Raw genomic sequence first — 66401 nt, forward strand, 5'->3', positions numbered from 1 at the left:
AGTTTTAGACACACCGTATTTTAATTGTGTGATAAGCGCCTATGGCCGGAATGGCAACATTGAGAAGATGAAAGAGTTATACTCGGAAATGAAGGAAAACAAGTGTGAGCCAAATAATATAACCTTTGCAACCATGATACAAGCATACAATGCCAAAGGGATGACCGAAGATGCTGAAGATGTGGAGACTAAGATGCTTGCCGTGCATAGCACCTCAGGTTAGGCCTTCCTCTTCTTCGTCTTATCTCCGTCATTAGCACCTCAGGTTAGCACCTCAGGTTAGACCATAGAGGTCTTAATCTAGTGGTTAAGACAGAGCTCTTGTGATCGATATACCCCAAAGTTCAAATATCCGTTTACTTGTGTATTGTACTAGTCTTGTGCGTCCTTTGACACAAATGAAAAAAGAAAAAAACTAGTGACAAATATCCGTCTTAAGGTTAAAAAGGCCAAATAATACTTGTTATTCCCTAGACATTTCACTTTTGTCTTATTTAAAGTATTTGACCCGTCTTAAGCTTAAGACGAATAATTCCTCCGTCTTACATGAGAATTTTTGAGTTTTTAAAATGCTGCAGTGACATTGTTACTCAATCCAAATTGTTCATACATTCTGGGCTTCATCTCAACGCACCCTCCAACCATTTTCCTCAATTTCATGTAGAATCTGATTAGTCCTTTTGATAGAACACCAATCTAATCCATTAATACTTGATATTAGCCGTTTAGTTTATGAGTAATCAAGTTGGTTTCTTTGTGAGACGGTCTTATACCAGAATTATGTTCATAGATAGATAACTTGTTATATATGGTGATCAATTCCAACACCAATGGACAATCAAGTCCCTTGTACAACAATCTATAGAGAAACTTAACTTACACACAAGTCGACGACACTTAAGAATAAGATGGAGGAGGGAGAACTCGAGTTTTTCCTCCCCTTCATCCGAATAAGCCCTAAGAGATAAAAGACATAAATTCATGGTCCATTTCAAGGGAGGCCATGTGCTCTTCTTCGAGTGATATTTCTAAATCTACACTTCCATTTCCTTCACGTCCTTGGTGAAGAGTTATCCTCCCATCGGTCTTATTTCCAGGTCCCATACGAACAGCTACTGCCTTGCCGAGTCCAAATTCAAGGCCATAAATATCGAACCTAGCTGATCCACCTATCACCACTCCATTTGGGCCTTTAATGTCGCCTGCACTCGAAAAGCCGGTAGTAGAAAGTAGCTGTGCAATCCAGTTCAAAGCGGTACGGATGGATTTATCATCTCGGGTTTTTAAACCGTCATTTATACGCATTGCAGCCCAATTATAGTCATGACCCAACAACTCATCCACCTTGCTAATCACCTTCACTTGTGATATGTAATTCCCAAAGTAATTATCGGATAATTTTGGGTCAAGTCGAGGCCGAGTATTTATGACCATGCAACAAGCTGTTTCTTGGTCTGTTGACAGGTTTCGAGCCCTAGTAATTGACCTCCATATAAGCGAAGATAGACCTTGGAACGACGACACATTAGAGATGGGACTGTCTTTGTTGGCCTTGGCCTTGATCATGGTCATTGATGCCGCTGAAAAATGGAAGACCCGGTCCCTTAACGGGTTGATAATCGTCCCACGTCTAGTCCGTATGATTTCCTCAAGCCTACGATGTGGCAACTTAAAACATGGATTTTTCTCATACACGGGCACTCGTGAAATCTTAAATAATTTTTCTTTTGCATTGTTCGAACAAAAAATTTCAGATAACATGCTTAAAAAATGCATACTAGACGTACCGTCGACAATACTATGATTCATCGTAAACCCGATGAAAACCCCATCTACGAGTTCCGTAACTTGGATGGATAATAAAGGCCTAGTGTCACACTCGTAATTCCAAAAAATTTCCCCAAACTCGAAGAATTTCTTAATAGTATCTGGCACATGGTCCGGTGAAAGGATATCAATTTTCCTAAGACCCGGGGCAGCTACATGGGTTAGCCTTGCCCCAGGACCCTTATTACAGTCGATAAACACGCTACAAACATGTTCATCATCTGTACAAGTTTCGGTCACAAAGCGACCAGCTAACGGGTAGAAATGGACAAGGGCGATTGAAAGAGATTCTTTTAGACTATCAATAATATTAAGGATTAGGGAAGAAGTTGATTGATCAAGGGTGTAATTGTAAAGAAGACCTCTTTGTATGGGATGAATTCCTAACATACATATTTCAAGTGGGTTTAAGTAAATAGGCTCTTTTGCTGCTAATACTTCATGCTTTGGTTTTACAAAATATTCTGAGATTAGCTCCATTTTTTGTTTTGTTGGTTTATTTGATTGCAAATATTATGCTTTTTTTTTTTTAGGGGGAGAGATATAAAGGCACACCAATCATTGAAGCAACAGAAATTGGGATTTGGATCCTCTTCATTTCTTTTCTCTCTATTTCCTCTCACAATCTATTTTAATAATAATTATCCTTTCACTCCCATTTTTCCTTTACTTTTATGCGTAAATTAAGAATCGTTAGATATTGCCAAGATGCAATCCGGACCATTAAGAGGAACTTGCCTCTCCATTTTTTCTTAGAAAATGGAGAGAAATTGGGCTCCAAAAATTGAACCCAACACAAGTTACTGAGTTAGTCTTCAAGAAGACGGTCGGGCGGTGTGGCAGAATGTCACTCACAAAACGAATAGGAGAGCAAGGTGGTAAAAAGCGCACGTATCGGGGCGGACCTGGGGAAAGGGGGGAGTGCAGACCCCAAGACATTTCGGAAATAAATATTTTTAAGTATCTAAGCAAGACAAAGAGTTGTTATGGCATAGTTGGTAGTACTGTGGACTATTATCCAGGGGATATGTGGTTCGATTCCTGCTAACAACACACAAGTTTGTGTTTTATTTTGGGCCGTAGCCCATGTAATTTATCTGCTATTTCAAATACATGTGAAAAAATTGCTTGATGTAGGATTCGAACCATGGACCGTTGGATGACTTACAAAGTCTTAAACCACTGAACCACTTACATTTGTTGTTAAATTTAGTATTAAAGTCTATTATATTCTATAAATAAGCTAATTTAGGAAAAAAAAAATTCAAAATATAAAAAATTTGTCTTAAACACGCGTAAATAACACGTTAAAAAAATTTTAGTGCCCCCCCGACACTAAATTCCTAGGTCCGCCACTGCCCCATGTGCTTCCCTCTCTCCTCTATTTGGATCATTTGTGAGAGGAAATGGTATCCGTCACTCCCAAGTGACGAATACGTGCCGTCTTCAACGAGATTTTGTGCACAAGTACACAAGTTTATCACGGGAGTTTGGCCGCCACATGGTTATTGCACCAGGACAATAATTGATGCCTAAATGGCAAATACACACCACATATTTGTTTTTGTCACCCAGTGAATTAGTCCCGGTTCTGTTCGGTTAAAATGAGCTGAATTAATTAGGGTTTTTCTAAAATGTGTTCTAAGGGCATATATTAATAATTCTTAAAAGAAAAGTTTAACAATAAATATCATGGAAAATTAAAATAATAAACCAAATTTTCATATTTGAATGTCATATTTGTTGTTAAACTTTCCTTTTAAGAATTATTAACATGTGCCCTTAGGGCACATTTTAGAAAAACCGAATAAATTAAATGGAGTTGAGTTAACTCAATTGAACTGAATAAACTGAAGTAAAAGTTAATTTATGAAAAAACAGGTAACTAAATCGAACTAAATAAAGCTGAGTTAAACTAAAATAGACGAAAATTAAGCCATAAAGGATAGGACCTTAGTCTTTGAGTGACTACTAATCTTTTTGCGTATTGTGTTTGATCTTTACTACTTCTATTATGAAAATTGAGATTGAGTTCTTCAGTTGTGTACACGTAGGACTGTTCATCGGTGCTAACCACCACCGAAATTGGAATGACCCAAAATCGTGAATGGGACTGGACCGGATTGAAAAATTTGGATCCAAGATCGGATGGAACCGGAATTGTACTTACTTGCCTACGTTAAATTTATAAAGGATTTATTATCTTTATAATACTCCGTAACAAATTAAGATATTTGAACATTTATAAATAATCTTATACCCGTATAAACTAACCTTAAGAAAAAAACAAGTTTATACGGGTACATTTATATTTGAACATTTATTAAATTCCGGCCTTTCGGATCCAATCTGGCTGGACCGAAATTGATTTGAAACCGTAATCCTTGAAAAAGTTGGACCGAAGACTTGGTCAAAATTTTAATTCCGTGTCCGATTTAGTCCAATTTTCGGGTCTGGATCGGATAAAGAACATTGACCACCCCTAGGCCCTTTATACCGAACTCGATATGACTATATTTGTTCAGGCCTCACTTCCTCACATATGTGAAGAACACCAATTCTCTGACGGATACTATTCCGTCACAAACACTATTTACATTTACGACGGGCCAAATGTGACCAGTTTATGAGATAATGTGACCATTTTTTTAAAAGTAACATTTTATGAACAGTACTTGAGTGGTTACATTTTATCCAAAAGTGATCGCAAATTGTGACCGTCACAAGGGGGAATTGCTGTGTGAAGAATAAAGATAACTAATTAACAGAACATTCCACATCCCACAAAAAATCAAAGAATTACTCTCATAAATAAATGGAAGCGCTTTTACAAATACAAAAAGCTCATATATTCTAGGCTTCTAGCCCATAACCTTCACGGCCCAACATCTAAAATTTCAATTCATATCTTCATATCAACGCAAACTCTAACCATTTTAGTCAAGTTTATGTGTAATCTGATTAATTAAGAGTTAAGACGGACGCTAATCAATATTCAATATCGTATTATAAAACTAAACGTACGATCTAATAATTTTAGACCCGAATGGTAATCAACTTCTTATAATAAAACTTATGTAGAATCAATCGAATAAAATGTACGCTAATTGAGTCGGATCATCAGCTTATAAATACGTCCAAGTGAATGAATGGACATGAATTCTACTTTTTTTTGTTGGACACTACCTTCCCACAAATTCATAGCAATTTGTTGCGGTACTATCTATTTTGTTTTTGTGCTCGACCTTTTTATTCATAACAAATAGAGAAGATCGATAACTCTTCTTGTGATACAATCGACGAATGTTCACCCCAACCGGCCACGCTATATTTTCTCCAACCAAACCCGACAATGACAATTGACAACAAACAATTTTAGGCCCTACCCGGAAAATAATAATAATAATAATAATAATAATAATAATAATAATAATAATTATTATTATTATTATTATTATTATTATTATTATTATTATTATCTTAGTTAATTGCTTCTGGAATGTCATAATGCATGTACATCTAACATACGAGTAATATAGTCAAACTCAAACTCAAAGGAATGTTTACATTGATACCCCGTTCACATGAGTTCAATTGACATTCACTATGTCAATATTTAATCCAATTTTATGTGTGTGATATTATATGACGCATGTAATCATCGTTTCATTGAAAAAGAAGTGTAATAAATACTTTTTATTTTGTGCTTGGATCAGCTCCTATTTAGCTAAGCTTGACTCGAGGTAAGACTAGGTCTTGGTTAAAACGAGCTCGAGCCGAGCTTTAACCAAACATATTTCGAGTCCTTATTAAGCAGACTCGGCTCATTTACAACCCCTTGAGAAGAAATTGATAATTCAAAGACTTGAGTGTGTGGCCTCGTAGAATAAAGGGCATCTTGTGTTATATACAGTATAAAGTATAATATGTCAAGTGATGATGATGTTTTGTAAAATGTGACTATAATATGATATCAACCGAAGACTTAGAAAAAGTCTGATGAATTACTCTACCAATCGTCAAATTCCATGATTTTAAAGCTATAATGTGAATTGTGATATTGCACTTTAACCAAACCCGTATTACCTACGTAATGCTCTAATTGTGTAACCATATTATGACTTTTTGCATTAATATTTAAAGTTATCAAGAAATTTTTAATTAATTGCCATTAGTCGACTAATTCACTTTGTAGTAATTTTGTCGTCTATTACCCTAAACTGCTTCCGTCACGAGTTCCCGACCATTTATTTACTTATTTATTTGGAGTGTCTTAGTCAATTGTTTACCTTTCTGTTTTGGGAATGTCTTTGAAAAACAGTTTTATCCACCATACTCAATTTGGTCTACTTATCATTCAATAATTGACTTCCTCTTATTTTTTTGGTCTTTGTGCCAAAAGTAAAGGTAAACAAATGAACGAGACGGAAGAATTAGATTTTTCATTTTTGGTCACCAAATGGAAATTTTTAACCCGTAAACTAATATTGGTAAAATAAGTTATTTGATTAAATAAGCTACTTATATAAAACACTTGTAGAAAAATAAGATAATTGAAATTTTCGTCAAATAAGCTACCCAAGATTTCTCGCTAAACAAAGTCTTTATGTGTTACATTATTAATTACAAGGTTCTTAGCCTGCAATCCGTGTGAACCATGGTTAACTTCACATTTCAAACTAATATCGCAACTTAAAAAGTGGCATCACAATCAACTTTTTTGTAAAAGAGCATATTTTTAACATGATTCATGAATCATGATCATTGATTACTCAACAAATTAAATGAAATAAAGAATATTGATGCATGATTATTGTTAAAGCTTAAATTGGTCGGTTAGATAATTCTAGATAGGTTAATAACTTGACCATTATGATTTATGATTAGGATCAAATTAACTTATTACTTACTCAACTTATTCATCTTGTGTTCGCGACTCGGGAGTCATTATCAATTTATCATAAATGGAGTACTTACTATCTTAAAGGTAAAAAACAAAACGAAAAAACTAATGAATTAGTAAAAAATAACTTTGTAACATCAAATGTAAAGATGAATGATACAGAGTACAGATATAACATTTGGTCTTATTTATTGTATCTCTGATTATAATCTCTTTCACAAAGAATGGAAGAGGTAAATAAATAAACAAGATAAAAAATGTATTTATTTTTCGAAACTTATCCTCCTAATTTATTTGTAATTAAGGCAAAATAATACTATACTTATACTCTGTAATCTTTATAACTCATGATTAACTTGTGTAGACTAATACGAGTAGAATTTAGGTTGACAACGTAGGTTGTAAACTAGTTGGTCATATTATCCACACGTGGTGTTGAAGAAACTTGGCTGTCATTTGGTACGTTATTGGTTGCACAAGTGTTTACAGCAACCGATAGGCATGGTTCTAATTTAATTAGAGGGATTGAGTTTAAGCTCTAAATATATAAAAGAGTTAAAATTTACGAGGGATAAATTTAGTATCTCAATAATTTTATCGGATTCGAATTGAGGTTATTTTTAGGATTTTTTTGTCAAAAACTACCTTATATTTAGGGGTATTTGTAAAAATACTACCTTATATTATTATTTTTGTTTTAGACTATCTTTGTTTTCTCATTTATTGGTCAAAAACTACCTATGCCGAAAGTATGGTGCGATTTGGTTGGTTTAGTGATATTAACCTATCTTACATGACTTTGTTAACATCAAATAACAATGATCAACTCTGTCCAAACAACAATTTAACTTCAGATAAGCAAAATTTATGGATTTCACATTTCAATAATAACTACAAACATCTATTAAAGTTAAACGTAAGTACATAATGACTTCCCAAAATCGGGCCTAAGTAAGATTACAACATAAAAGAGTCATGTGAGATAGATTAAAGCCGGAAAACAGACCAAATATGTCTAGACTCTTACCGTAGGTAGTTATTGACCAAAAATAAAGAAAACAAAAGTAGTTGAAAACAAAAAAAAAATATAAGGTAGTATTTTTACAAATGCCCCTAAATATAAGGTAGTTTTTGACAAAAAACCCTTGTTTTTATAAAGAAAAAAAGTCATTTTTGACTTTAAAGGTACGAATATTTTCAATTTTTTTCGCTTATACGTAAAAAACAATATCTCCCGTTGTTTATTTCTGCTTTTGGTGGGTATGTGACGGAAATTACTTGTATAAAACGGTTTTACAAAAGAATTAGTGTAAAATCGGTAGTTAATAGATTTAAACATTCCTAAAGTAACTACTTATGCTACTTTTTATTTATTGATTCTATATGTAAAATGGTTTAACATAAGATTTTCTCGTATGTGACACGGCCCATGGCTATGCCAGTTAATATATTATACAACTGGTTGTATATATAACTTATTTAATGTAGTTGAGCTTTATTATAAAGTTGTCGAGTTCTATTAACAAAATTATAGAAATTTGTAGTGCGAAGTTATTGAAACTTATGAGAATAATTATTAAGCTCAATAACTTAGTAAAATAGCTCACTAACTTGTAAAATAGCTCAACAACTTTGTGTAAGAGCTCAGCAATTTTGAGGCGGTTGTACAATGCTACTATACAACTGATTGTAGGATAGTATTTGTGACGGCTATGCTCATAGAATTAATTAATCAATTGTCTTGTAGATATAGGGATCAACTAACAATCTCGACGTCAGTACATTTAAAATACTCTTGGTTTGAGTTGTTATAACTAAGAACCACCTACTTGGTTACCTATCTTAAGCTGGTGCTTCGATTATTTGAAGCCTTAAAAAACATAAATAAGATACTTATACAATAAATAATACAGTAACAATCATACGGCACAATGCATAATACCGAGTACATAATATTACATGTACGGAGTATTTCGTTATTATCCCGTCCCAATTATTTATTTACCTATTCTATTTTAGGGTGTATAGATTAATTATTTACCTTTCTAATTTGAGAATGCTTTTAATGAAATAATTTTATCTTTCACACTCAATTATTTAATACTCCGTATTTTATCTTTCTAGTTTGAGAATGTATAATACGGCACAATGCACAATACGGAGTACATAATAATAATAATACAAGTAGGAGAAGTTTGATGCAACAACTAAGCAAGATTCATGTGGACATGTGGGGGTGTCAATAATGAATGATACAAGAATTTATGTGTTTGGTAAGCCAGCGGTCATGTTTAATTATCGAACCAAACGTGTACTCTCCATGAACTGGACCATACATACAGTATATAATATACGGAGTACGATTATACGACGGAGTATCACACCACACGCTTGCTGCATTTATAATCCTCACGTGCGCTTCCACGCATCTTCGATCTTGTGTTTTTAAGATCCCATTAACGGAGTACTTTGTTTGTCTCTTTCTTCCGTTGACTAATAACTAGGAGAGTAGGAGTGTAGGACTATCATATTTCAAATATCAACAATTCCACAAAATCTTATTGAAGACGGCGATATCCGTCACAAACTTGTGACGGATACCGTTTTCTCTCACAAAATATCCATGAGAGGTGAGTGGGAAAGTACATGGGGTGCTTCATCTTGTCCCCTCTCCCTTTTTGTGAGAGGTCTTCAGCTTGTTGAATTCTATGATACGACCTTTTTTTCGTGTATTTTTGTAAAATGTGACTATTTTTGAGTAAATAGTGATTATTTTATGATAAAAAATGATCACTATTTATCTGAAATTGGTTAATATTTTCAAAAAAGTGGTCACATTTTTTTCGTCGTATATACACGAAGGTCTTACAATATAATGTGCGTTCAAATATAACTAATCTATTTTAATGTTTTTGAATGAAGAGGTAAGTATAATTGGGCATCTTCTCTTCCGTGGTCTTCGTGCAAAATCAAAAGTAATCAAATGATCGGGATGGAGGGAGTAGTTTCTAAAACCGAATCAAAAGAATTGGACGTGGGTATCTAAAATCTATAATATTAATAATTATATTGGTTCTAAGTTAGTAATGTTTCCTCGTTTATATATTTTATTATCTGCATAAAATTAAGTGAGATGAGTCCTCGTCCCAGCCTTAAGATCAAGGAAATGAGGGGTTAAAATTAAACAAAATAATGTAATGAGAAATTAAGGAGGACGACAAGGCATTTTGGCGTGTTTTCTTATTGAGTGATAAATGAGTACGAAATTCAAACATATATTCTACAAATCATCCCTCTATTCAATTACGTTAAAATTGTAATTAAACAAAAAAATATCTTAATTTGTTGGTTAAGACAGAGACATTGAAAATAACAAATCATTAAATCATAAGCGACGGTCTCTATATTATTGTGACTTTGTTATTATTTCTCTTTAATTAAAAACAATAAAATTTTATAAATGTCATCTAAATCATCAATTATTCCAAAGAACGATCTCTTAATAATATTTATCCAAAATATTTTATATGTAGGGTAATTTTTGATTATTTCCAATTAGATTCTAAAGGTTTTTGTAATGTCTCACATGAATTAAGTGCATGACCGTCTATTAGGATCCCTCCTCGAAATCACAAATTCTCATTTAAAATGGTTATTATCCGTCTTAAACATAAGACGGGTCAAATAACTACCACTTTTATAGACAAACACAAAACGCAAATGAGAATAGGACTCGGAAGTCGGAACCGAAAACCTCAATGCGACCAAACTATATAAACCGACTCCCTCCATTTTATTCCTTCCTATTTTCCTCCCACACCCACACACAAATTCACATAAAATCACATCTCTCTGTTTCTCTCTCTCTATGGATTCCTCAAAACGCAGTTCCGTCATCATCGTCGGCGCCGGCGTCTCCGGTAACCTCATCTAACCGACTAACCCTACATTCCGTCTTTTTACCGTCTCTCAGAAGACTTACTCTAACTTACGAGTTCATTATTTTACAGGAATATCGGCGGCGAAACATTTGGCGGATAATGGTATTGAGGATATCGTTATTTTAGAAGCGTCAGACCGGATTGGCGGTCGAATACGTAAGGAATGTTTTGGTAGCGTATCGGTCGAGCTTGGTGCCGGTTGGATTGCTGGTGTTGGCGGTGATTTACCGAACCCGGTCTGGGAATTGGCTAATCAGACCGGTTTACGTACTTGTTTCTCTGATTATAGCAATGCGCGCTTTAATATCTATGACCGAGGGTACCGTTGACCTTTAATTTAATTTATTGATTTTCAAGACGGTTTTACAAAACCAAACTTTTACAATGCAGCTATAAGAATCCGTTTTATACATTGACAAAAATTCAAATAAAACCGACTTATAGGAGACTAATTACTGACGATAAATTTAAAATGAATTGCAGAGGTAAAATATATCCAAGTGGAATAGCGTCCGATTCGTACAAGAAAGCCGTTGACTCTGCCATTCAGAGGCTCAACAGTGATGCTGATAATATTGCTGAACTTCCAGAGTAATTATTCCATTCGTTTTGGTTATTTGTTTAGCTTTTTTAAAATTTAAGTAGAAATATAAATTATAGAATAAAACCGTCTCATACTGTTTCAATAAATGAGTAATTTTATATGGACGATCTTATGCAATATAACTAAGACGGAATGGGTCGACGATTATGCTTGTCGTAGCTTCAATTTAAAAACTTTATTTTTTGTTCCGTCAATCAGATGATGATAATCAAAGTGGCTTGAGTGTAGTGGAGTGCGGGAGTGCCTCAAAGCGTTGCAATGACAACGAATTGAGAGGTCCCGGGTTCGACTCCCTACACGGGAGTGTTGCGGCATGGTACACGTGGTTTGCAGGGTATTGCATGTGCCCGGGGATTCAACCCCTCGTCACCAAAAAAAAATCAGCAGATGATGATGATGATAGAATTAATAGGAGTAGAAATACAAATTATAGAATAAAACCGTCTCATACTATTTCAATAAAAGAGTATTTTTATATAGAGTATATAAAATGAACGTGTTATACTGCAAGACAATCTTATGAAAATATAATTAAGACGGAATGACTAGAAGATGATGATCGGACTATAACAGGCTTAACAGTGTAATTTGTTGTATTGAAACAGATTGCCGAAAACACCAATTGAGTTGGCAATTGATTTCATCCTCCATGATTTTGAAATGGCAGGTCAGTTTTCACCTTTATTATGAAATTCTATTTAATTAGATGATTAACTAATGTTGCTAATAATTGCGTAAAATTGATCTCGTAGCCTTTCGCTTTTAAGGACGCCACTTTTTGCTTGATTGATAAGACCTTCAAAGGATAATCTAATTTACTCATTTTCGTAATGACGACTTTTGTTCGATTCAGTTCATTACACACAGAACTCGTTTAAGTGTATTCCTTGGTATATATGATGAGAATTTAGGATAGTTAGCGGAATCGCCTAGACGAAGAAAATACTTACTGCGAAAATGACCTGTTTTTTTGTTTTAAGTAGATGAGGCATAATTAAAAATAATACGGAAAGAACTTTATAGGCTCGTACCTGTTGTAGGTCAACTGTTGAGATCTACTCCCTCTGTCCCGGCCTCTGTTTCGGTCATTTGTTGTCCTTTTCCATATTGGGGTGTCTCAGTCAATTGTTGTCCTTTCTATTTTAAGAATGAATTTGATGAGCAATTTGATCATTTAGACTCAATTTGTTACACTTGTCATTTAGTAATTGACCTATTCCTCTTTCCTTGGTTTTTGTGCCAAAACGAAAGGACAACAATTGATCGGGACGGAGGGAGTACTTGATAACTATTTTAATAATCTGTGGTAGAAGTATCTTTTGTTGTTGTTGTTGTTGTTGTCGCTGCTGTAATGCATGGTTATTTAAGAGTAAGGAGTTGCGGTATTGTCGTTTTTGAATGAGTAACGTAATGAAGAGGGAAATTGCAGAGGTGGAACCAATTTCAACTTATGTTGATTTTGGAGAAAGGGAATTTCTGGTGGCTGATGAAAGGGGGTACGAATATTTGCTTCACAAGATGGCTGAAACGTTTCTTTTGACTTGTGATGGCGAAATTTTGGACAACCGTCTCAAACTCAACACGGTATTTCCATTTTTAATTACTCCGTAACTTACTTACTATATGTATATCTGCTTGTCAATTTTGTAAAACATGCCAAAACTAGAAGTTGTTTGATTGTCATGGCCCCATTTCATACATACTTTTTAATTCTGGCGTTGTTATCTTCGTGTGGTAGCGTTTGTTTTAATTGATTGGTTTGTAGTTCTGTTTTATTTTTGGACGTATCAGAACTGTAATATGTTAGTCGTAAAAAATGTTACATTCGTGGCTAATAATTTTGAAGTATTTGTTCATAATATGAGTGGTAACTTCATTAGTATGGTGTGTGCATTATTCTGTATTTTGTTTTGGGAAATGACTCGTGTTGTTATCAATAAATGAGATGTATTAGGAACATAATTTGATGCGAAACGAAAAAGGAAATTGGAGAGACTTGTACAGTTGTATTGTAAAAGCAATACTATAATTGTGTCGTTGATTACTGATGATCACAATTATGTTTTACTCCATGGTAAGAGTTGAAATGACCATTTGGTTTTGTCTCACGTCGTCGATTAAGATACATTGCTGATCATGTACACACAGCTAAGATATTTGCAGTTATCTCTTTACTGACTAGTTTTACTGATGCATGGTTAGAAGTTTTGATTTGATATATGTGAAAATAATTAAGAGTACTTACTTTTGCAGTAATTATTTACTTGGTGATGTCTTGGCCATCAACTTTATGCACATTAGCAAACGCCCACATTACAACTAGACGTTGAAATCTATCGCCTTTTTTCAATTGATGACCCAATAAAACATACAGTAGCATTGTTTGACCTACGCACTGTCGTGATCCCTAATCTTACTGTGACGAATCGTCATGATTTTGATCTTGAAACCCCTTCCCTGTTATTTCCTTGGTAGGTCCAAGAAAAGGGATGCATTGTTTAGATGAAAAGATTGAGCAAAGAGTAAAAGTATAAAACTACATATTATAGGCATGATTACTTGCCCTGCCTTTAGTGAGGTATCAAATCACTGGAAGCCCTTACACAATAAGGAAACAGTAAAGTACTCCTAAAATGCTCTCGGGTAAAATGGAGTCGCAATTATAGTTAGGGCGCCAAACGAGTATTTTTTAAGTTCATACTTTTCATTGCTGACCGTTAGTCCCTGCTAGTCGGCTTCCCTCACGATAATGCACTAAATGACCGAAATTCTTTACTAGGACAAAAGAAAACGCTTTGATTGTTTCATAATGAACTACTCCTTAGGGCTTGCTTGGATTGAGGGTAAAAGGAGGGGAATGAATAGGGGAGTGATAGGTAAGGTGTATTTTCCTTGTTTGGCATGAGAGTAATTATTCACCTCCTGAAACTATTACCCCCATGAAAGGGTAATACATTACCCACCCTCCCCCTGGGTAATGATTAAGGGAGTAAAACATCTACTCAGTAATCATTACCCTTATATGCCAAACCTATTATCAATGAACTAATTACTCAAGTAATTAACTTCCCCAGTAATTATCACCGAATTAAAATTTACCCCCGAACTATTCCATGGATTTTGTACGAGTAGTTGGCAGTCGCTTTTAGTCACATAGTAGTACTTTAGGGGGTGATTGAGGGAACAGGAAATGCTCATGATATACACTATTAATTCATTCTAGATAATCCAGAGTAATAAATCTTTAGAAAAACTTCCACTTACTGATTGTAGGGTCATTATCTGAGCTGTAACGAAATGATAAGTCGGTTATTTAAAGGCAATTTGCTGACAATTATGTGCAGTATTGTTGTATGATTAAATGTTGCTGTTTGTGCTCAATATATGATCATGAGTCCAATGATTTACATGTTGTTAGGGCCTTAGGGGAGTAGTGTTGACTTTGTGTGTGTTGTTTGATTACCTTAGCAGTCTATGTAGGACCTCAATTATTAATGGTTCTGGATTTTGGGCAGGTTGTTCGGGAAATACAGCACTCGAGGAACGGCGTTACCGTAAAAACCGAAGATGGTTCCACCTACAATGCTAATCACTTGATTTTGTCTGTTAGTATTGGTGTTCTCCAAAGCAGACTGATTTCCTTCCACCCCCCTTTGCCGGTACTTATCTATCTATTTTTTATACACCTACTACTGTTTACGGAGTAGTTTATTGCCTGTCAATTAAATATGCTTGTCGTCCATGCAAACGCGTATATAGAATATGAGCCGTCATCTGTGCAGCTCGCATCCATTAACAGTGGATATGCTTTTTTATTTGATACTGTTTCTTTATCAAACTTTGTCCTGATATCGTTTGCTGAGCGGACTGGGACTTGATATATGCAATGTCCGCGGATAATGACAGGAGTCATGGACAGATTTTCTACTTTCCAGGCCACTGTATAATATATGCGAGTTGCGACACAAAGTTTCTTAGGAATCTGCTGGAAGACTCACTAAATATTAACCTATAAAACTTCATGGTTATCGCTGCAATCATTCATCGGTCAAATACTCCATAACAAATCTATTAAAATCATAGTGCAATTGATTTACCATCTAAAAAATCTGATTTCAGTGGGCACTACTAACGATTGTTGTAGAACTGGGCCACTGAGAAAAGGCGTACATTATCGTGTTGGAAAACATCAAGGCAGTGTTGGTTTTTCTATGGCCCCCTAATCTTTGGGATGGATACAATTATCTTATATAATATTATGTATGACATTATGACACATTACAAGTCTGTTTCCGCTAATAAAAATGAGTGCGTGTTTATATGTGACTAATGAGTAATGGCGGTAGGGAACTGAGCTTTGATGCTGCTAGTACTGTTCCTATTTGGATGAACAAATTTTTGCTGCAATACTAATTTTTTTTATTGTAAATGGTGATACAGAGGTGGAAAAAAGAAGCCATTGATAAATGTGATGTGATGGTATACACTAAAATCTTCCTTAAGTTTCCATACAAGTTTTGGCCATCAGGAGAGGAGAAAGAGTTCTTCATATACGCGCATGAGCGGAGAGGCTACTATACATTCTGGCAGGTCTGTGTTGATGTTATAAATGTTGTTATTTTACAATTACTACTGTTTTTTTCTGAAATTGCGGCATACCGGGATTATTTAATCTTGTCATAAAGTAACATCTTGGTGCGCGCAGCATTCTTCTTTTTCCCCTTGTAATCCAATGTCTTAAAATTCACAACTGATTAGCATGGTAGGGTCTTTTGATGAACTTTATGTTCTTTATGTCTTCAAATGCCCATGTAAAAGGATTTGGTATTATGGATTTTTTTTAGCTGGCGGAGCCCCTTAAGGCATTGGGATAATGTTGTCGTAATTTGCTTTTCTTGCTGCATTGCTTTATATTGTTACCTACACACTTGTACTGTCTTGTTGCATTGAGCAAGACTAGCTGTAATTAATATTAGCCGTGGGATAATGATCTGAGATTAGTTTTAAGAAAAAATTACCGCGCAGAATTCATTATTTTAACTAAAAAGCTGATGTTACCTACTTGGGTGTATCTGTATGTCCTCAGCATATGGAGAATGCGTATCCAGGTTCAAACATTCTTGTGGTAACGTTGACAAATGAAGAGTCTAAACGTGTTGAAGCGCAATCTGACCAAGAGACTCTGAGAGAAGCTATGGAAGTACTGAGGGACATGTTTGGTGGCAACATACCTAATGCAACTGATATACTTGTGCCGCGCTGGTGGAATAATCGGTTTCAAAGGGGGAGCTACAGCAATTACCCTATTATTTCCAACAATCTATTAGTTCGTGACATCAAGGTAATGAATGTTGTCAGAAATTAGTTAGTTTTATTTTTATGTAATGAAGTACCTGAAACTGACCGACATTTTTGGTTCAGGCGCCGATAGGAAACATCTTCTTTACAGGAGAGCATACAAGTGAGAGGTTCAGTGGGTATGTCCACGGGGGATATCTCGCGGGTATCGACACCAGTAAGTCATTGTTAGAAGAAATGAAGTCAGATAATCAAAATGAGCAGCAACCGTTCGTGCTGGAACTGAGAGGTTCTCCAAATGATCTTCATAGATACGATTTAGCTAGACAGATGTTTATGGGTAGCAATGTAGGAATGCCAGAAGCCATCTTATGACTAAATGGACCCACCACTGATAATTATTCGGCTGATTTTGACGCGACAGCCACCACTGACAATTATTCAGGTGAGCAAACCTATGGACTGATAAGGAGGAGCAGCGTGGGCGCAATCAGGCACATTTAACCATCATCAGGCATATGTTCCCAAATTGGCCGACTCTACCGGCCAAGCATTCTGTATGAGTAGAGGCAACTGTATTTAGCCGAGGAATGCAATCAGCAGGCATATGTTCCCACAATGGCAGACTCTACATAGAGGCAAGTGTATTTAGCTGGGGAATACTAATCTGTAAACAGTGTTGGATGTTACAGAGTAATAAAATGAGCGCAATTTGTTTTAAAACTTTTAGTGGTACTTAATCAAGGTAGAAAAATTTAAAAAATGTCATACAAGATGAATACTTGAGGCATCAATAATTTCACTGCGATTGCTTATTATTTCAGATATTTACCAAATTACCACAATGGTAACAAAAAGTGTAGTATAGCTAAAATTACACCCAAAAGATGTTTAGAAACATAATAAAATAGTTTTTGCAAAATTATGTCCCTTTTAATTTTTTTTACTCTTTATTACAATTGAAAATGTTATTACTTAGGAAAAAAATTCCAATTGTGTCAACACTTAAGTGATTTTTTTTTTCAAACATTGTTTCATATTAAGTGAAATTAGGTAAATAATAATAATAAAAAATGCAGTTTGTAAAACAAAATGTTATTTTTCCATGTTCTATTTGTTTTGTTTTGGAACAAATAGAACATGGAGGCTAACGAGTCGTTTTGTTGCACGACTGTCTAGGGATGTTACTAGGGCGGTTGGAGGTGGGTGTAGGCTTTCCTACACTGCTGCTATACCCCCAAGTGAAAACTCATACCCATATCTGCCCACCACCCATGAAAGTTGTACCCATTAGTCCACCACCAACACTAACAACGGAGAAACTAAAATTGCACTTGTCCATTTATCCAATTGTCTTGTATCGTGATTTAATCTGTAAAACAAATGTATTTTAGTATAAATTCGTAAATTATTTTGATTTTTGCTTCATAATTTAAGATGTTAAATAATTTCGGACAATACAAAGAGAAATATCTCTATACAAATGATATAATAATTTTACACTCTCTGTGTCCCGATCATTTGTTTACTTTTGATTTTGGCACAAAGCCGGTCATTTGTTTACCTTTAATTTCGACATAAAGATCAAAGAATAGGAGAGAACCAATTATTGGATGACAAGTGGACTAAATTGAGTCTGAAAGATCAAATTGGTCATTAAAAGTATTCCCAAATTAAAAAGGTAAATAATTAACCGTGAGACCCCAAATAAAATAGCCAAACGAATGACTGGGACGAAGAGAATAATCAACGACAAAAAGGGATATAAAGCGGGTAATATGCAAAAGGGAATCACCGTATTCGGGTCACATATCCGCCCCATTACCCACTAAAACTCAATCAATCAATCAAAAGGGCGGAACAAAAGGGAATTTTTAACCTAAAACCCTAAAACCCTACATACATACACATACAGAAACTGAAAAACCCAGAAATTTTGTACTAAAAATCAATCAGACAAAAGAAATTCACACATTTACACAAGAAAGTTGAAGAATGGAAATTGTTGAATCAGAAATGATGGAAAATAACAGTGTGATGTGCCAATTGAGTGATCCTGAAGCCAATTCTCTTGGAGCTCCTATGTATCTTCCCCTAAATGCTGGTCCTAAAGAACTTGTTCAAATTGTTAATAAACTCCTTGATAATGTAATTTTTCTTCTGTAAACTTTCAATCTTTACTACCCATTTTGTGTATATTCTTAATTACGTTTGTTCAATATGTATGAGGCGTATTTTAATCAAACTATTACTTGAACGGACGGAGTATATTGCTTTTAGAATTTATCTGGGCAGTAGAGGCTGAGCTAGAAATGAAGTTTAGGGTGGCAAAATTAATTTAATATCTTTGCGTAGGTCTCTTGTTCAGAGATTTTGGGGTAGCAGAAGTCGATAATTTTAACTGCTTTTTTGGGATTTGAGGTAGCGAGTGTTAACCGTTGCTATATGTAGCTTCCCTTTAGTTTATGTGATTAGATATTTAGATGGTTGTTGGGTGTGCAAGAAATTATGGAATAAGGGTGGCAAGGTTAGTTTTGTCAGTAATATTTCCCCATTTGAATGTTTTAATTATGAGGGTAGTCAATTAGGGAAGGCGGTTACGAAGAAGCATCCTTGTTATTGTTGTTGTTACTGGTGAAATGGGGATAGTTCATTACCCTTGGAAGGGTTTGTATGGATTGGTTGTAGTTGCAAGTTTCCTTCTTTCAGAATTGTTTGTGATTAGGTAGGTGGACAGGGAAGATAGCCGGATGATAGATGGTATATTGGTATGGGTACCTTGTATACTCGATGGACTTATGACTTATGAGAGCTTCTTTTAGGTGATGCTGCGATTTCATTTGGCTATTAGTTCAAACAGGACGTTGGGAGTGGGTTGTTATTTGAGCTTGAGGAATGATAAGTTCACTTTGTCATTGGTCCAAGCATTGTTGTTTTATAACATCTTTTTTTGAGTAGTAGTGGCTTGATGAACCTCCTAATAACAGTCCATATACAGGATTGACTTAACTAGAACTAGCATTGCTATTCAATTTATTTATCAACTATTAGTGTAAACAATGACCGTGATCTTCTGTTATTACAGGACGAGAAGCTACCTTATGCATTTTACATATCCGATCATGAACTTGTCGTTGGACTTGGAGATTATCTTCAGAAAAATAAAGGTTAATACTTTTTCAGTAATTCTAGTCAGGTTTCAATGGTTAATTTTATTCTTATTATTATACCTGAGTTTACTGATACTTGGTGTATGATCAGTTTCTGTGGAGAAGGTAGTACAGATTGTTTATCAACCTCAAGCAATCTTCCGCATCCGTCCTGTTAATCGCTGTTCTGCCACAATAGCTGGTAATTTATTATCAATACTGCTTCGTTTCTGTTATTTTGAGTGTTCTGGATCAATTTTAATGTACTATTTCCTCCTAAATAGCTTATTTGTTGCAAGCTCATCTTATGAACCATTCACTTGTTGCCTACTTCAGTCTCGTCTATAAAGTTTTTGTACTGTCCAATTATTTTGTTTGGCCGAGCATTGATAATACAATGGTAAAAACACCTTCAGTTAGGCTATAATCAGGGGAGACACCTGGTGACAAATAGAACACAGTAAACATGGTTTCCAAAAAAGAGAACGATTGCTGCTTCCTAAAAATGATATTAGTTAGGTTTGTTGTCTACTTGTTTCAAATAAAAGCATTGTTTGTTATGCTTATCGCCTCTTAACTAGCAAACTTTGTTCCGACTTCTGTTGAGAATATATATACATCAGTGATGCTGGCTTGATTGTGCTCATTATTAAGTTCTCAAACTTCCGAATCCTGATTATCCGCTTGATTAATGCTCTGCAGGTCACACAGAAGCCGTGCTTTCAGTTGCATTTAGTCCGGATGGCAAAATGTTAGCCAGTGGTTCAGGCGACACTACTGTCAGGCTGTGGGACATAAGTACCCAAACACCATTGCACACATGCACAGGTTAGGTTTTTAGAATTTGTGTATATTTGGCAACAAATTTAGTCATGATTGCTGCATCCACGACTTCATTCAGTGCATCTGGTATTGTCATGAATGGGCTTAAGCTGTTACTTCTTTGATTATCTTTGATAGTAGACTGGAATTGTCATGATAATGTGCAACTATATACCTGCCTTGTGGAAGATAAGCTTTTGTATGCGTTTGTTGTGTAATCTGCATCTAAATCTCTTCACTCAATGCTTATGTTTGCATATAGCTTCCGTTTTCTATAGCTTGTTAAATCTTTTCTTGTTTTATTATCTGTATAGGACATAGGAATTGGGTTCTTTGCATAGCATGGTCTCCTGATGCGAAGTATCTAGTCAGTGGAAGCAAGGGAGGAGATCTTCAGTGCTGGGATCCTCAAACTGGAAAGCCCTCAGGCAACCAGCTTCTGGTAAGTCTTTTAATTTGAATGCTGCTACCTTTGTCATGGATCCTGTATTCCTTCCGCAGGTGAAATAGTATTAAGGAGAAGAAGAATGTCTCTGACATTTTCATTGTTTTATATGAGCATTGTGCCTTCACAAACTCTTTTCTTTTGAGACTTCATTGGAATTTCTCATTTCAGGGGCATAAAAAATGGATTACTGGCATATCTTGGGAACCACTCCACCTTCAAGCACCAAGTCGGCGATTTGTAAGTGCAAGCAAAGATGGTGATGCTCGAATATGGGATGTAACACTCAAGAAATGTGTGATGTGCCTGAGCAGTCATACACTAGCTGTAACATGTGTAAAATGGGGTGGCGATGGGGTGATATACACAGGGTATGTTGCTATTTAAAGTCTGAGATATTTTGGTGTTGATTTCCTGATGTAGATTTGATTAACTGGGCCAACTTTTGAATCAAACGGGACACCATCACTCGTAGTCTTTAGAGCGGGGAAAGCATTTGGTTCTGCTTTGTGTAAGATATATAGTCTTGCTTCCCGCAAAAAAAAAAAAAGAGATCCGTTTCTGTAGGCCTCCCATAGTCCCATTTTTAGATGCTCTGTTGTAGTAATTGCCTCATCATCGCTTTCATCTGGTGCTTTGGTTCTTCCATCATTTTGTTCTCTTGTTGACAATAGCGACATTTGGTAAAAGTGACAGTAGTGATCTTACAATCAACAGTGACTTTTGTGGATTTTGTTTAAAAAATACCCCCTTTTGGTTCTCTATCATTTGTTTTCGTTTTTTAGCTTCTTGGCAAATGATAGCAGAAAATAAAGCATTCTAATCATTTGGTCAGCTTCTCATATATTGTAATTTTTTATTTCCTGTGACAGCTCCCAGGATTGTACTATAAAAGTTTGGGAAACGAAGGAAGGGAAGCTAATCCGTGAGTTGAAGGTATTCAAACTTTCAAAGCCTAGACTCTTTATTAATTAAGATATAAGAGTCAGCTTCTCATATACTTGAAGATATATTAGTTTTTTTGGTAATATGAGATACGTGTCATAATTGGGCTTCATTGTTTTTTAGGTTGTGTTAAAACATATTTTGACCCCAGTGTCAAATACAAATAACAAGCCTGTCTAATAGCAAGCCTGCGTTTCATATTTAGTCTTGCTGCCAACTTGCGTCAATGAGATCGGTGTCTGGATTTGCTACGACAAGTTGTGATCTTTCAATAAAAATTCAATGAGACCCTGTAGTCATGTACCTTAACTTGTGCTTATATATAGCCTTGACTTATATACAAAATGTATCTCTTTATCATATGGTGTTGGTCTGCTGGAACTTCCATTATATTTACTTGCAAATTTGCAAGTGGTCTCTATTGGCTTGGATCTTTAACCTGTAGTAATAGATTTATAGCTGTTTTTCCTTATTAGTTTATGCGTAATTTCCTTCACTTCTATCTTTGATGATTTACAACATATTATCAGGGTCATGGGCATTGGGTCAATTCTTTGGCACTCAGTACTGAGTATGTCCTTCGTACAGGAGCGTTTGATCACACGGGCAAACATTATAGTTCTCCTGAGGAAATGAAAGAGGTATTGTAGGTTGATTTTTGCAAGATTCTCTCATCAAAATTATTGTCCTTGTACTAGTTAGATACATGGTTTTCGTTTTGTTTTATAAAAGATGGCCTTAATATTCACTTACATTTGACACCGTCATATCAAATTGTGCGGTGGGACGTTTATATTTTTGAAACCATCGTATTGAATATTTCTGGGATTCCTTGGGTTCTCCGTAGCCATCTCTTTTTACTATCGTGTTGTAGTTTCCCTTTTTTCTCCCACATAACTTAAATCATTTGCATTTCTTGCAACTTAAATTGTAATGTGGCTTTGATAGGTTGCTCTAGCTAGATATAACAAAATGAGGGGAAATGCTCCGGAGCGACTGGTTTCTGGTTCTGATGATTTCACCATGTTTCTGTGGGAACCTGACGTAAGCAAGCACCCTAAAACACGAATGACAGGCCATCAGCAGGTTTGGATTTGTTCAATTAATTTGTTTTTACAGTAGTTATTGCCTAGTTTGCTTAAAGTTTGAACTGGGTCCATCACGCGCATGCATCCCTCGTCCCTGTGTTTCTACATACTATCGTTTACGCCTGTTATGAGAAGTTCCTGTTATGAGAATCTCCTCTCACTGTTACCTTTTACCTTCACCGCGAGTAAAGTGGCGGCCTTAGCACCTTAGTGGGTCTTCTAATATTCACACTTTCAAATATATTACCTTCTGAAACAATGTGATCTTGACATCATGTTGATCGATTCACTGTATTGTCCAACTGCTGAGCCTTCTGGACACTTGAATGGAAAACAAGCCTAGAATCCGTCTAAAATTTTGTACATGTTCACAAGGCTTGGTTTCAAGTAACTCTTATGTGTGTTGGGATGATTTATAACGGCCTTAATGTTCTCTTATACTTGAATGTTGTCACTTGTACTCAGCTTGTGAACCATGTTTACTTTTCTCCCGATGGCCAATGGGTGGCTAGTGCTTCATTCGATAAGTCGGTCAAGTTATGGAATGGAGTCACGGGAAAATTTGTTACTGTCTTTCGAGGTCATGTTGGGCCAGTTTATCAGATAAGGTATAGACTTGTTTCTTTCATCATTTTTGTTACCTGAAATTCAATGAAGACGATCTTAGAGACAGCCGAATGAAAGTGATTAACATGTTTTTTAATAATGCAGCTGGTCAGCAGATAGTCGGCTTCTACTGAGTGGAAGCAAGGACTCGACATTAAAGGTTTCTGGCTTAATCACTCTTTCCATCTTGAGTTATACTATGTTGTGAGATTAAGCGTAACTCCATTTATTATCGTAGTTAGTGGCTTATGGTGTGTTTATGTTGCATAGATATGGGATATCAGGACCGGAAAACTGAAACAAGATCTTCCAGGGCATGCAGATGAAGTGTATGCAGTGGACTGGAGTCCAGACGGAGACAAGGTGGCGTCTGGTGGCAAAGATCGAGTACTCAAATTTTGGATGGGATGATGATACCTTTATTACAATGTGTAATATCATATACAGTACCTTGTCTTACATTTTTGCACTTCCTATCGAAAAAGGCTGTATTTATTATACTTGACATCAAGTATTTCACAATTTAGTTAATGTCTGTATGTCACCCTTTACAGAAGCTATTGAAATTCGGCTGAACATCCGGATCCTAATTTGGTTATATCACCCTTGCGCGGGTCCATGGTCGGTAGAAGTGTAGAACGACTTCTTCACATAAAAGTGGCATGAGTTAAGTACTTCAAAAGTTGTTGTTCAAATGTGAGAATTAGTTTGACATTAACAAATTATTGTTCATCGATTTCAAGTTGGGTACTTCAAAAGTTAAAAATAAAATATTCAAGCAAAATATGAGCATGTTATCGCTAGTCCCATGTTAATGTACTCGCACTTAAGACACTTCCTCATACAACGATAATAATTTTGAGCTCTTCTTATCCTCATTTCCGCCTATCGACCCATCCAACATTCCAACCCGATTTACCATGGCAATATAATACCCAGTACAAGCAATGTCTTATTTCGTTCGCCCTAGAAATTTGATTTCTTTGATTAAAATATTTATTACTCCGTCTCTCTTAACAAAAAGAATTAAATAAATAATTCAAATTGAGCAAATATTTTGAAAATTTTGTACCCATTCCATTGACATTCCTATGACCCTACCCGACCTAGGTTTTGTTTGATAAAATTAACTGAAAATGTAGATAAAACTTGAAAATGTAGCTGGAAACTGAAAAGTTAATTGAAACTTGAAAAGTTAACTCATAAGATAGCTGAAAATTAGGAGCTGATAAGGTAGCTATTTATATAAAAAAATATTTGGCAAACTAACTGAAAAGATAACTGATTTTGATAAAATAACGTAAAATGATATGATTAATATTATTTAATAGTATAGATTTAAAGGGTAAAAACGGAAAATCAAACCAAATCAGGTACCTGAAATCTAGCATTTGGTTAAATAAGCTAATTGCCAAACTATTACAAAAAAAAAAAAAACCTAAAATTTAAATCCCCCTACTACTAAGAGAATAAAATTCTCTTAGTATTTTCCCGCCTAAGTGTTTTTCCACTTTGATGGGCCTGTTTTATGGATTTTGTAAACAAAGACAAAGACGTTAAGTTGGGCCCATCGACTTAAACTAATTGATTTTGCAGACATCATTACTAAAATTCTAACGTGATAATTCTTGTAATCTTATACATGAAAATAAATTATGATTTGAATTTTCTAATTATACAATCCTATATGGAAACAAATTATAATTTGCCCCACAAATTATGCAATGCTAACAATATTATTTCGAAAATCTCAAGTCACAATATCTCGAATCACAATAAATTACCCCTAATATACAATATCTCATATCAATTCATCAGAGATAAAATCCGAAAAAATAACATCATATCATTTACCCCTAATATATTATGCAATCTTTACAACATATCAATCCCCCTTACTACTAAGAAAATAAAACTCGTAATAGTTTTTCCGCCTAAATTGCATAATCCTCATATGGGCCTATTTATTTGGATATTAAATCATTGGGAATGGGAATGAGAATGGATAACAGCCCACTAAATTGTAGTTAAACCTACATCCCACTATATCATGATAATCTAGGGTATTATTAGACAATCTCCATAATTATGCACTAAAATTATTATGCAATCATCTCCATAATTATCATCCTTCATTTGTTAGTACATATTTGATCTGATGATATAAATCTCACGAGATTTATGTCTTTAATGAATATAATAATATAATATTTATTTTTTGAATAAAGTTGACAAAGTAATTCAAGTAAAATTCATTAATTTATTCGGATTAAAAGTGTCGCCTTTCCTATTTTATTTATTTTAATAGTAAAATTTTATCAATATGATCCCCAAGAAACTGAAAATGAGTTGAATCTAATACTTTAAATGCAAACATATCTAGCAATTACATCTAAAAATTACCGTGCTGTAGCACGGGGTCTATACTAATTTTAATTAAATAAACTGCTTTTACCAAATCAGATACCTAAAATACCTTGCTAAAGGTGATTTGACCGATTTTAGTACAAGTATACAAGTAGTGGAGTTAATCCTTTAATCATTTTGGCGCCAAATTAGTGGGTCCCCTCTTCACTCCTCCATATCTCTCTCGTATTTCACAAGCATCATAAACCCTTTTTAATTTTCCCCCAAATTTTCCATGCTTCTCGTCGATTAGGGTTCCACCCATTTCATGTTCAATCCAATTAGACGACGATAATTAATTAATCACCCTTCCCCTATGGAGGAAAGACGTGCAAAACGCCCCAAAATCAACAGGTTTGCACCAATTTCTTCCTCTCTTTTATTTTTAGGGTTTGATTAATTTCGAAATTTTGTATCTTTACTGTACTTTGAATTATTTGAGATTTTTAATTTGCGTGTAATGCATAATTCACGTTTGGATTTTATGAAATTTGGTTATGTACAGAGGGGAAGATGATTATTTGCCTGGAAATATAATTGAGATAGAGCTTCACAATTTTATGACATTTAATCACTTGAAATGCAAACCGGGTTCGCGGTTAAATCTTGTGATTGGTCCTAATGGATCAGGGAAGAGCTCTATTGTTTGTTCTATCGCTCTTGGTCTAGGTGGTGATCCTCAGGTTTGTATAATTTACATTGGCCGCGTGATCTCATGTTGGCCGACCCCAAATCATTTTAGGATTAAAGTTTTGTCGTTGTTGTAGATACTCGGAAGAGCGGGAAGTGTTGGTGCTTTTGTGAAACGAGGTGAGGATTCGGGGTATGTCAAGATTACATTGAGAGGTGATACTAGTGATGATCAAATCAGCATTACGCGTAAAATTGATACAAGCAACAAGTCGGAGTGGTTATTGAATGGTATGCTTTCAAGCTAGTTTCTTTGTGTACTTGTGTTTTTACCTACGGTCATTAGTTATTAAATGGTAAGGTTTGAGTGTTTCTCGCGATATGTTGCACACACAAGCTTCTATAAGACTATAACCGGTTTAGGTTGTTTTATAATGATTGTCAATTATTGTTATGTAAATTCTCGTACCATATAGGTTGTTTAATCTGAAAGGGACTGTCTTAAGCTTGTAACATACATAATACTTTAGAGAGCTGGGTCTACATAGTGTATACAGAAACACACAAAAGTATTGTCGAAAGCCGCGTAAAAGCTCTCCTTTGTAATACTTCATGCTTTCCTTAATAAAGCAATCTTCCCCTAACACCCAGGTTGTTAGCCCGCCTTATCAGCGTTTTAGCTGAGTGCAACTAAGACATTACTGAGCATTTGGGATTTTTTTCTTTTCTGACATAACTTGTGATGGGACTGCCACTGAGGTGGCGCAGGGGTTACTCTTAGCGTGAAAACAATCATTTTGTGACATTAGGCTACTCCCTCTCCCTCTCTCTTTCTGTATTTTTAATTTTCTTGTTTTAGATTTGATTTAAACCATGAGGTTCTGTACTTGGTATAGTTTTAGAAGGCCAAGAAGTACTTCTGTGTATTCAAGTACATATTTGGTATACATTTGGGAAGAACCAATTATCGTCATATCATCTTTATTTATATTCGCTCTGTATAAAGCATAGGGATATGTTTCGCCTCCCGTCCTGTTTTTATCTTACTGGTTCTGAAATGTGAACTCTGATACATTGTTTTTTTTTTGTTATAGGAAAAATGTCAACAAAGAAAGACGTGGTTGAAGTTGTTCAAAGATTCAATATTCAAGTCAATAATTTAACACAGGTACGTTTGTTTTGCGCTGAAAAATTATTGCTCATGATAACAAGTTTGTATGCTTATTGGTATCTAAACACTCATGATAATAAGGTATTGGTGTCTAAATGTTAGAATATAAAGCTCTACTCACATGTGAGTGCCCCACATTGTAGAAGAAAGAGAGATTGTCCCACTTTATAACAAAGGGGCTACTCCTCCTATTGCCAAGTGGTTTTAGGATGGAACCTCCCTTGTGTTGTCAAGTGTTCCGTCTCTCCTCCGTTTGGGTGTGGCCGGACCCGTTTGCATGTTCTAACACTAAACACTCGTTCACCTTAGAAATTCTTCCTGTATCTGATTTACAGACCTGGCCATATCCTTCACAGGAATGCAACTTAGAAACTCCAAACAGCAACTAGATGACATTTCATCGAGTTAATAGCCATTTTTTTTGTTTTAAAGCCCTTGAAGGTTCTATCTAATTAAGATTGAAATGCTAGTCATGACCTTAAACATTGATCCAGAAGCTGAAAATTTCTTGTCAGCGTGACTCATGCATAAGATAGCCCCTGTCAATGAATTGTTTTACCCATGGCCCCGTAGGTGGTGTTAGAAAGTGGTAGTCTATTACATTTTGTCTCTAGTCTATTTGGCGATAAGCATGAACTTTCATAAGATGCTATTGTACTGGTCTTCCTTCACTGATATTTTGTGTTTCACTGTTAGTTATTTCACTTTACCGTTTTTCATCTCATCCGTATTTTGATGTGAGCTTCTGTTTATTGGCTTTTTTTTCCACTCGTGGCTGGGGAGAATCCTTCAGTTTCTTCCACAAGACAAAGTGTGCGAGTTTGCGAAGCTAAGTCCTATTGACCTGCTACGTGCAACAGAAAATGCTATTGGTGATCCTCAACTGCCAAAGCAACATAAGGATCTTATAGAAAAGAGCAGTCAGTTGGGGACACTTCAAAGAGTGAGATACTGCTCTAATGTTTCATTTTATCTTCTTTCATTTTGTTCTGTTTTATACATTATCGTCAGTTTTATCTTTTGTGTTCATGTGTTATTGATCTGTTCCAGACTGTTGACTCCAAGAAAGGAACATTAAATCAGCTTAAGGATCAACATGCTGAACAGGAACGGGAAGTTGAGCGCGTTCGTGAGAGAGAGGATCTTTTAGCTCAGGTTCTTATCTTCTAACTTATGCTGCAGACTGGGTATACAAGCCATGTCCTCAGTGACATATCCTTGTTTTTTTTTAATTACTTGCAGGTTGATTTAATGAAGAAGAAATTACCATGGTTAAAGTATGATTTGAGGAAAGCTGATTACTTGGAAGCTAAGAAGCAAGAGGCTGATGCTAAGACAAAATTCGATGCAGCTGCTACGATATTGAGCGATCTTCAAGAACCTATTCAGTATGTATTCTTGGCTATAAGTTACAAAACTGTGCTCAGCACATTTATGCTACTATGATCCACAGCGTTTTGCAGATCATAGAAATAAAGTGTGCACACTTATTCCTTTGAAGCTTTAGTTATGTGATATATATCCATCAATATTTCTAGTTCGTAAGAATCTATTGGAAGACTGCTATATCATGTTTTCATTAAAGTTTTTTTGGATGAAGCTGTAATCATCACTAATACTTGTTCTGTAACATGCATTCTTCTCCTTGGCGGAGGAATTGCGGAGATAATACTGAGATATGTCCAAAATAACTCAATGAAATGGCGATCTCCTTACAAGAAGTGTATTTTGTTTAGTCGGTTATTATTGCTCCTTTGGTTTTGCTTTAGTATGTTTTCTTTAGTTAAGTGCAATTTTTCTGCCCTGCGGTGATCTTCATTATGAACTCTTTGACTTGATATATAGTTGGATACGTGGATGTATAAGAGTCACAGTGTCAGCATTGTCATGTTGGAAGTATTTCATTAGTGTTAGTGCTGCTGTAATTTTCAATGAGGGTTTGTAATGTAAGATTATAATTCTTTTCCCCCGGACACCTTCCATTTGTGAATTTATCTAATGAACCTCTCATTCAGGACTATCTGGAATTTTCCTTCTAAAGCTCCAGTTAATCAATTTCAGGAAGCAGAAAAAAGAAAAGGCACTGCTGGACTCAAAGTGCAAAGCTGTAAACAGCAAATTAATTAATAATGCGCGGAGGCGAAGAGAACTTCAGGACACTGAAAATCAGTTGGTTAGTTAACTACTGTTGTCTCTGTCATTTTTTTTTTCTGTTCTTTTCCTATCAAGCCTTGTTTATTACTTGTATAACTTATTATCATCTTTCTTGCACTCTCTTCGGATGTGCGTTTATAGGGTGTTAAAGTTACTGGGAAATACAAAGAAATGGAAGAATTAAAGAGGCAAGGAGAATCTCGTCGACAACGGATTTTAAAAGCTAGGGAGGATCTTGCTACTTCTGAGCATGAATTGGCAAACTTGCCACCCTATGAACCCCCAAGGGAAGAGCTTGTATGTTACCTGTATCCTTATATTCTTTTTAATTAGTTAATTTTTCTTCCAGTTTAAGTCTCAACCATTGCAACAAAGCTGTTAGTGGAGTAATTAGATGAAAATTTAGGTCTATTAACACTTCCCCTTTTTCTTTTTATTATATGATATTATGCTTACTGAATTATGTGTGTAGTTTTTTTAGTATTTTTATTGGATGTATTCTAGGAACGGCTAGGGGAAGAAATTGTAGAACTTGAAGGCAATGCGAGACAAATCGGGCAGCAAAGAATGGAAAAAGTTAAAATTTTAACTCAAAACAGAAATAAGCTGGAACATGTGTCCAACAGGTACTCAGACTTTTTTTTTTTTTTTTTTTTTTTTTTTTTGTAATTGTTATTATATCTTCAATCTCAATTAAGCAATACTTAGGTGTCACGCCTTAATGATATTCTCTATTACTTGTTGAAAAATTGGGCAATACTTGCAGATTAAAAGAGATGCAAAATAGGAAGCATCAGCTCCTGTCTGAGTTGAAAAAAACTGGGGCAGATAAGATAGGTGATGCTTACAGATGGTGCTGTGAACATCGTAAGGAGTTTAAAAGAGAGGTTTATGGACCTGTTTTGCTGGAGGTATTATGACATGATCAACTTCTTCTGTAATTTCAGTATCTTGATTGTTTTAACAGTGACCTACTCACCTACATGATATTCTCTAATGTTTGATGTTAATATTCAGGTATTGATTGTCTTATGATTTAACTGTTGGCATCTTTTGTTGTCACCATCCATATAATTCTGTTTTGTTGTTTTGTTTAATTAAGTGCATAAAAGCTATGTTGTTTATTGAATTGAATTTATTTTCGAGTTCAGTGAAAACTATTACTTCTGACGTTTAAAGTAAATTGAGATGATTAGTTTCCTGCTGCACTGTGCAATTTTTTAGGTTGCTGTGAAGGTTCAATCTCATGCTGGCTACTTAGAAGGTCATGTTCCACTTTACATTTGGAAGGTAGGCTTCTCTGATTGTTTTTATCTCTTTTCACATTTCCCTAGCTAAAGTACTTTTGCGTGCTCTTACTGATGAAGGCGTTCTCTAAATTGACGTCTCTTGGTAAATGTCAATAAATGATTGATAGACTATCTGTGTACATGCTCTTAGTTTGTTGACAGTGCTAAGTTTCCTTGCTCATTTGAGCACTATCTCATACTTATTTACTAAATGCATCTTTTTTATGCTCGTGGTTGGAAATTTATCAATTTCCTCACTGATATAAATCTGAAAGTGGGTGGGGGTGGGGGTTGTTAGATAAATTATCAAGCCCTACTATTCATACGTTTAGATTGTAAATTGTAACTGTTAAGCAAGGCCATATGTATGTTGATTTTAGTTTTTAATTAATTTGCTGGGCTCATTTGCATAATTGTATCTGTTTTAAAGGTGTATTATACTAGATAGTCCATCTAATCTTGCCTTGGTTGTAAATGTTAGTCTTTCATCACTCAAGATCCAGAGGACCGGGACTTTTTGGTGAGAAACATGAAATCCTTTGACGTCCCAATTCTGAACTATGCGCCGAGTGGAGACCATTATCATAAAGGCCCCACGCAGATTTCCGAGGAGGTATATACTTTGGGGACCATGTTTTTTTCTCTGTATTGAGATGCCTATGGTCTCTGTCTATTTTTTCTTATTTTTGCTTTAATTTGCAGATGCGTGAGCTTGGGATAAATGCTCGGCTTGACGAAGTCTTTGACGCTCCTGCTGCTGTCAAGGAGGTTCTGATTAGTCAATGTGGACTTGATCATTCTGTATGCGGACTCCCCTCCTAATTGAATATTCCGAATTTTGTATTTTACACGTAGATGCTGAGAAATTATGATAGTTATCGTTCTTATTATTGGATTTCATTTAAAGGTCATACTAGTCAATTTGTTGACATATTCCAAAAATTTCATAGTTCATCGGCACGGAGGAAACCGACAAGAGGGCAGATGAGGTTCAAAAGCTGGGAATATATGATTTTTGGACTCCATCTAACCACTATAACTGGTCTAGATCTAGATATGGTCATCATGTATCTGCTAGTGTGGAACCTGTTTCTAGATCCAGACTTCTTTCTTGCAGTACGTTCTACTCGAGTGTGCTTCGATTTCTTCTTTCCAGTCTGCCATTATGACCATAGTTTTGACTAATATGAGCTGTGGTGCTTGCAGGTACAGATAATTCAGAAATTGAGAGTCTAAGGTCAACGAAACATGAGCTTGAACAGACAATCAATGAACTTGACGGAAATTGCAAATCACTTCAGTTTGATCTTAGCCAGATTGAAAATGAAGCTGCGAAGTATCGCAAACAGCGGGTATGCTTGGATCGTGAAATTCGGAAAGTATCTAAATTTATTCCTCAGAATATTTTGAAGTGTTGTGTTGATGCTGAATAATGCAGGAGGAAATCGTCAGTAAAGTGCAATATGAGAAGAGAAAGCGAAAAGATTTGGAAAACCGCATCAGTAGGCATCCCTTTTCCGTGCAATCTGCTTTTTTTGTTCTGCTCACGTACTTGTGTTTGACAGTGTTGTGTGTTCTACTATGTTTTAGATCAAAAGATGGCTAGATTGAAATCCTTTGAAGAGGAGGGTGATATTGATAGTCAGATGGCTAACCTTACTGATCAAGCTGAAAATCTTAATGTTCAGCGGCTTAGAAATGCAATTGAGATGAAGGTTGTGCTATGTTTTCTGATTTTTGCAGGTTTATTGATGTTCTTGCTGTAAGACATTTTTATGGTAAATCTGACTCAAATGCCTTTTGCAGGATGTGCTCATGGAAGCTCTTACGCACAAATGGAGTCATGCTGAGAAACACCTGTCTGTTATTGAAATTGATGCGAAGGTACTTATTCAGTTATTATTGAATTTTTTAGTGAAGCTTATCACATATTGGTCATCATCTGCCAGGAAGAGCATGGGAGACGAAATAATAAATTTGAGGGGTCTTTTGATGATTTACATGTATCTTTGCATGACCACAATACCACATTTTTAGCTCTCCAGATAATATCATTCTTAGCTGCCCCACTTCAACATTATGTTGTCAGGAAATAAGTGCAAAAGTAAACTTCATTACAACAGATTATGGTAACTCTTTTTATTAGTTAGGATTGTGAAAATTGACTCTCCTAATGTGATGGGCTGTAAGCTTATGGGTAGAAGTTCTGAACACTTGCTATGTTGATTTGCTTCTATGGTCTTGTTTTGTTCCAAACTAAAAATCTTGCTTCTCAAACTAATTTTTTTGATCATGATTGACATGATCATCAAGAACAGCAAAACCTTATACCCAACATCTTGTAATGGTGGAGATGATGTCAGAAAGTATTGTGTCATTGCGGAACTGTCTATTATGCTGTCATCTGCAGACCACCAGACCACGATGCTCATCTTTGGTCTTGATTGAAACAGCTTCTATTCGCCTCAAGCATCAGAATCTCTCAACAACCTTTTCCCAAACCTGCAACATCCCTCCTTAAAGTCCCTAATTCAAGTCCGGCAACTGTCCCTTTTGGAATCAGCTACCTAGGTTTTGGGATCAGTAGGAATAGGCAACCAAATGTTTTCTGGGTTATTTTCTTGGGAGCACCCTCTTGCCAAAACGGCAAGGGAAGGCGTGCCCCTATTAGTCTATTACACCCTTGTGGTGGGACCCTTCCCCGGACCCTCGCTTAACGGGGACGCCATCGTGCACCGGGCTGCCTTTTTTTTTTTTTTTTTTTTTCCCCTTGGGAGCACCATGCTAATTGTGATCCTAAGCTGATATTTTAACAATTTGGCTTCTTGAATTACATGCACAGTTATGATAAATTCATCCACTTTCTGTTGATTTGATATGCATGCCTCTAGACTCCTAATATATTCAATCGCAATTTCTTAAGATTCGAGAGTCTGAAGTAGAAGTGAAGGAGCAAGAAAGATTGGCAATGCAAGCAACCATGCAGTTGGAGCAATGTAAGCTACTATTGTTAGCCTTTGCTCCTGGATTGCCTGTGATGGATTTTCATGTTTGATATCTTTTCCATGCCTTGCCCAATTTAATATCTTTCTATCAATTATGGAATGCTACGTGTTAGCTGATATTTAACGACCAGGAAAAACACTTCCAACTGTTATTTGCTTAATAATTTCACAGAAGTGGCCCTTGACATGTACAACAGATTTAAATGATTTGGCTAACTGATATCCCTTACATTGAAAGAAAAATCTATATCTATATATGTTGTTAAAACTTAGAATTTAGGACTGTGATTTTTTATTGAACCCTCTTTTATATAATGTGCTTGTTTATGGAGGACTTACGAGTGCTATATTGCTGATTAAGCTCAAAGCTATTATTGATCTCCGCTTTCAGTCTTTGTTTTAATTTCGATCTTGAGAAGTGATAGCTTTCAACCCATATAAAGATAGAGAACTGTAATAGTGGTCACTATTTAATTTTTTGTGATTGCTTCTAAGTTATAACTATCACTTATGGAAAAGTATGGACTTAGCCCGAGTCGTCTGAGTTCTTGTAGGGGAAGAGGCATTACCTTTTTAGATCTTCTTTGTTCTTTCTTTAATTTTAGCTGTTTCTGTTTGTTAGTTAAATTGCTTTGCCAATGATTCTCCTGTGAAGGAGGAGCTTATGGAAATGACAGCTCCTACCTTTTGTAACCCGCTTTCTCAAAACTCCTACCTGACTAAAAAACACCTACCTTCTATAATAATTTGAATCCAAAACCCTACCTAATAAACATTCTGGTGAAAAGAAAATAACTTCTGTTAAATTCAAAATATCTCCCCAAATCATTATTTTTATTTCCCTGCTCTTTTCGCCAACCTCTCTTCTCCGTGTTCTTCCTTCTTTCATTGGACTACTTTAATTGAATCTCTTAAAATTCTTATGCTTTTTCTTCTTTATCAATTTTACATTTTCCCTCAGAAATTTAATGATTAGCAAGGTAAAGCAAGGTTCATTACTTTTTCTTCCTTTCCATCTTTTAAATCCCACCTTTCAGAAATGTCACCTTCTATCTCTTCCACCTCTTTAACTAAGAGAAATGTTGTCCATTTTCATCAAGTATTTTCTAAATCTTCTGGAGTTGGGCATTTTACACTAGGTACGTTTTTTGAATTTTTTTAGAAATTTGGAAGTTTTGAAAAAGAGGGTTAGAAACTTTTCCCGTGTATTTCCATTAGTTGCTTGTATTACAGAGGGTTAGAAGAAGTGAATATAACATCATTTCATTCAAGTTTTCCCGGTATTTCCATTAGTTGCTTGTTTGTACTCAATATGCTTGATCCAGTTTTTCTTATTTGCTGTTAAAATGACTAGAAATCTAGCTTTTGGAAAAGTATTTTGACTTCTTTAAGTTGCTAATTAGGTACCAAGGAAGTTGAACGCCGCAGGGAGCTGCTTCAAGATGCCAAGAATCATGCAGAATCTATCGTGATAATCACTCCAGAGATTCATAATGCTTTTCGTGAGGTATGTGTGCATGTGCAATGTTCTCCCGTCCACATTCTTGTGTAAATGGAACAGATTTTGAAGTCTGTGTCTCATCTATGCTTTTGCTGCTAGCTCTGTTCAAATATTTTTATCCATAAAAATTTTAGCTTTGTTTAACTATATCAAACTATCGTTGCCGTGGGCATTTGTTCAAATTGTTATTCATAGTGTCGGTGATAAAATCATGAGTGGTGGCTGGAAGGTTATCACCTTTTAATGATTAATACTAAAACTTCAGTGGGAGATGGATGAAATGTACATTCACTTCTTTACGGTTTATTGAACTGGAGATGCCAATTTTATACTTTGAAAAGCTCATTCTTCTAATGTTTTTGAGTTGCAAATCTTTTTTGACGTCTTCCGCTAGATCACTTCCATCTATTTTGAGCGTACATATTAAAGGCACATGGAAATTTAATGGTTCACTGAATGTAAGAGGCCTGTGCACACAAAGGTAATAGGAAGAATTAACGCTTGTGACAATCTTCGGAGAAGTCTGCTGCTGTTGATCATATGCGTGTTATCTATTCCTCCATTGAGCTGTTTCTCATAATTGTGGTTGAGGTTGAGTGGTATTAGAAAGGAGCAGTGGGTTAGTCTTTAATCAGTGGTCGAGGCTTGGGAGTTAGAAAGTGGGTAGGAACTATCAACTATGGATATGTGTGGTGCTAGCCCTGTTGTATCAGTTTGATCAGAATTCATGTTTATTTATGGGGGTCAGAAGTTTTTCTATTTTGTTTTCATTACTAATGGAGTGAAAGATGTACTGCTCTAAATTGCTATTCTAGTGCTAGCAAAGTTGGTCTCCTATGTTGCATGGACTCGCATGTGGATTTTTTTTGCATTTAAGGCTACTCAACAACTGTTACTGTGTTGCTTGCTCTTTTCGCTGTCTTCGTGCTGCAATGATTTCATTTGTTTAAACAATTGTGATTTTGTACAAATGTTTAAATTGCCGTTTGTTTGATTGGGTGGTGGATTTTGCCCTTGTTGGGTTTTCTTGTTTATTTGTTTAGTTTGTTTGTTTGTTTGTTTGCATTTGAGGTTTTGAGTGATCTGGCCAAAACTTTTGAGGTATCTATTAGTTAAAATTGGCAGTGTCAGAACTTATATGTAGCAATTTTCTATCAGCTATTTACCTTCTATATTATTACTTCCTACACCCACTTACCCCGCAATTTGCGGAAGCCATTGATGCATTGGGTTAATATTATTGTTGTATTACTACAAAATAGATCATATTAGGTTTAATTCACCCAGATCTTTCATCTCTTTCCGCACCATGTTCCTTAGGGCCATGATTGCCACCATGGGTGTGCGTAGAGCTGCCAAGTCTGACCCGACCCGAACCCGAAAATATTGAGACCCGAAACCGACCCAACCCGTGACCCGGCGCGGCCCGATTATTAGTGACCCGAACCCGACCCAGACACAGACCCGACCCAATATTGACCCGACCCGCTGCTGACCCGATTAAATTGATGACCGGACAATTATTAAGCTTAATTTTGATGAAAATGAAAGTGATTTTGTGTTTAGATTGATATGTTTGACTTAGTAATGAAGTAATTAAACCAAATAATAGGTTAAAAACTAAATTTAATGGCAAAAAATTGTAGTAATGCGATTAAGTAACCGGACCCGACCCAATACATCATTTGACCCGACCCCATAGCGACCCGAACCCGATATGACCCGACCCGACGCAAACCCGACCCGACTGACCCGATTGCCACCCCTAGGTGTGCGTGAACATATTTTCCGTTTAATATAACTGAAGGTTCCAGTCTTATGAAGAGCGTTTTCAGTCCATGATAGCCTGAGGCTGCAGTTTAATTTCTGTTATCTGCTCCCTTGTGTTCGGATATTAACATTTTGTCCTTAAAAATTAAAGTGTGAATCTTCTTGGTCTGAACTCCAGCAAATTTCGACATTTAACAGTGGAAGTTTGCTCTTCAAGGAAAACAGGTAGAATCCAATGGTGTCTGAAAGTTATTTAGGTTTTGATCTTTTTAAGTAAGAATAAAGAAGAAACAATTATTGTTCTTTTGGCATCGAGAGATTTGAGAAGTTGCTGCTATGGTTGTAGTATCTATTTCAATTTATCTTTTGACATTGAGAGATTTGAGAAATTGCTGCTATGATTTTAATGTCTATTTTAAAACATTAAATATTCTTTGCTAAGGAAAAGCTGTTTCTCCTACATCTACTCACCGGTCAGTTTGTTGCTGCCAGATGCCTACTACCATTGAGGAACTTGAGGCTGCCATTCAGGATAATTTAGCGCAAGCTAGCTCCATTTGCCTTCTTAATAAAAATGTCTTGGCGGAATATGAAGCACGACAGGAAAAGGTAAGACGGAGGATGTACTTTTTTCGTCAGCTGTCTTATTTGAGTTTCTTTCTCTGAGTAATTATTGTGCACTTTCAGATTGAATCTTTAACAAAAACACTTCAAGAAGAGGAACTGGAATTGATGACTCGTCTAACTGAAATAGATAACTTAAAGGTGAGAACTAGAACTGTTATGTATGCAATTGGATTTTTGAGAGTCAACACAATTTATACTGGCCCTACTAATCCTAGATTAGTCTTTCCAAACACTGTTTTTTAAAAATTGTTATGGTTATTACAGGCTAGTTGGCTTCCGGCACTGAGGAGTCTTGTGGCACAGATCAATGAAACATTTAGCCGTAACTTCCAACAAATGGCTGTTGCTGGAGAAGTATCATTAGGTATTCAAGTCGATCAGTTTATAAAATCGAAACCATTTACTGGTAACAAAAGTATTACTGTCTTATAGGCTGACAAGTCTACTAATCGTTGCAGATGAGCATGACATGGATTTTGGTGCATACGGTGTAGTTATTAAAGTGAAGTTCAGGTAACTCATTTCAAATCATTATAGTACATGTTTTACTTTCCTTTTATTTAAGGTTCTGAGGTCTGCTTTGTTTCTTTGCCTCTCTTTTTCTGAATTTTCTTTGCTTACTATGTCAAGCTAACATGGCATGGCTCAAAAAATATTCCTGATAGTGCAAAAAACGAGCTTATTTTCTCCCCGTTTCTTGAATCTGGTTGCTTTTGTGTTTTTAGGCAAGCTGGCCAACTCCAAGTACTCAGTGCTCATCATCAATCTGGAGGGGTATTGCTGATATTCGGTTCTTTCTGCTATTACTGAATTTAATTGACTCTGCCCTAGTCCTTACAGACCTGTTTTGTATATTATAGGAGCGATCAGTTTCGACGATACTGTACCTTGTTTCTCTTCAAGATCTTACGAATTGCCCATTTAGAGTTGTTGATGAAATTAATCAAGGTAATTGTTTGAATTTTGATAATTGTTCAGAGAAAATAAAAAAAATTGCTTGTTTTTAATTAGGCTTGATGTTTTTCTAGGAATGGATCCTATCAACGAGAGAAAGATGTTTCAGCAGTTAGTCACAGCTGCAAGTCAACCAAATACGCCACAGTAAGAAAATATTGATTAAGGTCTTACTTTTTTATTTATTTATTGGAAGTTCGACTATCCCACATGAATGTTTCTTTCCTATGTCGAGGGAATGTGGGTTGAATTAGAGGTTATCTAAATCTCGCACAGGTAGAGACTAGTAAAGTTTCACCGTGATGTACTTGGAAATTTGATATGTAATCGACAATGTTATCCCCTGTTTTTAGTTTGACAAGAATTTATGTTGCCTTGACAGGTGCTTTTTGCTGACACCGAAACTGCTGCCAGACCTTGATTATAGCGAAGCATGCAGCATACTGAACATTATGAATGGACCTTGGATTGAGGAACCTGCTAAATGTAGGGCAGGCTGTTTTTGTTGATACCACTAGTTATCCTTCTTCACTTTACCTTACTGACCAGACCGAGCTAATGACATCTTTTTTTGTTATGTTTTTTTTTTATCCAGTGTGGAGCAATGGCGAGTCTTGGAGTTCTGTCAACAGGCTTTTGGGTCGAACTCAATGCTGAATATATCAGATTTCCTAGTAATTAATCAATTGTACATACATACTCAAACAAACTCGTCTGATTTGCTAGCGTCAGAATTCCTGATTTATTTTGCCTATTTTGCCTATTTCACTTCTGTCCTGATTTGGTGGCCGAATTTTGTGTGCTGCGATTTATTACTGTAATTTTTTCCCTGGAATCCAGATGACAATGGACAGCTTGAGTTTTGATGCGCAGATAGAGCGTATTTCAAATTGGTGATATTTGTATCCTTACGGAATGTAATTTTTCCTTTTAATAAGAAAAGAAAATTAGATTAATACTTTAATGCGGAGTATAATGATATTTAGCATATGGGATGCACCAATAACGAAATACTCCGTAATTCTTATTGTTTCATTAAGAAATGCGATTAAATACATAACTTGAAAACTTGAAATATTGAGTTTTTATTTTAAACAGTGCAAGATGAAAGTGGAAATAATTAAGAAAAGAAGTGAGTACTATTTACTTACCTCATAAACTTACGTACAAATTCGTGTATTGATACAGTATTAAGGTAAAACGTCGCGATCAATAATATAATGCTTAAGACGATGTTACAAGTAATTCCTTTTCTTCATCCTGCTCGAGTGGCTGCGTTCAGTAACACCACGATGACTTAACTGCCACAACTTTTAGCATGAAGCCTAAGCAAAAAGTTGAAAAACAAAATCTACAGACAGCTAACTACGCATTTGATTGAAGTTTGAAATCGAGCATTTCCCTGATGTTTAATTTAACAGACGGGCCCATCGACGAGCTTATATGAGCGCTTTTCCAGTATATTCCCTTTGCACCTGATGGCTTATTAGCCTCCACCGATTTCTGGGGAACCGTGATTACAGATTAGACATGCTAATAATATGGAATCGTACACGTGGTAAATTCATGTGGAAAGAAGGAAGAATGAAGATACATACAATTGTAGCAAACAGGTTTGCTAGGAGATCATCTTCCTCAAAGTTTACTTTCCCGAAGGGTATGTGGACGATTCCAGTTTTATCAGCCCTGTACTCCACCTTCCCTTTCTTGAATTCATCTATTGCCTGCAAACCCACAATGACGCTTCTTGCTTATGCTGTACCAATCAGAACATAAACTAGGGAAACGATCTCCCAAATTGCATTGGTCGAAAATGATTTAGTTTTACCTGGCGTATGTTTGTTGCGACAGTACCAGCTTTTGGATTCGGCATAAGCCCTCGTGGCCCTAATATTCTTCCTAGACTGGCTACCTGTAGTTACAAGTTAAAACGAGTCCAAATTAGTCAGGAATATTTGTCATCAACAATTCTCGCAACTGCTCTAATAATATCTTTAGAATCTAAAAGAGCATACTCTCATACAAGAACTGCTAGCTTCTAGGGTTAACTGACTTAGGAAGGACAACGCATGCTGACATGCACATCATTGATGACAAATCTTCTCTCGAAATTAAAATGACCATCATCCTCGCACATGAATATACGCATGTAACAGGAAGTTGTAGCTAGGGATTAAGTTGCATCATGATAGAATATATGTAATTATTCGGTAGTTATTTGTTACTTATTATGTTGTATATGTTTCCGATATATTAGCCTAGAATATCTCTTTGTAATATTTGGTAGAGTTGTATTTAAACTAATTCCTAATCAATGAGAAGATCAAGCATTATCTTCCTTTATGGTATCAGCTTCCTAGGGAAACAATCCTCAAAACGCTTCCGCACGCAACCCTAGCCGCCGTCTCCTTTCACGGCTTGCTTCTCTTCTTCTCTTTTCTTCTTCCTTTTCTAATCTCAGTCCTCACGACATACCAATGGCCCCTGACGCTTCCACACAAATGAACACCAAGTCAGGTTTCCATCCGGCCCTTGCCGTGAACAACATCAAGCACCATGTCACCGTCGAACTTGGCATGGACAACGATCAATACCCACTTTGGGTGATCCTTTTCACGAATCACGCGAAATCCAACCGCGTGCTTCACCATATTGTTGAACCGAAAGGTGGCTCGAAGGCTCCTTCTACCGAGGAAGAGAAAGAGCTCTGGGAAACTCTCGATGCTACGGTTCTCCAATGGATTTATTCCACTATCACCACTGAACTCCTGGAGACAATTGTTGAAGCCGACTCGACGGCCATGGCAGCATGGAAAAGGCTTCAAGATATTTTCCAGGATAACAAAAACTCTAGGGCGGTGACCCTTGAACAAGAGTTTTCTCATATCGCCATGGCGGATTTCTCTTCCGTCTCAGCGTATTGTCAGCGTCTTAAATCACTTGCTGATCAGTTGAAGAATGTTGGGTCTCCGGTTACGGAGACACGGTTGGTTCTACAATTGGTATCCGGTCTCACTGATGCCTATCGTCACGTTGGTACTATAATTCGTCAACAGGATCCGTTGCCTCCTTTCTTCCGCGCTCGCTCTATGTTAACCCTAGAGGAGGCTGGTTTTGCTAAGGAGGCTGCCACTACTTCCTCGACTGCTCTCTTTGTTCAAAACGGAGGGGGAGTCGGTGGAACATCCGGGGCTAAGTCGCCAACGAACACCACCAACAACAAAAACAACCGTGGAGGCAAGAAGAAAAATGGAGGGAACAAAGGCGGGAAGAACCAAAAACAGCAAGCTGCTTCTTCGACCGCCCCTGCGCTGACATCCTTGCCCTCTGTTTCTGGTCAGCACTGGACCCCTCCTGGATACGGTCAGTGGGGGTGGCCACCCTCTCCTTGGGGATATCCACCCTGCCCTTACCCCTCGGCTCCATGGTTTCGACCCAGCATGGCTCGTCCTCAACCAGGCATCCTTGGACCACGGCCTGCTCAAGCTCATGTGGCTGCTGATGGCTCAATTCCAAGTCACACTGATATTGAAGCTGCTATGCTTACCCTCGGCCTCACTCCACCGGACCCATCTTGGTTCATGGATACGGGCGCGACCTCTCATATGACCGCCAATTCAGGTACTCTCTCGTCTTTTGTTAATTCGAGTGCTCCTCATGGTATTATAGTCGGAAATGGTCATTCAATTCCAGTTAATGGTTACGGCAGTTAATGGTTACGGCACTGCTACACTACCCAAACCCCATCCCCCTTTAGTCCTTAACAATATCTTACACGCACCCAAGTTAGTCAAAAACTTAATATCCGTTCGAAAATTTACAACCGATAATTCGGTCACTGTTGAATTTGACCCATTTGGCTTTTGTGTGAAGGACTTACGGACGGGGACACATCTGATGAGGTGTAATAGTCGCGGCAATCTGTATCCCATTTCCACTCCGTCAACCATCGAGTCCAGTACCAACACGGCGCTGTCTGCCATTGCCCCGTCTCTCTGGCATGATCGTTTAGGTCACCCAGGGGACCCGGTTTTTCATTCTCTTAAGCGCAATAATTTTATTGAATGTAATTTGAATTCAAAACCTTCATTTTGTCATTCTTGTCCTAAAGGAAAACATGTTCGTTTATCGTTTGCTAATTCTATTACGCATACTTCTTTGCCTTTTGATATTTTGCATTGCGATCTTTGGACTTCACCAGTTCTTAGTTCATCCGGTCATAAATATTATCTGATCATTTTAGATGATTTTAGTAATTTCCTATGGACCTTTCCAATTGCAAATAAATCAAATGTTTATCCCACCTTGGTTAAATTTCATGCTTACATCCAAACTCAGTTTGAACGCAAAATAAAATCGATCCAATGTGATAATGGAACGGAATTTGTCAATGGACCTTTTCGAAAATTTTGTGAGGATCATGGTTTGGTTTTTCGCCTCTCCTGTCCGCACACGTCTTCCCAAAATGGTAAGGCTGAGCGCAAGCTTCGTTCTCTCAATAACATTGTTCGCACTCTTTTATTTCATGCGTCTATCCCTGCAAAATTTTGGCATCATGCGTTAGAAATGGCTACTTATTTATCGAACATTCTTCCGAGTAAAGTTATTGCCTTTCGTACTCCCCTGTCCATGTTATTTCATAGACATCCGACTTACTCTCATCTGCGAGTCTTTGGGTGTTTGTGCTTCCCTCTGGTCCCCTCTACCACAATCCACAAACTACAACCTCGTTCTAGTCCCTGTGTCTTTCTTGGTTATCCACCAAATCATAGAGGGTATAGGTGTTTTGATATGTCGTCTAATAAAGTTATCATTAGTCGTCATGTTATCTTTCATGAGTCCAGCTTTCCTTTCTCTAAGGTTCATTGCCCCGACTCAAACACTTATAAATTTTTGGATGATGGGTTCTCTCCGTATGTTCGTTATCACTTAACCCATACCTCGACTCCTTCGTCCTCCCCTGGTTCCCCTGCCACGTCTCTGCAACCACAGCCCAATACTGCTCCCCCTTTCCCAACCCGTGTTTGGCCTACTAATGTGACGGTTTATAACCGTCGACAGCCCACACCCGCTGCAACCGAACCATCAGCTACTCAAAATATCCACACCAGTACGCCCCTTTCCAAGCCTACCACTCGTAGTGACCATGGTATTTATAAACCCAATCCTAAATACCTGAAACCACCTACGACCCACAATCTTAGCCACACTGTTGCCCTCTCGCCATTACCTCGCAACCCTGTGTCAGCTATACGTGATCATAATTGGAAAATGGCCATGGATGATGAATACACCGCTCTAATTAACAATGAGACGTGGGAGTTAGTTCCTCGTCCTCCTAATGTTAATGTCATACGGTCTATGTGGATATTTCGTCATAAATTTAATGCTGACGGTTCTTTTGAGAGGTATAAGGCTCGTCTTGTAGGTGACGGAAAAACTCAGCAGGTTGGTGTTGATTGCGGGGAGACATTCAGTCCAGTGGTCAAACCGGCCACTATTCGTACCGTTTTATGTCTTGCTTTATCGAAGAAATGGGTTATTAATCAGCTAGATGTTAAAAACGCTTTCCTTCATGGAGCTCTTAATGAAACTGTGTACATGCACCAACCGCTTGGTTATCGTGATAAAAATCGCCCGGACTATGTTTGCTTACTACGGAAATCGCTATATGGTCTCAAACAAGCACCTCGTGCTTGGTACAAACGTTTTGCGGATTATGCCGCTACTCTTGGCTTTACTCATAGCAAAGTTGATCACTCCCTGTTTGTTCTTCGACAAGGTAATAACATGGCTTATTTGTTGCTCTATGTTGATGACATCATATTGACTTGCTCTTCTGAAGCTCTACGTGCTACCATTATGAGTCGCTTACATTCCGAGTTTGCAATGAAAGATTTGGGCTCTCTTCATTATTTCCTGGGTATTTCGGTTACTCACCATTCCCAAGGTATGTTCCTGTCTCAATCTAAGTATGCCGAGGAGATTATTGAACGGGCTGGCATGTCGTCATGTAAGCCGTGTGCTACTCCCGTCGACACTAAGTCCAAGCTTAGTCTTTGCCTCCACCACTCCTTGTCTTTGATCCTTCAGTCACGACGCGTCTTCTTTGGTGCCTTGCAAGTATCTCACCTTTACACACCGACATTTCTATGCCGTGCAACAGGTTTGCTTATTTATGCATAATCCTATGGATGTTCATATGCATGCTCTTAAGCGTGTTATTCGGTATATTCGTGGTACTTCAGCTCGTGGGTTATGGATCAAACCGTCTTCTGTTAAGTCTCTCACGGCTTATACGGATGCTGATTGGGGTGGGTGTCCCGACACACGGCGTTCTACGTCGGGCTACTGTGTGTTTTTGGGCGACAATCTGATTTCTTGGGCGTCTAAACGGCAGCCAACTTTATCTCGATCAAGTGCTGAATCCGAGTATCGAGGCGTCGCTAATGTGGTCTCTGAATCATGTTGGTTGCGCAACCTTCTTGTTGATTTACAGGTTCCTCTCTCTAAGGCTACTCTTGTTTATTGCGACAATGTTAGCGCAATTTATCTATCGGCCAATCCAGTGCAACATCAACGGACTAAACATATAGAAATGGATATACATTTTGTCCGAGAAAAGGTGGAACGTGGTGAGGTTCGTGTTCGTCACATTCCATCCCGGTTCCAAATTGCGGATATCTTCACTAAAGGCCTTCCCTTAGTTCTTTTCGATGATTTTCGAGACAGTCTCAATGTCCGTGATCCTCCCGTTTCGACTGCGGGGGTGTGATAGAATATATGTAATTATTCGGTAGTTATTTGTTACTTATTATGTTGTATATGTTTCCGATATATTAGCCTAGAATATCTCTTTGTAATATTTGGTAGAGTTGTATTTAAACTAATTCCTAATCAATGAGAAGATCAAGCATTATCTTCCTTTACATCATCCATCCAACTATCAAAATTTCAAGCAGGAGCAATATTAAAGGTCTCAGAGTTCACGCTTCAATGATTGAACATTTGTACTAAAACTTATTCGGGAAAATATTGCACTAATATCACTGAATGTTCAATAGTATATAGCACAAGCAATAGGATTTAAAAGTTGAAAGCAAATAATGGGAGACTCCCTTGCTAACCTTAGGCATCATGTCTGGAGTAGCAATCAATTTATCGAAGTCCATAAATCCACCCTTTATCTGTTCTATCAAATCTTCACCACCAACTATATCAGCTCCAGCAGCATTGGCCTCATCGACCTTGTCACCTGAAATATCAATTTTTGGATAAATAATTTTTTTTAAGAGTCTATTAGCAGAAACACACCGCACAAGACTCAACTTACACTTTTACTTTAAGAAGACGATTATTTATCTGATCTTGAAAATTTCCAATTGTAATGTCATACAGTAATTTCAGCTTGCCGTTTACTAAGGTGGCATCTATGAAGTCGGAGAATCATTGAAAAACAGAAAAACAAATCAGTTCAGGCTTTCTTTGCTTGACATTTTGGTTCTGTTGAAAGTCAGGGATGTGGATTTTTGAGAATTGATAGCATTTGAAGTCAGAATCATGAAGGTGACCCCTTCAACCCCTCCTTTGCCTCAGGATGATTGAATAATGAGTACTCGAACTATTATCGATCGACTTAACCACATGGAATTTATTCAACAATCAGAAAATATTAAGCAAAACTAGTATATCCAAAATTAATAGCTTCAAGGACAAACTTTTGTTCACAGTTCCTTTAGCGCACAAGTCAAGAATTCTTCATGTATCCTGATATACAACTTGGCTTCTCTTTCGAGTAAAGAGCAGCCATAAAACTAGCTTCAGGAAGGATCCTATAAGACACTGTCAGAAATTAATCCTAATTGATAGCTATAGGCCTATAGCTACAAAAGGTGAAATGCGGGCAGCTGATATTTAACAAATAACAGATTATTTGAGACTAAACTCCATAGTTATGCAAGGTACCTATTGCCAATTTTAATCCTATCCTCGCAATTTTTTAGCGGTTATAGGATTTGTCAGGAACATGTTCCTAGTTAGCTTTATTTCTAACTTATTCAGACCTAACTACTCTTCCTCTGCTCTCTTGATATGTTGTTGACAACACACATTGGTGACGGCAGTACAATACTTCCAACTGTAAAGATATGTGAAGTATCCACTGAAGAATTTCTAGGGAGAGAAAAAAAAATTGTCACACACAGCCATTACAAACATAGCGTTGATTACTTCAACCAGCACGTGGACAAATTACTGAAATTCTTACCTTGCGCTAGAACAGCAACTTTAACTGTTTGTCCAGTCCCCTTGGGCAAATTCACCTACATAGGAATGAATACCTTTAGCATAAATAACAGCTTCTCCCTACTCCAACCAGAAGAAAGGCTAGACAAAAGTGAAGGAACACGAAGCCTATTGAGAAGACTGAAGACTCACAGTTGCTCTTAGCTGTTGGTCATTGTATTTAGGGTCAATATTCAGACGGAAATGAACCTCTGCAGTTTCTACAAACTTTGTGTTGCTCATCTGCTTCATCAAAGATATAGCTGTCTTCAAGTCATATTCTTGTTTAATTTCTCGGAACTTTTGAATTTCCAAGAACCTCTTGGACCTTGTCTGCCAATATATGGTGACAAGTTCAGTAAGCATAAATTAGAATTCCTGATGTGGATCATAATTCATAACAACAAACAAAATATTGAATATCTCTTTACTATCTTCAGTCCGCGTTTAACCTAATCATCAAAATATATACTAGTCCGGAATGAATTGGCTGTCCCACACCCATCCCCATCTGAATTTATACACCAAAACAAAGAGAGGCTACTTCTGAACGCCCTATAACGAAAATTGGGTAGAGAACTGCATCATCTAACAATTGCTGCTCTTCATTCAGCACAAGAAGACGAGTCATAATCCACTGTCTCAAGTGCCTAATACAGACTAGGGGTTCCGATGTAGGTAATCTAAGCTCTTTGTTAGAATGACACACTATGTTTCAAAATGACCCATAATGACAATTGCGTCGAGCAGTCCAGGATTTCCCTTTAGGGAGGGCGAAAAATCTCAGCGGGGACGAACTGGTAATGCTACAGAGTAAACCTCGGAAAAAATTGAAAATTTTAGCTAAAAAATTCGAAATTTCCAATCTCCTGCTAGCCCCCCTAAATCCGCCACTGGCGTCGAGAATTGCATCATACAGATACTGTTGCTCTTCAATCTTTCATTCAGTACAATAAACACAGTCAGATTAACAATTCATTTCGCTTTATTCTGGCTTTTTCCTAGGGCAAACAATTGTAATCTTTAACTCCCACTGGAAAATGAAGAACAACCACAATGCAGCACGTAAATTAATAATTAATAAACAATACTTTCCAATTCAAAATTTTGCTGCAATAAACATAGAAAGAAACAAAATTTGACATAAAACCCAGAATTAAAATCAATCAATAAGCCAACATTCATTTAATTAAAGTACCCGTCACAGAGAATAAAAAAGGTAAACAAATGATCGAGACAGAGCGAGTATATAAGAAATACCCGGTCTCGCTTTAAAGGCAAGGCAGCTTTGCCAGTCTTAGGCTTAGAACGAGTAACAGTTGCAACACGACCAGTCCCTTCTTCTTCTTCATCATCAACAGAAGTTTCAACCTCAGCTTCGGCCGCAACGGCAGCAGTAACAACATGAAAAGAACCAAACTTGGAAGTTAAAGTGTCAAAGTTGACACCTTTTTTGGTGAAAATTAGAGGGGAGAGAGTAGAAGTAGGGGTAAAAGGTAAATGGGTTTTGAAAGAAGGTGAAAAGATGGGATTTTGTTGGTGGAAATGGAAGGAAGAAGAGAGGGTTAGTGATGGTGGTGCAGTTGAAGTGGAAGCCATTGTTGCTGTTGTTCAGGGAATGGAAGGGGAATCAAGTCTAAGTGAAAGGCAAAATGATATAGGCTCACTTGTGATAAGAGGATAAGAGGAAGGTGCAATCAATTTGCGAGTGAGACTTTGAGAGATAGGTGGAACCGTGGAAGTGGTAATAGATGGCCCGACTCGAACCGACCGAAACTCGATCCGATAAAATCTAATTACAGATCTGAACTTGACTTGATTTGTGGTTAAACTGATTCAGATCAAGTCGGATTGGGCGTGTTGGTATATTTCTTGAGTTCTTGTTATCGGTAAATGCTAGGTGTATTTTAATCGAGTTATCTCTGATACGGGTTATGATTGATTATTTTTAGTATGGATCGATAGGGAAGGGTGATTCTTTGCCCATTTGACCCGCTTCATTCAACTCAACAAAACTGACCAACTCGATGCTTGAATTATGTAACACGGAAAAATGGCTCAATGTTCAAACTGAACAGACTTTACACGTACTTTTGACTCAGTTTAAAACGCACGATTGACAAAGTTTAAATCACTCGACCCCAAATAATCTGATTTAAAACAATCTAAAGTAATCTAGAGTGACTTGAAATGACTAGCACCCGAGAATCAGTAAGTTCGACATGGCTTGATCGTGGAGTATTTTTACCCGTTTTTCAAAATGTAGGCTTAATATCTCTAAATGTATCTATTTCAAACCATAAGACAATTCGGTTACCCTAAGTCACTTTAATATGTCATAGAGGGATTGTAGTGCGAATTTCGAGACATTTTATTATGGGGCCAAGTCGACCCCAAAACCGTTGGATAATAACCTTCAAAATCAAAGGTTTTTGGCGATCTCTGGAATCTTAAAAGATTTTTTCGCTTAAAGTTATCTATAAGGCCATTATGTGTTTGAATGAATGTCGGATGTTCAGTTCCCTTTTAAAACGACAAAAAACGAAGAATACAACTTGTGTTTGTCTACTAACGACACGATCCGAAAAATAGGGTTTAATGATTATAAAAGTTTTTATTTCAGACCATATGTGAATTCGGTTACCCTAAGTCATTTTTATATGTCCTAAAGGGTTTGCGGAGCGAATATCAAGACATTTAATTTCGAGGTCCAGTCGACCCGAAAACCGTGGATAATACTCCGTAACTTTCAAAATCGGCAGTTTTGGAAATCTTCAAAATCCGGAAAGATTTTTTGCTAGATGCTTGTCTATGGGGTCATTATGTGTTTAAATGACTACTTGATGTTCAGATCCCAAACATAAATGAAGAATAAACTTGTTTCGTCTATTGCCAACACGATCCAAAAAGTTGGCTTAATGTCTATAAATCTCTCTATTTCAAACCAATGTCAGTTTGGTTACCCTAAGTCATTTTTATATGACATAAAGGGATTGAAGTGCAAAATTCAAGGCATTTTATTCCGTGGTCCAGTCAACTCGAAAACCGTGGATAAGAAACTTCAAAATCAGCGGTTTTCAAAGTTCGAAAATATTTTTTGTTGAATACTTATCTATAGGGCCATTATGTGTGTAAATAACTATCAAATGTTCGCAACATCCGTGTAAAACTTGGCCCATGTTTTACTCAAATCCATATTTAATGGACTCAATCAATATACATCTCAAAAGTAGGCCCAAATGGGAGACGAATCCAAAATTTCTAAAAAAATCCGATTCAAACCCGACTCGACGGCCTTGCAATAAGACACTACATAGAAATATCAACCTGACTCGAAGGTCCTATTACTTTTTGTTGAAACGAGTTGAACTGAATTGAATGAAGCTGAACTAAGCTTAATTGTATGAAGTTGAGGTGAACCTAATGCAGATGAAGTAAGAGTTAATTTTGTGAAGAGATATCTACACAGAACTAACTGAAACTGAACTAAATAGAGCTGAGCTAAGCTGAGCTAGTGAGCTAAAATTAAGCCAGAAAGTAGTAATTGAAGGTATTATGCTAAGTATTTTCTAATGTAAGTCGTAAATTTTAGGGCCCGAAAAACCTATTTAAACTCAAAAGCCCAAATTAGCCCATAAGGGCCGGGTTTAGCCTTGTCAAATAAGCCCACACATTTGGCTCGGCCCAGGATGGGCCGTTTTTATTAAAAAGACCCAACCCAAGCCCGCACTGGCCCGACCCATGATCACCTCTAATTTGAAGATGCACACTCTTCATTCCTTCCCCTCATTTCCGTATAAAGGGAGGGAGGGCGGGTAAACAAGTTAAAATAGTGCAAAAGTTGTGAAGAATAAGTGCCACACTTTGAAGCTAACATCATCCACACACCTTCCTTCCTTCCCCTCATTTCCCTCCTTTTAATCTCACCGTTTCACCGTCTCACTCACTTGCTTACTGAGAGACAGTGATGGCTCTTGTTGCTTTCTCTCTCCTTCCTTCCTCCTTTCTCTCCCCTCCATTTCTGAACCCCAACACTTCCATCACCATCAAACCTACCCACCTATCAACCACTCACCTTCCTCCAAAACTAACACCTACCCACTTCACAAAATTCCGTCTTTCGCCTACCCGTATATTCTCCGGTGGCGGAGACATCGGGGGTGATAACGGGGGTAGTAGTAGCGGTGGCGGTGGTGGAGGTGGAGGTGGAGGTGATGATGATGATGCAGGGAAAAAAAACAGAGGAGAGGCAATTCTGGTTTTGACTGAGGTTGGTAGGACATTGGATAGTTTGCCTAAGGATTTGTCTTTGGCTGTTGAAGCCGGAAGGATACCGGGTTCCATTTTAAGACGGTATTTTGATCTTGAGAAGTCGCCCGTGTTGAGATGGTTGCTTAAGTTTAGTGGGTTTAAAGAGAGATTACTTGCTGATGATCTTTTCTTGACTAAAGTTGGTATTGAATGTGGTATTGGCATCTTCACTAAGGTTTGCTTTTTAATTTATATAAGACGGTTTTATACAAATTCAATTTAACAGTACCTATTTTCTAACTGTTAAGGTGGGACCCATTCCGTGTAAATAGTTTGGAATGATCTCCAATTTTGTAAATATTTTGCTTTAGAACGCCATTTAAGAAAAAAAATATTCAATCATGAGACGGATAAGGTTGCATACATCTAATCCCTATCGCAATAAGAGAGGAATCGTGAACATGATCATTTTTATATATGTTCTCTTCAGAGTGCTGCGGAATTGGAAAAGCGTAAAGAAAATTTCAGCAAAGAGCTGGACTTTGTTACAGCGGACGTGGTATGATGCAAATGTATATTGCAGTGCATTAATAGTTTGTTTTTCATTTCGGAAAATGATTAGTAAAATGACAGTAAGTTGAAATTGTTTTTTGGGTGTTAGATTATGGCTCTGGTTGCAGATTTTATGCTAGTCTGGCTTCCTGCACCGACAATTCCCCTTCGACCAGCTCTTGCAATCAGTGTTGGACCTGTTGCAAGGTTCTTCTATGCCTGTCCTGACAATGCATTCCAGGTTTTAACCGCGTCCTTATATTTATTTATTTATTTATTTTTTTCTATTCGGAGTTCTTACTGACATACTGTGAATTCTACTTCAGATTGCTCTTGCAGGAACTAACTATTCATTGATACAAAGAGCTGGTGCTTTAGTGGTACGTTCACGCAGCTCGTCTTATCTGACTGTTTTGTTCCGGAATTGTAAAGCATTTTTTAACTATCGTAGTTTCATTTGTGTCACAGCGTAATGGAGCCAAGCTTTTTGCTGTCGGGACCAGTGCATCTGTGGTGAGTTGATTTTTTGGTCGTCTCATATAAGACTTGATGTTACCTGTCTTTTGGGTAGCATTGAAAGTTTACATATTGTCATAACAGATGCCCTTTCGCATCTGAAGGAGATTTTTATTTTCAGGTTGGTACAGGAGTGACAAATCTTTTGATTAACATACGGAAGGCAGTCGATAAATCCTTTTCTGCAGAAGCAGAAGACATTCCGATGTTGCAAACCAGCATTGCTTATGGCACATATATGTCGGTTTCTGCCAACCTCAGGTATGTCTTTTACGCATTTCTAGAATAATATGCTGGTTTACTCTCGGTATTAAGACATATGGATCCGTAAATGTAAACCTAATGTTTGACAGGTATCAAATAATAGCTGGATTAATAGAACAGCGATTTCTAGAACCGTTGCTTCATCAACACAAGCTTGCACTCAGTGCAACATGCTTTGTAGTTCGTACAGGAAACACGTTTCTCGGCTCACTCATGTAACATCATCCAGACTTTAACTTCTGTATTACAATTTCTCTCCAATTTACTACTTCCCTCCGTCTCAGTCAATAATTGTTATCTCTGATGTGCAGGTGGGTTGATTTTGCTCGTTTGGTAGGAGTTCAAAGGACACGCGAATGACATTTTAGTTACGGATCAATCTGAAGTCTGAACTATGGCTGTTTTACAGGATTAATTTCCTCTTTCTCTTGCTCTTAGGTTGTTTCATTACCGTAAATAAATCATAAATCCATTTTTTACCTGAGCTTCAAGGTCAAGTTACTACTCGTAATTGTGCAGACTGTATACAGTGTCGACAATTGCAGACTGTATACAGCTTCTGTAATTCTGTAAACGATTGATTGCAGTTAATGAATGCAATTTTGTCAGTAAGGAATGTTTACAGTTTCGACAGCTAAACAAACGCAAGTCGTTGAATGTAAACTCGTGAATAAGTCACTGTAGAGCTTGGAGCCTGAATATAAATCCTGTTTGCAGTGGTGGAACCAGGAGACTGGTCGAGTAACGGCCTCTCTCACGGTTCCAGAAAGCTAAATAGACATCTATACAAAAAATTGAAAAGAATGGGACGACAATCGTGGATGACAAGTAGAACTAGTACATTTTGGTTCTAGTAGTGTCGGGTAAGGGAGTGCCGTCTAGGAAGTGCATGATCATAGCGAGAGCTCTGAGAGGCTGAAAGCTTGGTACTTGATGCCCCGCTCCTCTCACTGTCGCAAACGTCAAGTTCCCTTCATACTCTTGTGTGTACCCTCCCACCTCAGACTTGATGTACCAAGGATGCCATTTAGTCGTGACGTTAAGTCCCATAACATCCAAGGATTGCCTGGTTGATGTCACTGGTATTCTTCCGTCAGTGTCTCCGCTGCAATATACAAGTATTACCTTCAGTTGAGGCCGCGAATCTATCTGAACTAGTTAAGAGTGTAATGACAGAAAACCATACCTATATATCCAAACACGAAGGCCTTTCGAAATGAACTCCTTTAGTAGAGGAATGATGGTTGTTGGGCTATCTACCCATTCATCTATAACCTGACTGCAAAATCGCGCCATCATTCATACTCTAGTTATTAAAGTTCATATTTTTAATGTGTAAATGGATGAGTTCAGATACTTTCTAATAAAGCTCATATTCTTTAACATAGATCTCAGATACTTTATTACAAAGCTCAGATTCTATACCGTACAACTGGTTGTATAATCCATGAATTGATGTATATATATGTTTTACCTGCAAGGCTGCCAATCATAAGGTAATTTGGTTACATTCGCGTGAAGGGCCTTCTGCACCTCGGGTGAGTTCAGGTAGGCATACACGTAAATGTCGCTACACGGGTCCAATACTTGCTGCAATCAGATACACAGGCGTAAATAAAATGTTTGGAACAGTATGATACCTTTTCAAGAGTACATGGTTCAGTAGATAGACTTACAGTAGGTTTCATTGGTTTGACAGTGAGATTTGTCGAGAGACAGACGGGGGCGTAAATGTTATAAATATCTAAGAACTGGATATCAAACTCAACATCATCAGTAGCAGAATTGCATTCTGTAGTTTGAGTAAGAACATTGGGTGAAAAATCACAGTGCTTCATTATTTGATTTCTGAGTTGATCTGAAATAAGTGCATGTGTCCAGAAATATTCATACATTCCCTTCATATCTGTCTCATCATGTATCACTGCATTTCCAATCTGCAATTATTAAGTCAATGATTAATCTTTTTTTGGTATTTATCGGAAAAGTGTCGAAATTCAGGGATACTACGTGAATTTTCTGTATGTTTTATTCTTAGACTTTGCTACTTGTGATGCTCGGACTCTTCATCTGACCCTGAGGATCTGGTGGACAGAATTCGGACATGGATCTTTGACGGATCCTTCTATGAAAAATCGGTGTAAGAGTGTTTTGTTTTTAACCTCTATTTTGTACAGCAGTCCTATATCAGGAGTAATCTTGACATGAGTTTAATGCTGTAATAAAGTCTTCATTCATGTTAAACATGAATAAACTACTTTTCCTTTCTTTTCTTTGATTTTTTTAACTACTAATAATCAATTTTTTCAGAAAAAAATAAAAATTAGCCGAGTTCAAATTTAAATTTGGATCCTCGTATCCGAGTCCTTATTTTTGAGATTTCAAGGATTCGACATTCGGATCCGACATCAGAGTTTGCTACAACTTACAAACATACATCAACTCGAGTTTATTTCAATATAAACTTGTTCCGGAAAACTTATTTAAGTAACGTGTATGTGTTGAGTATTCGACACGGGTATTCTGAGAAACAAGAAAAGAAGGTGGCATGTTCATGTCATAGGGTAACAACACCAACTAACTATCACTGTAGTCAGATCCAAATAATGTGTAAAATCAACAAGCTTGAAATTGGAATTATTCTCTTTGTTATTTTCTCTCAAAAACTTTGCTATACTTTGCTCTTCACAAATTATTGTCATATTGTCGAATGGTGCGACCGTATAAAAAGTGGTCATTTTTATGTAAAATGTAACCCTTTTTTAACATAAAGTGATCTTTCGTCTTTTTTTTTTGTTGACCAGGAGTATCCCTTATTACAGTTGGGGAAATCTTCTTTGGATATTGAAGACAATTTAATGGATTGACCCCTCCCGAGTATCGAACCCCTGACTACTTATTTAAGAGACGAGAGCCTTATCACATCAGCCAACTTTGATAAATGGTCTTTAGTCGTTACTCTAAAGTGATCACCATTTATGAATCGTATCATACCGTCACACACAATAATTACCGTTTGCTCTTACATTATTATTCCTATATGATGTAGACATTTAATAATAACTTGTAAGAAATCAATCCCAAGATTAGACATACATAAATTTGTCAAATTAGACAGCACATGTGGTGGACGCAGTTAATGGGATTTTACTTGTAGAATTTTATTCTAAATGCAGTAAGTCAAATCCTTAATTATCACTAATTGAATTTGCTAGTTTAATTGTACTGTGATGTACAGAAACCCACATGATATGGAGTATAATTTACTTAAATCTCAATAGTCGACCAATTATTGAAATTATTCACTATTTATCGACCCATGTTTTATTTTGGTTGTTCAAAAACAGTCTCTACATATAATACGTAGAAAGATTGAGTAATATCGTTATATGAGACACTCAGGTAATATCGATGTTAGAAAAAAGACGGGAATTAAGAAGCGTACGATAATTCCTTGGAGGTTGATGTAATTATGTTGATTAGAATTGTTGTTGTGTTGAAGAATAAGATGAGCAAGCTGTGGAACATAATGTCCTGCATAACTTTCACCTGATATGTAAAACTCCCTTCCTTTATACTCCGGAAACCTCTCTAACCAGTTTACTAAAAATACGTAATTGTCTTCCGCAGTTTTCGTGTCTCCATTGTCGTCGTAGTCTGATGATGTATTCGAGTATGAAAACCCGACTCCCGCAGGGGATTCCAGAAACACAACATTTGCAGCTACATTATTGTTACACAAGTAAATATGTAATCTTGTGACCGTCACAAATAAGAATTTGTGAACAAACGTATAGTACGTCCACTACTAGAAGAAATGAAATGGTAGTCTATGTAATACCTCGATTCCATGCGTAATTGTTTCTATATAATGATTTGCCATCACTTTTAACTCGAAATGGGCCTAACTCTTCCATAGCTCCGTAAGCTAAAGAGGAACAACCAGGTCCTACAAAACAATGAATTTCACAAATTAAATCATTTATAATTACTTCATTCAAATTACAAATATTTTCCACGATATTTACACAATAATTTGATAGATAAACCATCTCAACCAAAACCTTAAGGTGATGGTTGAGGCCCAACTATTATAAATATTCCTATTATAATTAACTTTACAAATGAATATATTATACAAAACGTGGTTGTAAATAAAGTAACATACAACTTACAATGACTAGTTAAATGTTTTGAAAATAAATCCATTGATGATTATTTTAATGAGTATTTGGTGAAATCGGTTTCGATTTTAGCTCGAGACAATATCGTCTAGTCTAATCCCTATAATAATAATAATAATAATAATAATAATAATAATAATAATAATAAATCAAGATAATGCGGGAATCAAGCCATGCTTTGATCCGTGATAACTGATAATTGGTCAATTGTTGAACATTTTGATTTGATTACAATGTTCGCAATCGCAAGATCGTTGAATTTTTATCTGTACGTACGTATAACGTACCACGGCGTACAACATAGTTTACGTATTTCATACACTACTTATGTCTTTCTTTAACCTACTAACATGTGATGCCACCCATATATATTACGTAACTGTTTGTCTAATGTGAGTCCTTAATGACCTGAAAGTGATTAGATATACAAGATATTCATAGTAAAAATGAGTTTATATTTGAATATCTCGTGAAATATCTTGTGAATATTTCCACATTTAGGTTGTTATTGAGATCTGACCTCAGGTCGTGATAGGTTATTTTAGACATGTCATGTGTTTGACATCGGACCTTAGCTCGTGATAGGTTATGTGAAAATACGCCCCATGTCTAATCTTTAACCTCGTAGCAGTTTTCTAATATGTAAATAATGTTTTCTGGTTTGTTTCTGTATATTGACTCCATATATGAATAATAAGAGACGATAGTTCATCACGAAAAATAATCTAAACAACATATAATTACAAAATTACAACCACATCGCTCGAAAAATGCAAAAGAAATGAATGTTCTACTCAATTCAACAGTTGATCACGGGTTTGTTGGGGCACATGCAATTATTCACGTACATACACAATTACACACTCACACACATGTAAACAATAATTGAACTAATAAGGACCTTAAATTCAAGTGGTACATAAAATAATGCATTCTTAGAAGGAAAGTCTTCGTTTTGTACCGTTAAAAAAGGGATTTTTTCTGTTCTTAACGTTTTAAATTTATCTCTAGATTTTCTAGTGTAATAATAATGGGCCACTTGAGAAGTTGAGAGTGACAATTACGAAAATGACTCATTTAAGTCAATCATAGATGCATTTATTCATTAAACTTACTTCATTTTTCACTTTTTTTTTTTTTACCTTATTTCAATGATGGTTAGTAAGAAATTTCAGGCCAAATGCATGCACAACATTGAACATTTGAGATAGAAAGATCATGTAACATTCATGCCATATGTATATCAAGTCTAAATTCACTATTTTCTTTTCTTTTTATAACGGTGATTATTCACAACCATTCTACTTTTCTCTATGTGCGTAGTAGAGAAACAAATTGACATATACAATAACTAGCAAATCATTTATACTGGTCAATCGCACAGTAGTACACCCTTTTCAGCATGTTATAGATTTTGAGTCGACAAAACATAACTTAAATTCATATGATCACATCAATCCTTAAGGATTAAAATCTGACCAATAAGTCATTTATTCATGTTTTAGGAGGCTTAAATCCCTATTTTTCCTCATAAAGAAAGTTTTCTACATAATATAGCATGACTCTTAGGTTATACGGAGTATCATATATGTACATACTACGCAGGGGCGATTCTATCATACAGCGTGCAAAAGCTTAACAATGATTTCGGCGATGGAAAATAAAGTCACGATATTAAAACTACAACTTAAACTCCTGATTTCCTTAACATAAATTTTATATAAAAATTAATGAAACTACCAAACAACAATAGAACGAATTTATAAACCAACACAATTCTGGAAACGAAAACTAAAACTAGGCGTTAAATAGTAATTTATAAATAAATGTGCAAAAATGACTACAACAAGGTTTGAACCCCTGACCAAACAATTACAAACTATGTATCTGACCACTACACCACTAAATATTTAACTTGATGATCCTTATTGAAACTAACTTGTAAATATTTCCGAACAAAGAAGATGCAGGTGAATAACAGAAAGTGAGATAACTCCGTCGAGAATCATCAACATGTTGGCGTAAATCCATATCAATGTATATGCATTGAAATTAAGAGACAAGAATAACTCAATTATAATAAACTTTGAAAATCTTATAAATCATGGCAATAAGAAAATGCTCCATAATTAATTAAATTATACCTCCATTGAGCCAAAGAAGCAATGGCAAAGAATCCTTATGATTCTTAGGATGATCAGCTTCAACAAAATAATAATAAAAAGCCCTACCAGCCTTACTATCGACCGTCACATATCCACCATACTGCTTAAACTTAACTGCGGGCTGTCCAGGCAACTTCTCAATCCTATCCTTTTCCTTCATTGTCTCGGGATTTCGATTATGATTATGATTATGATTATGATTATGGTTATGGTTATGGTGATGTTTATGCTCCGCATTACCCTTTAATCGCTTTGCAAGCGAAAAATCGAATGAACTTTTGTCTATGTAACTAACATTTCCATGGTATTTTGCTTTGTATAGTCTACTAAGGTGTGAATTTTGTGACATTTTTGCATTTGTTAATGATATTACATAGAAAATTGATGTAACAAGAAGAATGGTTATTTTTTTGTGTTTTGTACCTTCCATTTTTTGTATGGTATGGTTCTTTCTTAGCTAAGAAATGAATTGAAGAAAAACGTTTATATACGGTATATATGTGACTATTATAGGTGGAGTAAGTCTGCTAAGAATCCGTCTTACACTTAATTAATTAGTATGAAATATAATAAAAATTTGAAAGACCGTCTCTTAGAAAAGAATGTGTGATGTGAGAGAGATAAGGGAGATGTTATAACTTTAGATAATGTCAAAATTTATCAACTTATTTATCTTGGAGGATTTTTATTTTTTATTTTTTTTAATCTGCGTCATTATTATAGGGAGAGTACGTCCAACTAGGTTACATGCCTCTACATGTGGAATCTGTAAGTTGTATGTTTGGCCAATTATTCTTGCCCACGTTAGGTTTATTTATCTTTATTCTAATAATTTCATTATTTAAATTTGGATTGAATTTAGTTGATTTTGAGTTTGGATCTAATTCATTGTTTGTATTAGTTGGAGAAGACACATAACGGATGGTTAAAATTTGGATTTGTTAATGATGGGGCATATTCTGCACCGCTGACCAAGTTAACATATTGAACAAGGTCAAAGATATCCACAGCAAGTCAACGACTTTGCATTTCAGTAGCCTGGCCGTCGACCCATCGGCTGTTAGCCTGGATCTCGGCATGACTACCGCCAGGGGACACATACCCGCGTACTCATATCCAAGACCCTACGGCGGTGAGTCAACATGGCGCCACGCCGCCATAGGTCCCTACGAGGGGTAGATCACTTCTTTCCACCGCCGGCCACTTGGCCACTACGTGACAAAAAAGGTGAAAGCCTATAAATACTCCTCAACCTTCATTGAGGAAAGGATCCACAATCTAACCTAAATACACCATTCTGCCCAGTAATATCTTCCTTATCTCTCTACAATACATACCTAGCCAAGTAACACACCTTAATCCTTTAAGTTTATCGACTTGAGCGTCGGAGTGAGACGCTTGGCACAAAGCCAAGCCTCGCCGTTCATTGTTGCAGGAGAGGCCGAGAGGAACGATAAAGGCAAGAAGGGTTCAACTCAAGACATTATTCTACAAGTCACGGCTGGTAACGATACTTGCTCTGAAATTACACCCGGAACAATTAAATTTGGATTTGGTGCGTTATTTTTACTACTCATCTACAGAGTATCTATTACGAGTATTTAAAGTGAAAATATAAACAAAGTTAATTGGTGTGAATAGTAAAGACTCTTAACGTCTTTAACAAATAGTTAAAAGTTCCAATTTCCTGGACTATTGCGAATTTGAAGTCTTGCGAATGAAAATTTCAAATTTGGAAGGATCTACCCATTTACTTATACATCCTAATAATCATCTATATTGGTTACTTTCGACTCTAACTAATAATTATAGCACTCCTTAGAAAAGATTTAGGAATGTGTCGTGTCATTTTGGTTTTGCGTGGTGTCTGCAGGAACATTTTAAAGTTCCAATGGTAGAACGGGACTGATGGGTAATTAAGAGAGTTGATTTAGGGTTCAAAGACTATTTTATAAAATTAACGAAAATATAAAAGGTGAAAACAAAAAAAGTAACTAAAATCTAAAATAAATGTCAGTCCGTGTTCTTTCTGGCTTAATTTCAACTCAGCTTTATTCAGTTCAGTCAGTTCATCTCTTTATAAATTAACTTTTATTTCAGCTCCATTTAGTTCATTTTAGCTACATTTAGGCCCTGTTCTTTTGGACTGAAACTTATAGGATCGAATCGAATCAACTTATAGGATTCGAATCGAACTTATAGGATTCGAATCGAATCAACTTATAGGATCTCGAACTAAACTTATAGGATCTCAATCGAATCGAATCGAACTTATATGATTCGAATCAACTTAAATTAAGTGAGTATAGGATCTCGAATCGAACTTATAGGATCTCGAATCGAACTTATAGGAGGATCGAATCGAATCAAATTATAGGATTTGAATCGAATCGAACTTATATGATCTCGAATCGAACTTATAGGATTCGAATCGAATCGAATCAACTTATAGGATTCGAAATTAACTTAAATTAAGTGACTTTAAGTCCAAAAAAATGCGCTTCAGTCGGTTAATTCCTTATTTATTCTCAATTCAATTCAAATTCATATCACCGAACAAATGAATTTAATTTGGTCCATCGGCAACTTTAGCAGCCCGTATATGGTCCAGTTCATTAGAAAGCCCGGGGTCAGTGCATAGTAGATGTTGGTTTTATGGGCTGAGTGAAATGAATTGTCCGATGCCCTTGGCGACTTGCCGATGGACGTGGGCTGCTCATCTATATTGGGCTTTTTGATTTTGTTTTGGGGAGGAGGTAAATTGGCTAATTAATATTAATGGTCATTTGCTTGAAGTTGAGTTGGATGGTTTTGGCATCTTACTCCCGTTGCTCCGATTATTTATTTATTTTTTATTAAAATATTTTTTTATAAGAATATCTGTCATAAAAAATAAAAAATGTAAATAAATGATTGAGAGGAAGGGAATATATAATTAAAGTGGGATAGGTTGAGCTATTTGGGTTTATACTTTTTTTTTTCTAGCTATTTGGTTTCTTGGCATGTCATTTTTGGTCTGTTTATGTTAGTACGCGGGTTGTTCGATTTGGACTATTTTCAGTTTGTGGTTAAAAAGTTAAAGTCAAATGATAGACAATAATGACAATTTGAATAAAAACATTTTTTTTACAAGATTATTCATTTAGGTCATGTTTCGTACTCAGATGATTATTAGCAGACGTAGATTGGTTAAGTAGATTATAAATGACAAATTGGATTGCAGCTTTGACTAGTACTCTAGTAAAAATGTTTAGTTTTTAATCCGGCCATGCAGTCAGGAACAGCGACTATTGTTTAGGTTAATATATGGTTGTATCTACGCGTAAATGGTCGACAGATTAACTTTTTACTATCTTCTATTTCAATTTGCTATTTACCAAACAGCCCAAACATATTGACGAGTCAAACATGCTAAATATCTTTAATATTGTTAAAATTTATATCACTTTGTTGTTTACCAAGCACCCAGACCACTTACTTTAGGGAAATGTCGGATAAATACTCATTTGTCCTAATGTAGAACATTTCTAGTTAACTCTTGTTTTAGGGGTGTCTTTTAGCGTTGTGATACTGCCTCGAGTCATACCAGTTCGAGCAATGCCTTTCTTGACTCTTTTAGCGTTTTGATAAGGCCTCGAGTTATACCAGGTTATTGAAAAAGGCATGGCAATTTGGTTTCGTGTGACATGGATATTAACTTGTGAAAAGCTAATTTGAATCTTAATTGAGATTACTCTTCAAATTACGGATAATATATAGGATTGGTCATTTATTGAGTAGGTTACTATCAACGATAAAATAATTATGATTATGTTAAAAACATATGCAAAATACTAAATAAAATAGTCGTTGTCATAAAAGAAGCCATGAGAAGATGGTGTTATTTTAAACTTTAAAGTAACATAACTACGCAATCTAACAATAATTGATTAGGTAATGTGTAACGGATCGGATGTGTCGAAGAGGCCAAAAAAGGTGGTGGTTGGTCCATGAATAAATTCAACTTAAGTTGGATGACAACAATACAACATCGTGACGCTAATTTCGTCATTAAATCATGAGACTCTCACAAAAAGGAGAGGGGGGAGGTCAAAGACTCCACGTGTCTTTCCATTAATCTTTCATGGGTATTTTGTGAGAAGAAATGGTATCCGTCACAAGCTTGTGACGAATATCGCCGTCTTCAATGAGATTTTGTGATACAACATTGCTTGTTGCATTTGGTGGAAAGTGAAAAGAGACTAGTATGAAACTTATATTCTCGTTTGAACTTTCAAGTGTTTTACTACAAAAAAGTATTCCTAATCTTTGAATTATTTTTTTCTTCAAATTCAACTTCTCAGACTTTTCTGTTAGTTTTCAAAATTCGTATTGCGTAAATGTTGTTATCTAGTTGCATTAGTTATTGAGCAAGACAATCTCACACTAGCAAAAAAACCCTCTCTCTCTAAAAAAACCCTCTCTAAAAACCTAGCCTCCATTATTATTCGGGGGCTTCCATCGATCGTCCATCGATGGTAAGCCCCACAAACGCTTTCTTAAACATCTAATATTATGCAGATCTATCTTATTTTCAATAATAGTCTCCCTTTTGGTGAGATCTGTTGTTCCGTCCCTTCTTTCGGGGTTTTTCCATTTTTTCGTGGGATTGTTATCAATATAATAAGTTTTAATCGACGGGGAGATTATCAGAGTTGTTTCGTGGATGAATACATCAAGACGGCTAATCTGCTTTCCCTCCATCAAGAAGGATGCAGAGACATCGATTATTCATAGATTCAAGAAATTTATGATTTTGGAGCGCGGCGCCATTCAGATATTTAGATAGTTATTTTGAATGTATTTTTTACGTTAGCAATCTTGATTTTCCTTTGTCTATTTGTTATCTTCATTGTAACCTATGCCTAGTTGATTATTAATGAGATGACAATTTCAAAAAAAAAAAAAGACAATCTCACACTACAACAAATTCAAAACGATCCCTTTATATAAAACAAGTCATTTATATTGATAACAATCAAGCAATGGTTCTTTACTTAAAAGGTTACTACTCCGTAATATAATTTTATGGAGTAATAATTTACTCATTTGTCCTTACTATTTGTTCTTCTAAAAGGTGAAAATTTTCCCGTTAAACCACGGAAAAGTCAAACTATCTAACAGATAGCTATTAGTTGTTATAATTAGGAACTAGACGTCTTATACTATAATTTGTGATTTAGATGATAAAAGCAAACCAGATTTAACCAAAAACGATCTACATGGTGGATAAAGTTGACCTTATTATCCAGGGTGATTTCCTTACATAATGCTGTGAGATAAATTAATTTCCATCATATGGTTACTTGAAAAATATTTCTCACCAAATAGTTAAGCTAGGATTGGATAACTCAATGCAAAAGGATCGGAAAGAACATTATACTGGGATTTTCTATAAGTATTGTCTTGTAAGAAAATTATTCCCTGCATATTTCTACTTAAATTTTATTCATTTTTAATTTTAAAGAAAACATATTTAAGTATATATTATAATTATTTGCCATATAATATTATATAATAAAAAAATCTAAATTAGAATTATGATAAACGAATTTTAAATATTTTATTTTTTATTTGTGTATATTAATACTACAAAAAAAGAACTTTTTCATAGACTTAATTTTTCTGCCCGGAATATAACTTTTCATCATTTTCTTTTTGCAATAATTCGTTTTTTTTTTACAATAAGCCAAACATTTTTGATTTTTTACACTTCCTGTTAATATATGACTTATTGCAAAAAAAAAAAAAAAAAAAAAGAAGAGAATAGACGCAAAAAGAAAAGATGAAACATAACTCACACTTATACTAGCTTTGATGTTAGATTTTAATCCAACTATTTCGAACTTTCGAACACAAAATATAAATAAAGTTATGAAGAAAGTACGAGTATTTTTTATGGAATATTAACACACATAAATAAAAAAAATATTTTAAATTCTTTTATCATAATTGTAATTAAAAATTAAAGTAGTAATAGGTAGGGAATAATTTGTTTACAAGACAATACTAAGGAAAATTTACTTTTTTTTTTCTTTTCACTCCTTTTGGTTTGGAATATCCAATCCTAACTTAACTATATGGTGAGAATTATGTTTTAAATAGCCATATGATCGAAATTAATTTGTCCCCTAGCATTATGTAAGGAAATCACCCTTATCCATATGACATGCATAATCAAAATCTAGTGTTTACTTGAGAACTAAACGTAGAGGCTAGCTTGTTGTCTTTCGTGCCTATTGAGACAAAATGTTCTGAGGTGAAGTTAAAAGGGTTTGTTGAGTAGCTCATTTTCGCTAAAAAAAATAAAATTTTAGTCAATTTTTGAATTCTTTTTGAGTTTATATACCTTATGATATTACTCGTTTGTTTTTACTGAAAATTTCCGGCCTTCTAATTATAAATCTTGACTAGAGGCCCTATGTTATTCTTGCTGGTTTTCTTATCACGTGTCCATTGAGCATATGTTAGGAAAACCGATTTATAAATGATAAAGTTAGTTTTGTGACATAAAACTTTTTCTCGAAGTTGTTCGGTGTACACTAAGAGATAAGGTTCAAACTCCTTGACTTTATTTATTTAAGTCATTTTTCTTTTTCTTTTTTTTTTTTTTTTAAATTTTGATGTAAGATAGGAATTGCCATTTAAAATATTTTAAATATTAGTGGATTTGGTGCCACGTTACCTTTCAACCTTCTTGTGAAGGGAAGGTATATTCATATTCAAAGCATCTTGCTTGTGACGGATAATATCCGCATAAGTTGAAAACCTCTCACAATAAAGAAAGTGGGTTGACAAGTGGGAGGGAAAATGGAGCACCCATGCATATTGCCACTTACATTTTATGAGAGAGGCATTATTCGTCTTCAGCTTATGACGGATAGTGTCCGTCTTCAATGAGATTTTGTAATTCATATTATACATTACCATGCACGACCTATAACAAAGGAACATCTTGAATTGCACAACCCGCCAGGACAAATTTTCATACGTCATAAATATTCGAATAAGA

At 36.2% G+C, this 66401-nt stretch overlaps 7 protein-coding genes across 8 annotated transcripts in view; 5 read left to right on the forward strand and 2 right to left on the reverse strand.

The window, feature by feature from the left end:
- LOC141622500 (pentatricopeptide repeat-containing protein At3g53170-like) overlaps positions 1 to 4024 on the forward strand; it is a 5806-nt gene extending 1782 nt beyond the window's left edge. Inside the window, exons 2-3 of one of the 2 annotated variants that reach the window (XM_074438539.1) lie at positions 1 to 218; positions 3882 to 4024. The exon at positions 1 to 218 is cut by the window's left edge and continues 878 nt beyond it. In XM_074438539.1, the coding sequence (XP_074294640.1) occupies positions 1 to 218; positions 3882 to 3934 (271 nt within the window). In that variant the 3' untranslated portion in view covers positions 3935 to 4024. Of the gene's footprint in view, positions 219 to 2360; positions 2490 to 3881 lie in introns of those variants that run through there. The other variant, XM_074438540.1, reaches the window with a different exon arrangement.
- Positions 4025 to 10466: 6442 nt separating this feature from the next.
- On the forward strand, positions 10467 to 17296 carry LOC141622496 (polyamine oxidase 1). Its single transcript, XM_074438538.1, has 9 exons — positions 10467 to 10650; positions 10741 to 10990; positions 11155 to 11262; positions 11881 to 11942; positions 12705 to 12859; positions 14791 to 14934; positions 15716 to 15865; positions 16362 to 16616; positions 16697 to 17296. Exons 1-9 carry the CDS (start codon positions 10599 to 10601, stop codon positions 16946 to 16948), a joined length of 1428 nt encoding a protein of 475 aa, XP_074294639.1. The 5' UTR covers positions 10467 to 10598; the 3' UTR covers positions 16949 to 17296.
- Positions 17297 to 18438: 1142 nt separating this feature from the next.
- Positions 18439 to 24226, forward strand: LOC141622501 (notchless protein homolog). Its single transcript, XM_074438541.1, has 12 exons — positions 18439 to 18721; positions 19659 to 19740; positions 19835 to 19924; positions 20425 to 20550; positions 20859 to 20986; positions 21161 to 21360; positions 21862 to 21925; positions 22465 to 22575; positions 22883 to 23020; positions 23488 to 23630; positions 23734 to 23788; positions 23899 to 24226. Exons 1-12 carry the CDS (start codon positions 18569 to 18571, stop codon positions 24037 to 24039), a joined length of 1431 nt encoding a protein of 476 aa, XP_074294642.1. The 5' UTR covers positions 18439 to 18568; the 3' UTR covers positions 24040 to 24226.
- Positions 24227 to 26113: 1887 nt separating this feature from the next.
- Positions 26114 to 40099, forward strand: LOC141622502 (structural maintenance of chromosomes protein 5-like). Its single transcript, XM_074438542.1, has 30 exons — positions 26114 to 26388; positions 26540 to 26717; positions 26802 to 26955; positions 27759 to 27832; positions 28629 to 28778; positions 28886 to 28990; positions 29078 to 29223; positions 29897 to 30008; positions 30131 to 30286; positions 30494 to 30615; positions 30756 to 30900; positions 31214 to 31279; positions 31760 to 31891; positions 31981 to 32079; positions 32229 to 32394; positions 32485 to 32630; positions 32717 to 32780; positions 32869 to 32993; positions 33085 to 33162; positions 34202 to 34274; positions 35687 to 35790; positions 38047 to 38163; positions 38242 to 38319; positions 38446 to 38545; positions 38640 to 38694; positions 38907 to 38955; positions 39042 to 39129; positions 39210 to 39282; positions 39518 to 39621; positions 39731 to 40099. Exons 1-30 carry the CDS (start codon positions 26351 to 26353, stop codon positions 39790 to 39792), a joined length of 3159 nt encoding a protein of 1052 aa, XP_074294643.1. The 5' UTR covers positions 26114 to 26350; the 3' UTR covers positions 39793 to 40099.
- A 156-nt stretch (positions 40100 to 40255) lies between these two features.
- On the reverse strand, positions 40256 to 49136 carry LOC141622503 (large ribosomal subunit protein uL1c-like). Its single transcript, XM_074438543.1, has 7 exons — positions 48679 to 49136; positions 47572 to 47751; positions 47402 to 47456; positions 46263 to 46390; positions 40964 to 41047; positions 40734 to 40859; positions 40256 to 40638 (listed from the first exon to the last, which is right to left on the reverse strand). Exons 1-7 carry the CDS (start codon positions 49015 to 49017, stop codon positions 40501 to 40503), a joined length of 1050 nt encoding a protein of 349 aa, XP_074294644.1. The 5' UTR covers positions 49018 to 49136; the 3' UTR covers positions 40256 to 40500.
- Positions 49137 to 51206: 2070 nt separating this feature from the next.
- Positions 51207 to 53613, forward strand: LOC141622512 (protein RETICULATA-RELATED 4, chloroplastic-like). Its single transcript, XM_074438550.1, has 8 exons — positions 51207 to 51904; positions 52160 to 52228; positions 52331 to 52462; positions 52548 to 52601; positions 52690 to 52734; positions 52859 to 52998; positions 53091 to 53216; positions 53313 to 53613. The coding sequence occupies exons 1-8, from the start codon at positions 51386 to 51388 to the stop codon at positions 53359 to 53361; spliced, it is 1134 nt and encodes a 377-aa protein (XP_074294651.1). The 5' UTR covers positions 51207 to 51385; the 3' UTR covers positions 53362 to 53613.
- A 40-nt stretch (positions 53614 to 53653) lies between these two features.
- LOC141622511 (serine carboxypeptidase-like 40) lies at positions 53654 to 59993 on the reverse strand. The gene is made up of 7 exons (XM_074438549.1): positions 59330 to 59993; positions 56843 to 56950; positions 56447 to 56724; positions 54678 to 54938; positions 54476 to 54591; positions 54188 to 54280; positions 53654 to 54106 (listed from the first exon to the last, which is right to left on the reverse strand). Exons 1-7 carry the CDS (start codon positions 59778 to 59780, stop codon positions 53836 to 53838), a joined length of 1578 nt encoding a protein of 525 aa, XP_074294650.1. The 5' UTR covers positions 59781 to 59993; the 3' UTR covers positions 53654 to 53835.
- Positions 59994 to 66401: the final 6408 nt, after the last annotated feature.

The sequence above is a fragment of the Silene latifolia genome, chromosome X, assembly GCF_048544455.1.
Source record: "Silene latifolia isolate original U9 population chromosome X, ASM4854445v1, whole genome shotgun sequence".
Taxonomy (NCBI): domain Eukaryota; kingdom Viridiplantae; phylum Streptophyta; class Magnoliopsida; order Caryophyllales; family Caryophyllaceae; genus Silene; species Silene latifolia.

Coding starts and splice junctions, on each gene's coding strand:
- LOC141622496 (XM_074438538.1), top strand. CDS start 10,599: ATGGATTCCTCAAAACGCAGTTCCGTCATCATCGTCGGCGCCGGCGTC. Junction 12,860..14,790: donor ACCGTCTCAAACTCAACACG/GTATTTCCATTT, acceptor GATTTTGGGCAG/GTTGTTCGGGAAATACAGCA. Junction 16,617..16,696: donor TATTAGTTCGTGACATCAAG/GTAATGAATGTT, acceptor TTTTTGGTTCAG/GCGCCGATAGGAAACATCTT.
- LOC141622501 (XM_074438541.1), top strand. CDS start 18,569: ATGGAAATTGTTGAATCAGAAATGATGGAAAATAACAGTGTGATGTGC. Junction 20,551..20,858: donor ACCATTGCACACATGCACAG/GTTAGGTTTTTA, acceptor TTATCTGTATAG/GACATAGGAATTGGGTTCTT. Junction 22,576..22,882: donor CTCCTGAGGAAATGAAAGAG/GTATTGTAGGTT, acceptor TGGCTTTGATAG/GTTGCTCTAGCTAGATATAA.
- LOC141622502 (XM_074438542.1), top strand. CDS start 26,351: ATGGAGGAAAGACGTGCAAAACGCCCCAAAATCAACAG. Junction 27,833..28,628: donor AAGTCAATAATTTAACACAG/GTACGTTTGTTT, acceptor AGAATCCTTCAG/TTTCTTCCACAAGACAAAGT. Junction 38,695..38,906: donor GTTATTAAAGTGAAGTTCAG/GTAACTCATTTC, acceptor TTGTGTTTTTAG/GCAAGCTGGCCAACTCCAAG.
- LOC141622503 (XM_074438543.1), bottom strand. CDS start 49,017: ATGGCTTCCACTTCAACTGCACCACCATCACTAACCCTCTCTTCTTCC. Junction 47,752..48,678: donor TGCCTTTAAAGCGAGACCGG/GTATTTCTTATA, acceptor ATATATTGGCAG/ACAAGGTCCAAGAGGTTCTT. Junction 41,048..46,262: donor CTCCAGACATGATGCCTAAG/GTTAGCAAGGGA, acceptor TTGTAACTACAG/GTAGCCAGTCTAGGAAGAAT.
- LOC141622512 (XM_074438550.1), top strand. CDS start 51,386: ATGGCTCTTGTTGCTTTCTCTCTCCTTCCTTCCTCCTTTCTCTCCCCT. Junction 51,905..52,159: donor GTATTGGCATCTTCACTAAG/GTTTGCTTTTTA, acceptor TGTTCTCTTCAG/AGTGCTGCGGAATTGGAAAA. Junction 52,999..53,090: donor TCGGTTTCTGCCAACCTCAG/GTATGTCTTTTA, acceptor AATGTTTGACAG/GTATCAAATAATAGCTGGAT.
- LOC141622511 (XM_074438549.1), bottom strand. CDS start 59,780: ATGGAAGGTACAAAACACAAAAAAATAACCATTCTTCTTGTTACATCA. Junction 54,592..54,677: donor TCAAACCAATGAAACCTACT/GTAAGTCTATCT, acceptor ATCTGATTGCAG/CAAGTATTGGACCCGTGTAG. Junction 54,107..54,187: donor CTTCGTGTTTGGATATATAG/GTATGGTTTTCT, acceptor TGTATATTGCAG/CGGAGACACTGACGGAAGAA.